This window comes from Beta vulgaris, chromosome 5, assembly GCF_026745355.1.
Source record: "Beta vulgaris subsp. vulgaris cultivar EL10 chromosome 5, EL10.2, whole genome shotgun sequence".
NCBI lineage: Eukaryota > Viridiplantae > Streptophyta > Magnoliopsida > Caryophyllales > Amaranthaceae > Beta > Beta vulgaris.
The window spans coordinates 53,620,868-53,692,956 of NC_079206.1; the positions used below are offsets into that span (position 1 = coordinate 53,620,868).

Consider the following 72,089-nt stretch of genomic DNA (forward strand, 5'->3'; position numbering starts at 1 on the left):
CAGCAAACATCATCCCATACAACTTGTTCTTCTTGTGTCTTCTTCTGCATTGTTCAGCAGCGACATTCACCTCCTCCATGAAATTTGAAGGACTTCTTGGGCTCTTCAAGATGCTCAGATATTTCCCCCAGACTTCAGCAGAATACTCACATTGAAAGAAAAGATGATTAATATCTCTCCATTATCACACAACGCACATGTAGTATCTGACACCATACTCCATTGAGCTAATCTGGTTTTTGTTCCCAACCTATTGAGCACTGCCAGCCATGTAATGAATACACTTTTGGGAGTAGCTCTATTGTTGCATACTAACCTTTTCCAACTAACATGGATAGTAGGATCTCTGATTGCATTATAACATTTATATTAATGGAGAATCTCCCCTCTTTTTCATAATCATGAATCTTGCTGCCATTATCAAAGAGATCTCTGCATTTCATAATCTTCTTAAGCACCCAATACATACCAGAAGGGACTCTCATAGTCCAGATGTTAGCCTGCTTGGTATAATAAGAATGAATCCACTGAATCCATAACTTATCTTGTTTAAGTGCTACAGCCCAAAAGTGTTTGGCTATAGCAGCTTTATTCCATAGGTCCAGATGAGTAAAATTGAGCCCTCCACAAGGCTTAGAAAATCACACTTGCTCCCAGGACACCAGAGCTTTCCTGGACATCTGAGTTCCAGTCCACAGATAGCTTCTACACAACCATTGGATCTCTTTCAAGATCTTTTTTGGCAGCATGAAAATTTGACACCAGAAGATCTGCAAACTTAACATAACTGACTTTATTAATTGTGCTCTTCCTGCATATGACAGTAACTTAGCAATCCAACTCTGAGTCCTAGCCATAATCTTTTCCACTAGTGGTTTGCAGGTGCTATAAGATAGTTTCTTGGTGGACAATGGTACCCCAAGATATCTGAAAGGGAACTCCCCCATAGGGATCTTGGTTGTAGACTGAACCACAGAAATTACCTCAGCAGAAACACCACCCATGTAGATATTGCTCTTGTGTAAATTAGCTTCCAATCCTGAAGCTTGAGAGAATACTCTAAATGCAAGTAAAATCTCATGAATGGAGGATAGATCACCTCTACAGAACATCAATAAGTCATCAGAAACATCATGTGTGTGATATGGAATCTACCACATTTAGGATGATATTGAATTTTTTTATTATCTTTAAGGCACTTTAAACACCTAGAGAGATATTCCATTCCAATTGCAAATTGTATTTTATATATATCATTTTAGACTTGATCATGTTAACTATAGAAAATTGTATTCTATGTCCAATGATGATTTAATTCCTTCTTTTGATATAAGTATAGTGAAGTGTAGAACGTGCATGTTAACAAAGATAACGAGGAAGTCCTTTATTTCTGACCAATCTGGAAAGACATACTACTTTGTTTGAGTTGCTGCATAGTGACTTTGTGTGATTTTCATAGCACACCTTCCTTAGGAAACAAGAGGTATATAATAATATTTATAAATAATTATTCTAGGTATTGATATGTATTTTTATTGTTTACTAAGGATGATCCCCTTGATAAGTTTAAGATCTTTGAAAATCAATTAGAATTGCAATTAAGTGACAAAAGTAAAGAGTTTAGAATCGATTGAGGTGGTGAATATCACAATCCAAGTCATTTTCAATTAATTGTCATTACATGTGAACAACCACTGCACATACACCACAACAAGATGGTAAAGCAATAAAAAAAAGAATAAAATTTTACAAGAAATAGTAAATCATATATGGTATCCTATTTGAAGTTGAGTGATCGATTTTGGGGAAAAACTATTTTAGCAGCTGGGTTCCTATAAAAAAAAAAAAAAAACAAGGTTACCCCATATGAACTTTGGTACAAAAGAAAACCAAATTTGAATTATCTCAATGTTCGGGGTTTTAGGACAATCGTAAAATTGTCGAAACCCAAATGTGCAATGTTGGGTGAAAAAGAAGTTGAATGCATCTTTATAGGATATTTTGTTCATAGCAAATCCTATAAGTTCTATGTAATAGAAAAAAAAAAAAATTGTTCAATTCACACTATTGGGGGTCAAGAAATGCAACTTTTAATGAATAATTATATACATCAATTCCTATACTAGAGGATATGACTCCTAGTAGCTATATTCATGAATTTGATCAAACTATAATTCATCAAGACTTAGGTATCGTTTGGTTACATTTGGGAAGTTGATCTTCCCATGAAATTTCACTTCCCATGATATTTCACTTCCTAGGAAGTAAGCAAAATTGTTTGCTAGGCTATGGGAAGATGGAATTCCCATGGGAAGTGGCACTTACCTAGGGGGACTAGGTAAGCAACTTCCCCCATGTGTGGGAAGTAGAACTTCCTAGGAAGTTCCACTTCCTATGCTCTAGTTAAACAAACAACTTCTTATATTTGCACTTCCTAGGAACTTGCAATTCCTAGATAATTGGATGTCAACCAAACAACACCTTAGATGAACAAATTCATCACAACCTAGAAGAAGTAAAAGGGCAAGGAAAGAAAAATCTACTAGCCTGTATTTTCGTGTATATTTAGTTGAGGGGTCAAGAAGTTCAATTTTGACTTAGTTTCCATATGTATTTAATGTGGAAAAAAATCCTTTAACATTTGATGAGTCCATGAGGTCTCAAAATGCATCTTTTTTTAAAGAAGCAATTAATGATGAGATGGACTGAATCATGAAAAATAACACTTAGGTTTTAGTTGGTTTACCTCCTAATAAACCAACTGGGTGTAAATGGATCGATTTCCAAAAAGAGAAAGAAAATTGGTGGAACTACTAACAATCACAACCCGTTTAGTAGCTTAATTTTATTTTTCTCAATAATCGGGTATAGATTATTTAGATACATATACTCTCTTTGATAAAATCTCCACTACAAGATTATTGATTGCTCTTGCAGCTATACATAATCTTGTGATCCATCAAATGAGACAACTATCAAAGGTGACACGTGTCATTTGTACAATGATTTGCCACATGTCACTTTCACATGCATTTAACAATTATGGAAGGAAAATAAAATCTACAAGATATTATATCCATTTAATTTAAGCATGATTTGAATATAATACAAATTAACTAAATCAAAATAAAAATCTCATTACTCCTATTCTTTTATAAGGCATATTTCGAAAAAGACATCTACACGTATCTTATGGATTTTCATAATATATTAAAAATACCTAAATCATTCTAATACATAGTTGCATTATTTTAAGAACGTAAATTACTTAAATCAGAATAAAAAATGTTGACCCACCCAAACACAAAACAACAACAACAAAAATAGAGGAGAGAGAAAGTAAAGGAGCAACTTTGTCATACTAAAATATTCCCGTAATATTCAGAATCAATATATATATATAAAAGAGGAACTTTTCGGGAGCATATAGCGCGCCACCTAGGATTGCCACGACATCTTATTAATTTAGAGATAATAAAATTTAGAGTTTGAGAGATAATAAAATTTAGAGTTTAAGAGATAATAAATTTAGAGTTTGAGAGATAAGAGTTTATTCACTCTACGGCTATGACAAAAACCAAAAAAATTATCTTTTAGGGATCTATTATAACTAGGAATCTATTATAAATACTACTATACTGTAACTTTTCGGGAGCATATAGCGCGCCACCTAGGATTGCCACGACATCTTATTAATTTAGAGATAATAAAATTTAGAGTTTGAGAGATAATAAAATTTAGAGTTTAAGAGATAATAAATTTAGAGTTTGAGAGATAAGAGTTTATTCACTCTACGGCTATGACAAAAACCAAAAAAATTATCTTTTAGGGATCTATTATAACTAGGAATCTATTATAAATACTACTATACTGTATATTCACTCTACGGCTATGATTCAGATATAAAATCACAAAATAAAATAAGAAAACCCGATTCTTGAGATTTGCCTAAACCATACGATAACATCTAATGAACTGCTGCAATTTTAGAGATAATAAAATTTAGAGTTTGAGAGATAACAAAATTTAGAGTTTAAGAGATAATAAAATTTAGAGTTTGAGAGATAAGAGTTTATTCACTCTACGGCTATGACAAAATAAAATAAGAAAACCCGATTCTTGAGATTTGCCTAAACTATACGATAACATCTAATGAACTGCTGCAATTTGCATTTGTGGCCACTCAATATCTACTTTATTTTATTTTCAAACTTTTATTATAGTAATATACTGATATGTTAGTTGACAATACCGGTCAACATGCCTTCACTTATTAGAGATGGAAACAACCATATTGCAATACTAACTTTATATCAACTTTTTATAAACTTATTAATAGATAATTAAAGATATTAAAGATAATCTAAAAATAAGGGTATAATGACAAATATTTTATCAAATTCTTTTTCTATTACAATAATGAACTTGGGTATGATTTTTAAGAAAATGAAAAAAAATGTGTAGTTTAGCATAGAGGTACTCCCTTAATTAACAAGTGTAGGGGATAAGTGAATCCTTAACAAAGTAAGCGTAACTTTATGAGGCAATTTGATGAATAATTAATGATGATTTTATTAACATAAAGTAAAGGTAATACAAAATCAATAATGTTAACAAAAAATTACAAAAAAATATATATAAAAAACAGCCCGTGCAACGCACGGGCTTCAAAACTAGTTTCTTTTAAAACTAATAAATTCACTTGACGAATAAATACATCATCTTCCAACTTATATATTCATACTAACTTCTCTACACTCCCCTTAAAAACCGCTATTGCAAAGAGATAAATTCAAAGTTTATTTTCATCTTTTAATTAGAGCACTTGTAGAAATTATTACAATAATTTTTATTAGCAAAAATATTATTAAATCTATTGGTATTTGCTTATAAATATTTTTTTAGCATGACGCATGAAGAAGAAAAAAAAAAAAAAAAAAAAAAAAAAAAAACCCTAGCCTCTCCTCTCCTTTTCTCTCTCTAAAACCCTAGCCTCCCTTACCCCTTCTTCATCAATTAGGGGGTGCCATGGATGTTTTCATCCATGGTAAGCCCCTTTTTCCCTTTTATTTTCAGTTTTTAGTTCATTTTCTTGTTTTGTTCAATAAATTAGTATCTCTTTATGAGATTTTCTCAAACCCTTTTATGGGGTTTTTAGTTTCCGTTTTGGAAATCTCCTTCTCTCCTATGGGAGTTGTGAGTATGGTTCTTTGTTTTTAGGTATGAGAAATTATTCTCATTGGTTGAAGTGCGAGACTCAACATGATGAATTAGGGTTTCACAACTTCTGTAAAATTATGGAAGACTATTGGAGTACGTTCATCCCAAAATTTCCGCATCTGCAGATCGTATGCCGAACCAGAGCGAACTCACAGATTGCATTGCTTCAGATGAAGATTTTTATTAAGGCAAAATTAAGTCAAATCTGCGATGTTTACATTTCTAGGGTGATATGTATTTCTATTAGAATTTTATGTTTTTCAGAAATGACTTGTAAGTGCCGTTTGGCAAAATATTAATGAAATCCCTTTTCTTTCAAAAAAAAAAAAAAAAAAAAAAATTACTATATGAAATTATTATCAAATAAGGAGAGTCAACTATAACTACTAAGAGGGAGACATGCATTTGCACTATTTTATTTTAAGCTACGGTAAGATTTTTAAACAACATTTTAGAATTTTTCGTTAGTAATTTTCAGATGATTTTTTCAGAAAGAAAATTAATTTCGTATAATTTGGTATCGATTTTAAACATGATTTTCCAATCTGATTTCATGAAATTAAAAAAAAAAAAACAAATCATCAAAAAGTTGGTGTAAAGAATGCATTTGATTAGATTATTTAATATCACACTAGATAATTTACTACTAATTATGAAGTTTCTATAAATTCATCAAAAAAAATGTGCAATGAATCCATTAAAGTTGAAGATTTTAACATGCAAGCAATAAAACAACCCGTTTTATATTATTCTTATATTATTATTGCTATGATTAATGTGGTTTATAATGGCTTAAATTATTTTAACTATTTAAAATTCATTCTTTTGTTGTTGTATCTGACTCATTTTGACAAGATATTTGTATAATGAATGTGGCTTGAGAAATATAGGAGGTTGATTTATTAACATTTATAAAAACATATTCTCCACTGAATATCATAAAAAATGGGTTTAATTAACTTTTTATTAGATTTATTTGGTTTGAATATTATTTAATGAAATCCTCTATGACAAAGGAAAAAAATGAAGAGAGAATGAGAATGCAATATATGAAAAGGGGGAAAAAGTTAGGCTTTCCTTATAATTTTCTTTTCTAAAGTTTTTGTAGCATGATTACATTTAGAAAGCATGTTATATTACTTTATCTTGTGGAGTATTCTTAAAAAATTTAAATGTGATTGATGAAAGTATATTTTGTTTTGTACTAATATGATATTTTTTTGACTTTGTAGCCAAAATATTGAACTCAATTTCATGGAGCAATTGAGTGTATATATTGTGTATAATTTTATGAATATTTAATTAGATGAGGTTTGCTTTTTCTCTTTTATCCAAATGACTAATTTATTTCCAAACCTATTTTATTAAATTGCATTAGCCTTTATACTTAATTATTCTTAAATACTCCAACTTCAATATTATTATTTATTTATGAGTTTGTATGTAGGAAAATATCATAAATTATACTTTTGATCTTATAGATTATTTCCTTCTAATGCAACCATTGTCCATTAAATTTTTACTATAAATATACTGTTTAAACATAACTTTCGCGTGCATTTTTTCATAGGTTTAAAATCTAGATCCTCCAAATAACATTCACCGAATTTATTAAATGATTTTTCATATGTATATTTGTTAAAGACATTATCTTAATAAACTAATTTTTTATAAAAATATATCCATAACACTATTTGATAAATTAATAAATGTCTAATTTTTAATTTATTTTGTGGACCAGATAAATTTAAAATATTTTCTTTTATATAGCCAATAATAAAACATTTTTATACAAAATTTTAAAAAAAGTATTTTAGTGTGCATTCTTTTTCTACAAGAAAGAATTTGCTATTATATATTCAAACGAATTATTATATTTAGTACAAAAAGTACTACAAGATAGCTACAATTTAAAGGTGATCAAAAGACGGGTCGGGACGAGCCTAAATAAGTTGCCCAAGCCTCTAGACGTGCTGGGTCTGACTTCGGGCCAAAATTTCGTGCTCAAAGCCCTTAAAATCGGGTCGTAAATTCAGAATTTCTTTGGCTTTATTAAGGCCTTTAACTAGACTGGACTAAAAATCATGCCCAAAGCCCGTATTTTTGCCCAAAGTTGGGACCGAGCGCGTAGAGCGGACCAAAAATAATGTTGTCCAAATCCCGCAATTTTATGGACGGGCTTGGGCCGGGGGTATGGGACCATGTTGATCAGCTCTACAACAATTGATGGGTTAAAACAGCAAGTATGCATGAATTTTTTGTAATTTATGGTGACTATATCAATTGCGTTGTTACTGATGTAACTAAATTTTCAAATATCACACAGCTTGAATTGAAAAAACTTTAAGGTAACTGTAATTAGTTTTTTGCGGAGCTTCACAGGAGTTTAGTATTTTTATAGGTTTGAGTTTTTTATAATAAAATTGAAATAACATAATCGGTGCTACTCATACAAGTACAAATAACTATATAAAGATTTATTTTCTTTAACTATATATATTTATTTTTATAACAAAAATTTCCCGTGTTTTACACGGACCATGACTCTAGTTAATGTACTAATTAAGGGCCTGTTCTCTTCGGCATAAAATAGCTGAACTGAACTGAACTGAACTGAACTGAATTGAACTGAACTGAATTGAACTGAACTGAACTGATCTGAACTGAACTGATCTGAACTGAACTGAATTGAACTGAACTGAACTGAAATAAATAGTGATATGTGAGAGTAAAAGTATTGTCAAGAGCTGGTCTGAACTGAACTGAACTGATCTGAACTGAATTGAATTGAACTGAACTGAACTGAACTGAATTGAACTGAACTGAACTGAACTGAAAATAAGCTGGGGAGAACAGGCCCTAAGTGAATCACTAATAGGTACTCCTTCCGTTTCCTAAAGATCTTCCTTCTTTCCGTTTAAGTGTGTTTCCAAAAGATCTTCCCTCTTTTACTTTATTCCTTATTTGGAATTTTTTTTCCCTTTTTACCCTCTCATGTCCCTATCATATGGTCCACTATTACATTATTAATTCAATTTTACTCCCTTTTTCTCTCCTACTTTAACCCCTTTTTATTTGTTTATTTATCTTAACCCCTTTCTCTCTCATACTTTACCCACTCCACACCCCACACAACTTGATTCTCATTGGTATTTGTAGTAACAGTAACAAGGAAAATCTTTAGGAAACGGAGTTAGTATCACTTAATTGTTGGCATAGTGTTTAAGTATGACCTATTAGTTATATATTAAATTACAATAGTCATAATGTTTAAACTGAGTTATTACAAAAATTAGCTTTTAATTAATCTTAGCTCATCAAAATGATAGTAATTACTATTGCTATTACTAGTTATACAAATCAATAGTCTTAAACTATTACTATTATGATTGTATTATGTCACTACTTTATTGAATTTATACTAATTAAGTATCATTAATAGACTTATGCAATACTCAATAGCCAGAATCAATTACTAGCATTTTTACTATTATTTTAGCTAGTAATACTTTTAGTGTTATGAATTTATGATCTCATTGATTATTTCAACTACCATATAGTATTATTTTTACTACAACTAACAATGTTAGTACAATATTAATACCTTGTATCCTTAGTCTATTTTTTTTGATCCATATAAGCCACGAAGGCAGTACAAAGTACAAAGAAGGGGAAGGGGGGAGATTCGAACCTGTGACTTATCGTTCACAGCACCTCAATCTTAACCACTAGGCCAAGACATCCTTGGTTTGTATCCTTAGTCTATAACTATCAATACTACTACAGTATATACTACTATTACTACTTCTACATTAAGTGAGATATTCCTATATTCTACTCAACATATATGTTTTCTACAAAAAAAAAAAATTAAAAATTATTATTAAAGTACGTTGTCATATTATACTAATACTAAAATTATAGTTTTATATCAATAAATTTGAACTTATCTACTTATCTTTTTCACTATGTAGTTTTTTTTTTTTTTTTTTTTTGGAGAACACTATGTAGTTATAATAGTCAAATACTCTTCATATCATTTAGAAGCCATAAACGTTAGTAATTTTAAACACAAATTAGCTATCATAGTATTTCTTATTAATTGATTTTAGTAACTTAACTTATAGCCTGTAACATAAGTTTATTGAAAATTAGATTAAAAATATACTCAATTAATTTAATTAGCTTATTTCACTTTGCAGGATTAATAAAAAAAAACAATGTGGCCACGAGCCCACTAGAGAGTACAGCACTATTGATTTATACATCAATCTTTGTACTCTCAATAACCGAGCCATTTACACAATTCTAATAGTATTTAAAATTGATTGTAGATTAGTAATTACTCAATAATTACACGTTTTAAAAATGTCCAAAAATGAAAGTTGATAAAAACGATATAGACATGCTACAAGAATTTCCAATTTAAAACATATCCAATAAGGTTTTCGTAACAAAGTCAATAACACACTATAAATTATGTTTCATTTTCTAGAAAACAATCAAATAAAGTGATGGAAAAAACAATAATGCTCTACTAAACACGCGATCACGATTCAAAATATATCCAAAAATAAGTATGATACAAAATGAATTCGATTTGAATCTGAATTGATGGTCACGGAAATAACCCGACCTAAAGTTGATCGAAACCCAAAATCAACCAAAGATGTAGGCCATAGTCCGTCGAACTCGGAATCGACCCGACCCAAAGTAGCCGAACCCTAAAATATCCCGACCCAAAGTGGCCCAAACACAAATTAACTCGAAATCTGAATTGGCCTATAAGAACCCGTTTTTACCAGACCCGGATTGGCTCGATCCTGACAAGGCACGACTCGATAATGATCCGGCTCGAGACCAGACTGCATCTGACCCGACAATGACTCGCATCCGTCCAGGCCCGGGCGACCCGACCTGGACCCATAAAGTAAAGTGGACCGATTTGATCCCGATCCAAATTTAACATGAACTAAATGTTGAATGTGACCCGATCCGAACTTGACTCGACCCCAATTCGGAAGAGACCTGATTGGACCCGAGAAATGTAACACCCGAACCTGACCTGCACCCGACCCATAACCAAAGGGCACCCAATAATCCTTAATCTAAACCCGACCTGATAGCAACGCGTAATCGAATTGACCCGACAATTGTGACTGGACTCGACCTACACCCGACCCGAATTTGATTTGTATCTGAATTGACTCGACGAAACCGATCATGATCCGACCTGATCTCAATCCGACCCATCATAACACGACGTGATTTCAACCCACCCCGAAACAAGTGGATATTGACCCGAACTTGATCCAATCCAACATCCGTCCGACTTGACTCGACCCGACCCGACCCGAATTTCACCCAGACACCCAAATCGACAGCTCTATTTATTTGGAGCACATGATTATCTTTATTTGCAAGATGACCACTTCGTTTTCCCAGTTATTTGAAATGAGAGGTTCAATAGATGGTTAATTAGAAGAAATAAAGGAGTGCAAATCTAAGATGAGAGAAAGTTTGATGGTGAGAGAAATCATAATTGTGGCTGAGCATTGACGAAGAAGATTAAATGAAATGGGAGGAGGTAAGTTCGTAGTTGATTATTGAATGAGTTTTTCTAGAGGCAAAAGGGGATACTTGGTTATAGATGGCAGATTGGTAATTTGGTAGTCCCCACTTAATGGTTTTGGTAAGGTAGACGTTAATTCGTAGTGCTAGTCTGACGGATCTAGACTTTTTTGGTAGTTTAGTTGAAACTTTTTTTTAGGTAGTATTTAACAAAGCTCTCATTTTATTAGATAGCTCAAAATAAGTTTTCCTAAGTGAAAATCGATTATGTGGAAGCTTTATGAGATAGGGACATACTCTAATAGTTCTGAACAAATTTTCCCAAGTTAAAATCGATTATGTGGACGATATATAAGATAGGGTATTGATTTAGTCACTACAAAAATTCATCTAGGCACCCCTTTTGTGAGAGTACAATTTTCCATGTCTTACTCACAAGTAAGAGTGCCTAAATAAAATTATGGAGTGCCTAAAGTGTCATACTCTAATATTGTGAGAAGCCAATGAACCAAAGAAATCAACACTTGGAAAAATAACACAGATTGTCCACCTCGATCGACGTGCTTTGTTTGAAGAAAAATCACACGAATACATGACTTATGTAAAGATAATACATGCTCATTAAACATTTAAACCGTACTTTATATGAGAATTGGCCTTTACAATAATATTATAGTTGTGCATTAACGTCCTCTCCCAACATTTTTGTTAATGGGGTATCAATATCATACTCAGTCAATCTTCATAGAGGAGTAGATGAGCCTCGTAAACCAGAAGCTTGCGTAGAACCCAATTGTACCGGTAAGAACAAAGAATACATAAAAGGCGATCAACATAAATCCAAAGTAAAACATTATAGATACTGGCTTGGTTATTTCAAGCATGGTGAAAAAGTAGAATGTTGCATAGAGGAACAAGTAGAGGGCGGAAGATCCGGATGTCAAGTAAGATCTCCACCACCAGAGATAATCCTTGTTGCACAGCTGGAAGTAGCAAAGCACGATGGAGATCTCAGCTGAGGCCACGATAAGAATCATGAATACGACGAAGAGGAAGCCGAAGATGTGGTAAAACGTATGGCGCCAGATAGAGGTGAAGATGAAGTGAAGCTCGAAGAAAACAGCACCAAATGGAAGAAGGCCTCCAACGAGGATTGAGAAGATGGGGTTCATATACCAGGCTTGCTCTGGGATTTGCCTAGGTATATTGTTGGTTTCAACAGGATCTTCAATTGCTTGCTTCCTGAACCCAACGTAACTACCAACAAAAACAAACGGAAAGGAGATACCAAACCACAAAACTATGAGGGAGAACATTGTCCCGAATGGAACTGCCCCAGATGATTTCTCACTCGAAATGAGAACGTTTAAGATGAAGAAAACAACGACAATAGTTCCCGGGAACATGGTTGATGTTTGAAGAGCAATCTGCTTCCATTTTGTTCCTTCAAACATTTTATAGAGTCGAGCAGAGGCATAACCAGCAAAGGTACCCATGAAGACCCAAAGAAAGAGCATTGCAGTCATAAGACCACCATGGTTTGAGGGTGAGAGGAAACCAAGCAAAGCAAACATCATGGTAAGTACCACCATCCCGAAGCACTGAACACCAGTTCCAACATAGATACACAGCAAGTCTGAATTAACTGGAGGCCTAAAAATATCTCCATGGACTACTTTCCAACCTGTTTCCTCCTGGGCTTCTTCTAAGGTCTCGAGTTCATTGTACTTGGAAATGTCGCGGTATATTGTGCGCAAGATAACCATTGCCGTCATTCCCGAGAGGAAGAGGACAATCATCAAAGAGTGGAGAATTGAGAACCATTGTATTTGATTATTGTTCATCAGGAGATAGGCATCCCACCTAGATGCCCACTTGACCTCACTTTGCTACAAACAAACAAACAAACAATAAAATTTCATTAGTCAACTTAGTATTTAGGAAACTATATATATATATTACAGACTGATTAATGCCTAGCAAGTTAAATCAAGAGGTAGTACGCTTGAAAGTTACCTCAAATGAAACATCATATGTAAATATAATTTCTTGCTTCTCTATAACTTCTTGTGGGTTACTAGAGCTCGTAACTGAACGATTTGTACGAGGATCACAGGATATTAAACGAGTAGTATTACTCCATTCCCCTTCATACTCATGATGGACACTGAAGTCATCCAACAAATTAGAATATTGCATACATAAGATTGCAGCGAAGAAGGCGTCACTAAGATGCCAGAGAAGACAATTCCTAGAGACAGTACCTGAAAGGCTCCACTTCAAGTCCTACTATCTTTGATGTCTTGGTTTGCATATCTCTCTGATATATTACTTTAAATGACAGGTGGTTGAAGATAAAAAACTTTACACCGGACGCCTACAACCAAAGTTCAAAAGGTCAAGCGCAAGCAACATCACAACCTTATAACTAGACTACTAGCATACGATACAAAGAACATATAAACTCACCATGTGATATTTCCCCTTAAACCCAACATGAAAGCCAAGCAAATGAAATCGTCTCGCTGCTGGAATAACTAAAGGAAGGTTATCAAGGATCCTGTTTATCAAATATGGCAAAGTCATCAAGATATTGCAAGCAGCGCAGGTCATTATGCAATCGAATTCTGGAAAGATGCATGCACGACAACTTGAGATAAATCTTACATATGAACTTGATATTCATCATTAATTTTCTCTTGAAATTCCTTGGCTTGTTTCGCATCGAGTGTTTTCCGGCAAACAACATTACACATTTGATGTTCCAGCATTTTGAACTGCAAATGATCCACATGTGATGGCAGTGGCGTATCCAGGAATTGAATCACGTGGGTTCGAACTTGTTCAAACATGTATATAGCCGAAACTAGTCTTATATGCACGCAAAACGATGAAATTTTAATATTAATACTTATATTTAAAGGCGTTTAAACGATTTATATTGGTGGATTGTAATTTGAGTTAGACAATTTATTTCAATTTTAATTTTTCAATAAGATAATAATCAAACACGTATATACAAATATTATTTTAGATTTAGGTATTAAAAATGAACATAATCTCCCTGCATATATTCCTCTTCGTTCAATCAACTAATGAATTAAAAACTCTATTATTTTTAAGGTAAAATAAGTATGAAAACTTATATTTAATGTATAAGTACTTGGTGAGAGGGGAATTTTTGTAAAGAAGGGAAGCTAGAAAATGAAGGATTAGAAGAAATAAGAAAAATAAAACAAAAAAAAAGGAAGAAGTTGTAGTAGTAATATAAAAACAAAGGGAGGAAGAAAAGGAAAAAAAAAATATTGAAATATAAAAACAAAGGGAGGAAGAAAAGGAAAAAACAAAAACTGGAAAATAAAAACAAAGGGAGGAATTCCCCTAAAAAAAAAAAAAAAAAAACAAAGGGAGGTAGAATAGGAAAAAACAAAAACTGAAATATAAAAACAAAGGAAGGAAGAATAGGAAAAATCATGAAAATTGCACCTGCCTTTGCCAGGATTCGATCCCCTGATCACAGGGGAATACAGTACTCAAGCTTCCGCGCACAACCACTGAGCTATACAACATAATATAATAATTTATTGCGGGCGCTTATCTATATACACATTTTCTGCTTTTGCTGTAAAACCCAGTTTTTTTGGCGGATCCACGTGGGTTCAGTTGAACCCACTGAACCCACGCTGGATCCGCCCCTGTGTGATGGTGAAAATCTAGTATGTAACAAAATCAGAAATTTATCTACCTCAACAAAAGATTTCTCACATAAAAACACTAACCACATATGGAGAATCTTCAGTTTGGTCACCACGAAGAAGTTTACCAAGGTTATTCGCACTATCAACAATAGTGTCAGGGGTACAATAAGGAAGTGAATAGTATGAGTATGGAAGTTGAGTCTTAACTGAGCTCAACTTGTCGACCTTTACCATCAATTTATCTCCCTGCATAGTGCATACAAAACATACAAATTGACTGTCTATTCAAAGTTCATTCATAAGTGGTCATGCTGAACTGAATTGAACTGATCTGATCTGAACTGAACTGAATTGAACTGAACTGAAATGAATAGTGATATGTGAGAGTAAAAGTATTGTCAAGAGCTGAACTGAACTGATCTGAACTGAACTGAATTGAATTGAAATGAACTGAACTGAATTAACTGAACTGAACTAAATTAACTGAACTGAACTGAAAATAAGCTGGGGAGAACAGAAAGCGCATAAGCAACTCCAATGGTGAATATTAGGGACTTGCTAGCAAATAAATAAAAAGTTAAGCAATTAGCCTAACCATTGGAGTGAGTAGCTAGAATTTCATTTGCTAGCCAATGTAGCTTAACTAAGCCAATTGGCTTGAGCAAAAATTGTGGGCCCATGTGGGAATTTTGGTGAACAATGTCTCTACTCTTCTCTAAAAAAAGACTATCCTATTTCATGTGGGACCTACTCATATTGGCTAACCATTGGGGGACTTTTGGCTTAAATTGAAATTAGCTAGAAAAATCTATGTGGCACTCTAAGCCAATTTTCATTTTGCTCTACCATTGGAGTTGCTCTAAGAGATTAATTCGGTTTAGTTCAATGCCACAAAGCCCAATCAGCAACTTTACCAATATACATATGTACTTTTAGTTATGTGTTTTTTAAAAAAAAATATTACAGGCAAAAACGATCCACTCTAATTCCCTTCAATTCGGTCAAAATATAATGAGGAAACAAATTAAAAGAAAAAGCCAATGAACCTTGCACAGCCAACAACTGCGAATGATATAGAACTAAAAAAAGCAACAATGCACATAAGAAGGAAATCTTGCCGCATTAAATCATCATAAAAAAAATCTATGAAAAATCCATTGAACACTCAATATTGTGGAACTATTGGTTTTATTCTCTTCACACAATTTTTGTTCCTGTATGTCTCTTCACTTGTCCTAATCACTTGTTACTAACTGATGAACTTTAAGCATTTAAAAGATTGATTTCTCCTTTAATTGTGCAAATATAGAGACTTCCTACGGGATTATATATATATATATATATATATATATATATATAATATATATATATATATATATATATATATATATATATATATATTAAATGTACTCTTTCTCTATCACAATATAAGCACCTTAGAATACCCAAAAAAAATTGTCACATTTTTTAACATAGTAGTGGACTAGTGGTTTGTGATTGATTTTGCCATTATACTATTACTAAGGGAATGTTCCCTTGGATTAAACTGGATTTATTAGTGTTGAACGAATTTAAATACTGAATTTTTTAGTATTGAAATGCAGTTGGAGTAAAATCAAACGAATTTCAGTATAATTGTTAATGTTAAACTAAATTGTAACTCATTCATGCTGAATTGGACTCAAATGAACTTAGTTGTACTAAAGTGAAATAAACAAATCCTAAGGGCCTATTCTCCCCAGCTTATTTTCAGTTCAATTCAATTCAGTTCAGTGCAGTTTAATTCAGTTCAGATCAATTTAGTTTAATTCAGTTCAGCTATGGACAATACTTTTACTCTCACATATCACTATTCATTTCAGTTCAATTCATTTCAGTTTAATTCAGTTCAAAATTCAATTCAGTTCAATTCAGTTCAGTTGTTTTATGCCGAAGAGAACAGGCCCTAAAACAGCTGAACTTCATATACAATTTGATAGATAGCCATAACAAAAAAACGCACACTAAGTATACAAGAGGAGAACTAACTTATTGATCACAGATTCTGCAAAGCAGCAGATTAGCATCATATACGTGCACATAAATGCACTAGAAAACATATGGAACAATAACCAAATACTGCTTGTCTAATTATTAATATAACAACAATACATATTGCAGTTTAAAGTAGCAATATGTCAACTGAAACAAATGAATCAAATGCAAAAAGGAATTGCTTTTACAAATTCCATACCTGGCTATAATTTCGAGAAAAACAGCTTCCAAAGCTAACATGAATGATAAGCAACTGCAGAAACAAAAACAATGTCACAATTGATTTCATTCTTTTTCCACCATCCATGGGATACTTCAACGTGAGAAACAAAAGGTGAGTAGATGTAGACAGAAGGTAATTTGAATCTGTAGATGAATGAGAGATTGAGAGGAAAAGAGATACTCTGTATTACAAATGAAATGGGAGTGTAAATGCAACTCTCTAAGATCAACTTAATAAGGAAAATATACACTCAAAAGTCACACCTATACCTATATGGAATAGAATCTCCTTCCTAATAAAAGAAAAAAATCCTATAATTTAAGGAGTACAACTATCTAAATAATAGTTAGAAGGTGCATTAGGATGTATCTATCTAGGTACACCTTATTCAGAAAAAAAAAATTAGAAATTTCATTACTGAAATACTTTCTTATATCACATGATTGCAAATAGTTTTGTTCTCTCTGTCTAATTTAACATAAAATTAGACCGCCTCTTTTACCAATGAAATTAAATTAAACTAATATTCATAAAATATATACATATAAAATATATGTTTTTTTGTAAATAAATAAGACATAACCTAGATCATTGCTTACAAGGAAAGTTATTGAATTATCTATCAAATACAAGATAACATATCCTACCTCGACATAGTCTTTTCTAGAACCAACTGGGGTTGGCGTGAGTGGTTAAGGGCCTCTCGCTCCTTAACCTAGGTCTCGGGTTCGAGTCTTGGGTATGGAAAAAATCTCAGCTGGGAGGATGCTGCCCTTTGAGGTACCCATGCAAACTCCCGCGGGAGATTAGTCCACTCGCCAAAGGCGGTGGGAAACTCCTCGTAGTAGAACCAAAAAAAACATAGTCTTTTCTAGAAAACATTGATCTTTACACTAGAACAATGCAAATAAAAAATAGTAACGTTCATTCAATATTCACCATAAATATTACATTCTTAAGTTAGTTTTTTGACACTTTTTGATGTTAATATTATTAATAATATATTATCGCACGCATCACGTGCATATGATGCTAGTATATATATAAGCCAAGAGGGGAGCTATGGTGTCCCCTTTTAAAAAGTCATTTTTGTCCTTAGCTAAATATATAATTGGATATTCAAATTTTCTACAATATATCATTTCCTAATTTCATTAACAAAGCAACTTGACACAATTAGAAAAATGGTTATTTAATTTTAAAAAATTACAAATTTCATTTGACTATATATGAGGTCGTATATCAAAATGTTTATTACAATTTCTAAGCACTTTATATTAGTTTGTACAACAATAATTATAAATCACACTTCTAAAATTATATTTAGATGAAATTTATTAAGAACATACCCCAACAATCGACGCACGCATCGCGTACTTGGAAGACTAGTATACATGGTGGTAGCTAGTAAGTTATACCATTAGTTAGGGATATACACGGTATAGTTTGAGACGAAAACAAAACCACACCATATGGTTTGGTTTTTCTTTTAAACCAAACCAAGTCGGCATATCATAATGACATCATTTTTTTTTTTTTTACCAACAACTTAATAAGTTAAATAGTGTAATACATTAATCTCTATTACATAAGGGAAGGGGGACCTATGGTGTCCTCTTTTGAATTGACTATATTACCCCCCCTTTTCCTTACTAAATTACAAAAATAATATCAATACCAAAATGGGAATTCAAACAAAGCTACCATAAATTAAATTTCAACATCACTCCCAATTCACTTATGTTAGGATACTTTACAAATCCCTTTCTAAATCACGTTCAAGAAATCCCACAAATCACTAAACTTTACAAAAAAAAACTAAAAATTAACTTACAAACCAAAACTAATATAGTAGGGCGTAAATACATAAAAAAAAAACATTCACAAAATTCACTTACAAATCATTGTTCTCAAGAACTCACAAATTTCACTTACAAATTATTCTTTACCTATACACGCTATGGATAAAAATCTGTAAAAAACATAAAATTTCGACGGGAATATCACACATTTGTCCATCGGCGATTTGCAAACTTCCAAAAAGGTACATAATTCTTTTAATCTTCCAAGTTATTTCAAATTAGTTGAAAAAACAATAGCAATTGTTATGTAGCGACTAAAAGAAAAAAGGGAGATGATAGCAATTAGTTAAAAAGGACTTAAATTTAACCCTTTATTTTCACATGAAATGAGAGAACAAGATAAAAGTAACAAATTTAGTTGTTTTTTTTAAATTCCAATATTAAAATTTCTGCTCATAACTTTTGCAAAAAAAACATTTTCACAAATAAATTTTGAAAAAAAAAAACCAAAATCAAAGTTTTCGCAAACGTTTTTGCAAAAATCAATTTTCAGAAAAAAAAATTAAATTAATTTGCTAAAACCATTTTCAGAAAAAAATTACATTGAAAACAAATAGTGAAATTAAGCACCAAGACAACTGTAAAATTTTGAAATGGAAAAAAAGGCTTTTATACAATTTAAATTTAATTCATTTTCATGTTAAATCAGAAAACAAGATAAAAGAAACGATTGTAAAAAAAAAAATTCCAATATCAAATTGTGTATGAAAATTTACAATTTTATATCAAATATAATTTTAAATATGAGACTGATGAAAATTTTAAATATAAGTTTGTGAAATCATAATTTAGATGTTAGGAAGGGAAAAAAAACTAAATTGATTCATACTTTTGGATTAAATTTTGGGATGATAGAAAATCGACCCAAGAAAAAACTGAGGTTGATTTAAGAAATTACCTTTCATTGTTAGAAAATCGACCTAAGAAAAAACTGAAGTTGGTTTGCTTCCTTCAAAAGTGGTTGATACAGCTGATGGATTTTGATGAATTAGATCTACTCTTTGCTTAATACTTGAAAAGCTGATTTTCTTATTGTATAGTGTATAGTTTGATGAACTAGGTTCCTTGAAAATATGGTTGAGATTTGTAGTAGAGAGGAGAGAGAAATGAATAGCAAAAGTAGTGGAATTATACCGATGTTGCCAAGTAGTGAAAAAGGCAGTGAATTTTTTTTGTTAAAATTCTAGAAGGATGTGCCTACAGGCTACAGCACGTCACTCAAAATTTTAGGTTTCAAATACAGGTGTGGATCAAAGTATAAATTAGCCAAATCATAATATGGGTTTCAAATACAAGTGTAGATCAAAGTATAAATTGGCCAAATTATAATATTGCTGCATTAGAAATTCAACGTAACAGATAATATGGATTCAATTTTTTTTTTTGTTCAATAGAGATAAGTTTAACTAAGGGAGTAGTACTGTAATGCTACTTAAATGCAAAGAGTTAATGACTACAAAAGAAAGAACAAAAAGTAGAAGGAGTACTATTTGATTGTATTTCAAAGAATCTTATTCACAACATGGAGGTGACCGTAAAATACTAACTTACATTTTCTTTTTGTTTACTACTCCCTCCGTTTCCTAAAGATCTTCACTCTTTCCGTTTAAGTGCATTTCCAAAAGATCTTCCCTCTTTTACTTTATTCCTTATTTGGAATTTTTTCCCCCTTTTTACCCTCTCATGTCCCTATCATATGGTCCACCATTACATTATTAATTCAATTTTACTCTCTTTCTCTCTCCTGCTTTAACCCCTTTTTATTTGTTTATTTATCTTAACCCCTTTCTCTCTTCTACTTTACCCACCCCACACACCACACAAGTGGATCCTCATTGGTATTTGTAGGAATAGTAACAAGGAAGATCTTTAGGAAACGGAGGGAGTACTTAGTAATAATTAGGCCTAAAAATATCATCGCACGCATCGCGTGCATAAAAAGCTAGTTTGTAATTTGAAAGGAGAATATTGGGCTCGTTGCATTTGCTAAATGCTAAATACCAAATTAAATGAATACAAAAAGTTTCATGCAATATCCAACAACATTACACAAAAGTTTCAATGAGGATGCAGAAACTTATCGCATTACACTAACCTAGTAAGTAGTTTTAGGTGAGAAATATAATACTAATAATAGTATCAATAAAAATTAGGGTTAAATATATTATTATTATTATTATTATTATTATTATTATTATTATTATTATTATTATTATTATTATTATAGCATTACACTAACCTGGTGAGTAGCAATAATAACTAGGATTAATTATTCGAAGAATTATGCTTTAAATTATACAACATAATGACCTTGATTCATTGAAGTACGTAATTGAAAGAATTACACATAATTATAGTTAATTAGCTAAATGTGTGCCCCTTTGACAGATGTGTGTTAAAGTTTTTGTGCTCCCAAAACAAAATTTAGTTTAATAGGTTGTTTTTAAAAATCTAAAAATAAAAATAAATCGTTTATAAGAGAGTTTTTGCCAAAAAGTGTCATATATAGATGTTTTCCGATAATAGAAATGTGTAATTCAAATTTAAATAGAAAAGTGTCATTTAAATCAACTGTTTATAAGATAGTTTCCTCCAAAAAGTGTCATTTATAAGGTAGAGCTACCAAAACAAATTTGGTTTTATTAGGGGATAAAAATGTAAATTGGAGTAGAGAAGACAAAGAACAAATTGCTAACAAGGGTATTTTTAGTGATTCTGTTATCAATTTCCAATATTGTCATTGCAAACCATATATACTAAGTGGTCGTTTGGTTGCCATGAGGGTAAAGAAATGGAATCAAGAAAGGGATAGAGAGGGAAATGAAAGAAAAATCCTTAAATTTAAAATGTTATTTGGTTAGAAATTTATCTCTCTTTCTTCAATTCTACTCTTACATTCTTCCATCTTCCCTCTCTTGGTTGTTGTGCCCCGCTGGAACTCACCCCGGGACCCCAACGCACCGCCAGAACTCGCTCCTCCCCTTCCCACCGCGTTGTCGCCCTTCCCCCTCCCCTTTTTGTGCCGTCGCGTCTTCCCCCCTCCCTTTCTATGTGTCGTCGTGTCCTTCCCCTCCCCTTCTTTGTGTCGTCGTGTCCTTCCCCTCCTCTTCTCTATGCTGTTTCCCTCCCCTTTTCTAGTGTCGTCGCATCCTCCCCTTCCAGATCCATCGTTTTCTCCTCCCCCTCCCCTTTCCGCCACTATCGTTTTCTCCCTCTCCCTTTCTCTTTGTTCTTCCATTTTTTTTCTAGGGTTTGTGGGTGGTTTAGATGGTGGATGGTGGTGGTGGTTTCTCGGTGGTTAGTGGTGTGGTTGGGGTGTTGGGGTGGAGGAGTCAGGTGGTGGTTGGTTCAAGTCGAGGTGGGTGGGTGGGTGGGTGGTGCTGGTGGTTGGGTACGGTGGTATGGACAAGCGATGGTTGTGTGGTCAAGATCCTCAAGAGATAGTCAATGATGAGTCAAAGAAAAGGAATGTGAAATCATGCGGGTGGAGGGGAATGAGAATAAGGGATTTGGGGGGTAAAGAGTAGGTAAATAAAATCATTAAACTGCACAAACAAACAACAAGGGAATCAAGTAACTTGATTCCTTCGCCTTTTTCAGAGACTCCCAACCAAACGCCCCCTAAGAGTTTACAGTATATTCTTCAATTTCTAACCACCAAATCCTAATTCTTATCCCACCCTTTAATCCTGGTAAGAAATTTTGATCTAGTAAGATCGGGGGTGACAAGTCCTTGACATGCTATGATATATGACAAAACCCAACAAGAAGGCCACAGCGAGAGAAAAAGAAACCAATATAGACACAAACACAATCAAATTAGACAAATTTGTCATATTATGAGATTATGCTATTTTAAATATTAGGTCAATTTCCTCTCAAAAAAAAATATTAGGTCAATTGACCAAATGAGTATAAAACTTAGCGTCCTTTTGCCGCTTAGGTATAAAAGTTAGCATAGGTAACAAAATGAGCATTAAATTAACTAGACTGGCAACGACATCTATACAAATATATTAAAAGACGTGCGAAAAAAAGCTTGTCACGTGACACTCTTCTCACATTTCTAATGCAAATGTTTTATGTTTATATATACTCTTCACTTTTTAAAAAATGTGTAGGTGCAAGATATCGAACACGTGACCTTTGAAATGAAAAATAAGAGCTTAACCATCAATATACTATGACTTTGTTGTCTAATGTTTCAAATAAAATATGATGAAGTCTTGTAATAATTACAATTAACTAAAATGTATAAATCTATTACACTCTTATTACGTAAATTACAAGAAAATAATTATATTCTCTTACCACAATTTCTTTTAGGTATTGTTTTCAATCTTAAACCTTCAATTTTTTATTATTTATCATGTCGGAACGTGGATTTTTCAATTTTTTAATCGATAAATAATATGAAAAATAGAAAAATAATTTATGAAATTTAAAAAAAATAACATATTTGTTTATCGTAAATAACCCGAAGCATCGCTCGGGCAAAAAAAAACTAGTTTAACCTTAAAACTTGTCGGAGTTTGTGTATCAAATTTGCTTGCCTTTAACAATTTTCCCTCCCCTAATTGATTTTTCCAATATCATTATCTACTACTTTATGGTGCATTCAACTCAACTTATTTAAACACTCTAGTGCTTATTTTAGATGCAATAAGATCAGGTTTATAGATTAAAATTCATATCAGATTTAAATTTTTAAATTAAAACTACTTCCTATGTTTCATAATACTCCCTATACTTTCCATTGTGGGAAGTTTCACATTACTTGCTACACTTTCCATTTGGACAATAAACTCTCTCTATCTCTCTCCTCTCACATGGGTCCCTTTTCTTTTTACTCTCTACCTCTTTCTTCTCCAAAAATTGCCTAGGAGTCCGTGAATCGAAAAGTGTAGCGAAAAATATATATGAAAAGAAGGAAGTACAAAACAAATTTATTAAGTTTAGATCAGATTAGATCAGAAATATTAAGAACAAATCTGATTAGATTTTAAAAAATTCAAATGAGACCAAAAGAACTGATAGCAGATAGCACACTTAATTTCACAATGGCATTTCACCACCACACCCCATTAAAATTCATTGCTACTTGAATCTGATAGCCATGTTTGAACATTCAACCTGTTACTAAATACGACCTTTTTTTTTAAGTTGCAACAATTAGACATTTTCTACTCATACTTTATGTCTAATCGTTGCAACTAAAAAAAACAGAGGTAGTAGAAAACACAATATTAAATGTGGGTAGACTTTACCCATAAAATAATAGAAATTTTCTTAGCTTTAATATACTACCTCCGTTTCTTTTTAATTGTTACACTTTGACATTTTACACTATTCACAAATTGCACTTTGACCCTCGTTTGTAATTTATACGTGAATAAAAACATAGTCATGTGAGATCTTGTTAGATTCGTATTAGTATGTATTTTATTAATATGTAGTTTTTATATTTTTTACAAATACAAAATTAGAGATATAAAGGCTCAAAGTAGTGCATCGGCATGCGTGAAAAGTATAAGTGTAACAATTAAAAAGAAACGGAGGTAGTATATTTTTCCCACCTTATTAATTTTTGCACTCATTGTCCACTACTTTATGGTGAGTTCAGCTCAACTCATTTAAGCACTCTTATGCTTATTTCAGATGCAACTAAATCATATCAGAAGAATAAAATTCAGATGAGATCTAAATTTTATAGTTATAAATAGAAAATCAAATATAATAAGTTTAAATCAGGTCAAACCACAAATAATAAGATTAGATATAATCAGAACAAAAAAATTCAGATCCGATCAAATGAACTGAAAAGTACCCCTAATTTCAGAATCACATTTCACCATCACACAAACAGTTAAAATTAATTGTTACTTTAATCTCATAGCCATGTTTGAACATTCAACCTGTAGTAACTAATAAAAAACACAATATTAAACGCGGGCAAACTTCACCCATTAAATCCATTTAGTTTTTTGGCTTAAATGTCATCGTTGATTAAATCATATACAGACTTGTTGGCGTTGTTGCCGACACTAATTTTTATATCCAATTGATAAAGGATTGCTAAGTTTTATATCCATTTGGTTAGCTGGTAATTCTTTCGATATATTCGGTGAATATTTAGAAAGTAACACAAAATTAAATTACACAAATTTTTTGCCCTCGATATGAGTAAGACCCTATTCTTTCGAATTTATTCAATTCACTTTAGTTTTACATTATAAATCAACGCACTTCAGCTCAAAAGAGCAGGGACTAATTTAGACCCTTTGCCATGCTCGGTCCGACCCAACCCACTTGTCCCGACATTTGGTAACCGAGAGTACCAAAATTCCCCACAAAAAGTCGCCTCAATTTCTCGTAGCCCTAACCCTAGCCTTCTTTATGTTCATTAGTGGATCTCGATTCTTCAATCCTTCTTTTTCAATCTCGCATAGCTGCATATCTTCTTCTTCTATTTTTAAGTCATCTCAGGTGCTTGGAACCCTCTACACTACCCCGAAATAGTCGTGAAGTTTTCATATGCTTGTTCTAAGCTGTGGGAGTCCTTCCATATACTCTCCCACGTCCCCATGAGGCACCCCATGCCCTCCGACGTCGAGTCCCATGAACGTCCAAAATCGTGTACTAAAACCTTCAATTTTGGCCTTTTTGGACTTCGCCTGAAACAATCATAGGGAGTCCGGCACAACTTATACCATTTCCCAGGTGCTTGGGACCCTCTGCGCAACCTCGGAATGCCTTCCAAAACCACATTTATACTTTTCTGATGCAGCCCTCGAATGACCCCAAAATGGTCGTAAAGGCCGTTATATGTCCATTCTAAGCTAGAGGATTCCTTTCATACCCCCCCCCCCACCCACATTAGACATGGCCAACCGTGCGGGCCAATCCAGCCTAGCCCACCTCGTGGGCCGTGTGGGTCGGGCCGCAAAAAACCTGGTCCAACCCCTTTCGAACCGTGAAATTGGTGGATGGGTCGTGGGCTAGATTTCTAAAGCTCAACCCACTAAAGCCCGCTACTAAAACCGCCCGGTTCGAACCATGAAACCAGTCCAGCCCAGCCCATGAATCGAACCAGCCCAGTCCAAGTAAATATTGAACCAAATTGTGTATATTTTAATCAAATTGTATATATTTTAATCAAATTGCATATATTATAATTCAATCAAATTTTGAAATAATGAAATTATTCATTAATATTAATAATTGTATATATTTTAATTCATTTTAAAGATTTTATGTAACAATTATGAATAATTTCAATGATTAAATAATTTTGAAAAAAAAATTCTCATGCCGACCCTTCATCCCGCTAGACCCACGAACCACCAGAACCGCTTCTCGAACCGTGAAAACCGGTAACAGACCGGTGTGGGCCAAGGTTTTTCAACCCGCGAACCAGCCCGCACAACCCATGAATTTCACGGTCCGGTCGTGGGCTGCAAAATCTCAGCCCAGCCCACTACGGCCCACGGTCCGGTCCGGTCCGGCCCGCACCAGTGGCCATCACTACCCCACGTACCTAGGAGGCAACTGACGCCCTCCCGTGCCCGGGCCACGGGAACGCCCAAAAGTATAACCTTAAATTTGGTCGTTTTCGAACTTTTCAAGGCCTGATCATATTTTTCGCCAAAAACATTCCTATGGGATCCAGAACAAGTTTTTATAATGTGTCTCATGTGGTTGGAACCCCTCTCGAATTGCCTTCCAAAACACCAATTATGTTAATCTGGTGCATCCCCGAAATGTCCCCAAGATGGTCGTAAAAGTCGCCATATGTCTGTTATAAGTTGTGGGAGTCCTTCCATTAGTTCCATATACACTCCCACATCCCCAGGTGGCATCCCATGCCCTCCGGCTCCCAGGCCTCAAGAACGTCCAAAAACGTTTACAATAACATTCAATCTTGGCCGTTTTTAGAGTTCCCCGATAATTTTTTCCCCGAAAATATTCCTATGGGATCCGCCACGACTTATGACGTATCCCGAGTGGTTGAGACCCTTTACACTGTCCCGAAATGCTTTCCAAATCCCCATTTATACTTTTCCATTACTTGCAAACATTTTGCAACATAAGCGTTTTTTTGGTGTCCAATTTCACAAACTTTGGTGGTAATATCGGATTGCAAGAGAGAACACGAAAAAAATGAGCAACAAACCGACTTTTGTCTAAAAGAACAGCCAAGAATGAATAATAAATAGTAGCATCTAAAATATAAAATTCCGAAAAATAACAACAAATTCTCACTCTAATCGACACATAATTAGGAATTTAGGATAGTAACGGGGCTCCAAGCTACGAAACTCCCGAGTTAAAAATAAATAACACAGTAATGAAATCCTATATCTCTGCCTGAAACGAATAACCCCTAAGCCTCCAAGCAACCACCAAGATCAAAGCTTGAATGAAAAGAGAAAACGAATGGCCGGCACGATACAAGGCCTGCCCCTTTAACCACTGTAAATGCTCTTCTTAAGAGCTGCCATTGGCATCAGCAGCTGGAGCTCCTCCATTCAACTCATCCCAAGCCTCAATCCAAGTGACCATAGCATCAGCCAGCTTGATAAAGTACTCGTCCACCTTCCCGAGCTTCTCCTTCACTTGCTTGGAGAGCTCCAGGTAACATTTTTGGACAGTGGTGCAGTCCTTTGGCAGTGTTGCATTCTGGAAAAACGGGATGCACTCTTCTTGCCAGAAGATACCCTTGTATTCCTTCTTCAGGTTCACAAATGGGTTGCTAGCTTTGCTATGATAAATGTAGGGTAATCCAGTCTTCACTCCCAGCCCTAGGTGGTCACATATAACCTGCATAATTGATCAAGAAAAATTAGGTCTTGTTATTTGTCGTTGAGTTTTCAGTTTCTCTCAAAGCTGACGTTACAGTTTCATGCTACCAAGCTTTTATAATTAGGTGGTCTACTACAGGTTATATAATTATGAAGTTAAAGTGACAGCAATAGGCACTTGCATTGTTGAAAAGGACAAATAACAAGTGAAATACCTTGGTGCACCAGCCAGCCCACATGTCGTCGTAACGGCCAATAGGCTGGCCATCACCCATGAGTCCAAAGTACATAGCAGGGCCAATGAGCTCACGATCAAAAGCCAAATTCATCCCACAAAGGGGGAAGAGGGTTCCCTTGGGGATGGTCAGAACAGCATCAACATACCTAACCAGCAAAAAGGGAAGATCAGACACACTAACTAAATCATGTTTTGTCATGCAAATCAGTACCATAGTCATTGTCCGGTAAGAATAGAGCATTTCCAGGGTTATGAAATTTCATACCTGGTGTTCCTCTCGAGAGGCTTCACAAGCTGGGTGGGTGCATCGTAATCAGGGACATTCAACCAAAGACCGTGGGAAACAGCGGTTTTGGCACCTTCACGTAGGCTGAAGGGGTATCCACGGACGAAATCAGCACCTTCCCTGTATGGGTCGTAGAGGGTGTTGAAGAAAAATGGGGTTGATGGACAAAGAAGGTTCTTGATGTGTTGCTCAAGTGCATTAATGTCTTTTCCAGATGGATCCTTGGCAACCTACATTATTGACAATGAGCAACATTAGATCTAAACTGAACTGGATACCAAAACGCCCATCAAACCGTAGGGACTAACAACTAACAAGATCTATGGAACCTGGATTAGCAGCCATGCATTCTACATCGACCAAATATCTCCAATAAGTTTACATGGATAACAAAAGACCAAACTAGCTAGAACTAATCAGCCTAATAATGATAAATCACAAGCTATGTCATGTGATTTAGGGTAATAAATCAATCATACAGCACCAAGCATGATTGCCAATGCTGAATAATCTGAGATGAATGCGACATACAAATCGAGCACTGCTGAAGCAATCGAAGTTGAAAGATCTAGATACTTTTACAGAGTAAAAAAAAAAAAAGCAACCTTACTTCAAAAGGTCGATGAATTGATTAAAAACAACTAAACTGAATGGACCACACAAGAGATCTATATGTAAGATTCAACATATAAGACTTGTGCTAGAACAATCAGTCTACTTCGTTCATAGATTAACATAAAATTAATGGTCAAAGGACAAATAAAGGAGCAAGAAAAGCAATCATAAGCTAAAAGAAGCACAAAAAGGGGATTATTGACAACATGTCAGATCAGCAAAAACAATTCAAATTTTCAAAAAAAAGAAAAAAACCCACAGAATCTGAACATTCATATATCAAAAACAACGATCCAGCAATAATCAAACACACCAACAAAAGAAATCCTCGCAAACATTCAAAATTTTCCAATACCCGCATCAGTAAATGAAAAACCCACCAAAAACCCTAAATCAGTTCAACATAAAACCCCAAAATTCAGAAATCAGTCACATCATTACTCAAAATCTAACAAACCTAGATGAGAACCTGTGAAATAAACCAAGAACAAAAGGAACTTACAATGTCAGATCAGCAAAAAAAATCAAATTTTTCAAACAAAAGAAACAGAGAATCTGAACAAACAACGATCCAGCAAAAAAAATCAAACACACCCACCAAAGATTTCCTAATCGAAATTCAAAAAGTTCAAACACCCACATCATTAAAAGAAAAACCCACCAAAAACCCTAAATCAATTCACCATAAACCCCCAAAATCTCAAAACCTAATCACATCAAAATTCAAAGATCAACAAACCCAGAAGACAAAATCCGAAAAAAAACTTACAAAGCAATCATCATCAATGGTGTAGATGTACTTCTTCTTAGAAACCATGTAACCAAAACACCTACAAGCAGAATCCTTGAATGAAATGCAAGAAGCTTTAGGACCCAGAATCCTATTAATATCGTTTCTATTATAAAGTTCATAATCAAAACCTTCAGGAACGTTGATGGTTCTAGAAGGATCTCCATCCTGAACAATAATCAAGTGGTAAGGTTCAAAAAAAGGTCTCCACATCTCGAGAAAATCAAGGTTTCTGATCGTGGGTATAACGATATCAAGCTCATCTTTGAGAAGAGGAGTTGCAGGAACAGAAGGTCCTGCCATGGCAGAAAGAGGAGAGAGAAAAGGGTTGAGATTAGATAGATCTCAAGGTGAAGAGAGAGAAAGAGGAGAGGGAGTTGAGGGTTTGAATGTGAGAAAAAAAAGAAGGGGTTTGGGTTTCAATTTATGCACAAGTGCTAAATTGGTGGTGTCACATGTTCATCAGGACTTTTCTCCGGAGATAGGGAATCTAGCATATGGTGGTGTATTCCGAATTATACACTTTCCTCATTTATCTTTTTAAAGTTTGAAAATTATAATCATGTTTCGATTTTGTTAAAAGTTTCCAAAAGAAAAGAAAATTGGGATTGTCAATCTGGAAGGCCTTGCAAACAGGTAAATTAGTCCCCTGAAAAAAATAAAAATTTGTAAATTACATATGGTTTATCTATCTTTGACGAGGCTAGTTGAAATAGAAGTGAAATTGATAAAATAGTTGAGACTGATTAAATATTGTTTTAATTGTTGGTTAGGAGTAGACCTGTTCATTGGGTCGGGTCTCCAAGAAAAACCTTGACCCGGCCCTATATTATAGGGTCATGACTAGATCCAATTAAAATAGGATCGGGTCGTACGGAGTCTGGCCCTAATAACGCATTAGCGGGTCGAGTAAAAAAGGGTCACGTTGTATGACCAAGTATTTCTCTGGGGAATTTCATCGAACAAGCTGTGTGCATTACAGAGACCATCAGTTTTAGAGTAGAAATTGATGATTTTTGAACCAAGAAAATTGTCGAGGTCGAAGTTAAAGAGGATGAGACGAGAATGGAATTGTTTACCCTCTAGTATAAGACGATGATTTGCGCAAAACTGGAGAAGGTTAACAAAGTCACCATTGTCGAGGGTATATGGGTCGTTGTATAGGTTTTTTATGGCGAGTTGAATGGGGTTTGGGCATGATTTTGTAAGAGAAATTGTTTGAGAATATATAGGTCTTCTCAAGATCTTCATACATTTTGTAATATGACAGATAAATCTTTTTATTTTCTTGGTTCATTGATTGTAATGTTGTCTCACGCATTACTTTGCAGTTTCGTTTTTTCATTTCCAGTTGATTGAAGCTTAATTAAGGCATAAGAATTATTAAGTGAGCTTCTGATACGGTTTATAAAAATCAATCAGTTTATTGTGACTCATGTGTTGCTTAAAAATAAGGTCGGGTGGGGACCCGGTCATTTTAGCCCTCGACCCGTTAACAACGACTTCAGGCACGACCCTATACATCATGGCTGACCAGAGCCATTGAACTGGTCTAGTTAGGAGTAGAACTTGTTGCTTGCTTAAGTTGCGGAAGTAATTTGATGCTATAATATCATATTATACTTAAACACTTATATCTTTTTATTAAGTTGACCAGAGGTGTCCTGGAGTTTTTTTATCAAGCTTACCTTCACAAACCAGTTAATAACATTGTTATTACACTGGTTCCTAAAGTAACCTCAGCCATGTATGCTAAGGATTTCAGGCCAATAGCCTGTTGCACCACCCTTTATAAAATAATCTCAAAGATTCTCACTCATAGGATGCAGGCTGTGATGCAAGATGTGGTAAATGAAGCTCAATCTGGTTTCATACCTGAGAGGTATATTGCTGATAACATACTTTTAGCCACTGAGCTGATAAAAGGTTACTCTAGAAAACATATCTCACCAAGGTGTGTAATCAAGGTGGATATAAAAAAGGCTTATGACTCTGTGGAATGGCCTTTTTTAGAAAAAATGTTGATTGAGCTGGCCTTTCCTACAGTGTTTGTGGGATGGATAATGGGATGTGTCAGAACTGTTTCTTATTCCATTGCTATAAATGGTGTCCCTACTATTCCTTTTGATGCTAAAAAGGGTCTAAGACAAGGAGATCCTCTTTCTCCTTTTCTTTTTGCACTCAGTATGGAATATCTCAGCAGGTGCTTGAAAGAGCTTAAAGATGATCCTGACTTCAATTATCACCCCAAATGTGAGAGAATCTCTCTTAATCATCTTATGTTTGCAGATGATTTACTAATGTTTGCAAGGGTTGATATAAGCTCAGTAGTTAAAGTAATGAATGCTTTTGGGAAATTCTCTAAGGCCTCTGGGTTTGTAGCCAGTGTGGAGAAAAGTAATATCTATGTTGCTGGTGTGAATGAAGAAGAAGCTCAGATGATTGCAGATGCTATTAGTATGCCTATAGGGAGGTTACCTTTTAAATATCTTGGGGTTCCTCTTAACTCCAAAAAGCTTACAATCTCTCAATGTAAAGTGCTGGTGGAGAAAATTACTAGCAGAGCTCAATCTTGGATGACAAAGCACCTTAGTTATGCTGGTAGACTGCAATTGGTGAGAAGCATTCTATGTAGCATGCAGAATTATTGGGCTCATATTTTCCCTTTGCCAAAGAAGGTTATTAAAGCAGTGGAAGCAATATGTAGGAAGTTTTTGTGGACTGGTTTAACTCTAGATTCCAGAAAAGCTCCTGTGGCTTGGCAGAATTTTTACAATCCTAAAGTCTCAGGTGGGTGGAGTTTGATCAATATGGAGAACTGGAATAAGGCTGCAATGTTGAAGCTTCTTTGGGCTATTACATTCAAAACTAACAAGCTGTGGATCAAGTGGATAGCTGCCTATTATCTTAGAAGACATGATGTATCTACTGTTGGAATAACAAACAACATGTCCTGGCATTTGAAGAAAATTCTAAAATTAAGAGAGCTGAGGGTGCAATTGGGGAGCTGGGAAGTTTTGTTGCTTAATGGGAAATTCAGTATTAAAAAAACTTACAAGCTCATTCAAGGGGAGATGCAGAAAGTGCAATGGAGAAGAATTATTTGCAATAATAGAGCAAGTCCAAAAAGCAAGTTCATTGTGTGGTTAGCTGTTCAAAACAGACTTCCTGCCACTGACAGAATTAGTAGATGGAATGTTGAGTGTCAATTGCAATGTAGGTTGTGTGATACACAGAATGAGTCTATCCATCATGTCTTTTTTGAATGCAGCTACTCTACTGAAGTTTGGAATGGCCTACTGCAGAATATTGGTATCAATAGGTCTACTGGTCCCTTTGATGTTGAATGCAGAATTGCTTGTTCAAAAGCTCACAGTAAGAGCTTGAAATCAAGAGTCTATGTGATGATGCTCTCTGAGGCAGTGCACACTATTTGGTGTCAAAAAAATAGTGTAATTTTTGAGAATGCCTTCTGTTCACCTGCTGTCTTGATCAATCGAGTTATTTTTCAAGTTGCTTGCAATTGTAATGAAGCAGAGAGGATGTTATTAGTTCAGTAGGAAAGGAGCTACTGATGTGGCTATTTGTGGAAGTTGTATTGTGGAGATTAGCTTGTATTTTTCACCAATTTTTTTGGTAGTTAATAAAAATTTTGAATTGCCAAAAAAAAATGTAATTAAACAATAAAATGTCAATATAAATGTTTTAAGTTTTAGCTAGTGTCATGGGGTGATTTCAATTCAATTCTTCTTATGTCTCATTTTTCTGGATTGGAAGAAACTGAACTAATAATTATTATTATTGTTACAATGATAATTAATTATTATAATTAATTAGAATATCTTATAGTAACAATAATAACTAATAATAATAATAATGATGACGATATAGTATTATAATAATAATTTATAATAATAATTATTATTATAAGTATAATTATTTTTATTATAATAAATATAATTATAATAATGATAATAATAGTAATAATAATTACTAATAATAATAATAAATAATAATAATAATATCAAGTTGAACCATATATATTGAACTGAACTAAACTAAAATGAACTGAAAATAAGTCAAAAAAATAAAGAACATGGTGTTAAACCTTTTTTTTTCCCATAATTTGTTACTTGCTCTGTCCCAAAATACTCTTGACACTTAGGGTGCGTTCTATTCAACTTATTGGACTTTATCTGAACTGAACTTATTGAACCTGAATTGAACTTATTGGAACTTATTAAACCTGATTGGACCTGCTTCAACTTATTGGACCTGATTGAACCTGATTGGAACTTATTGGACCTTATTGGAACTTATTGACCTTATTGAAACTTATTAGACCTTATTGACCCTGATTGAAACTTATTAGACCTTATTGGACTTGATTGAAACTTATTAGACCTTATTGAAACTGATTGAAACTTATTTGACCTTATTAGACAAAAAATTGATCATTAATAACATAAATATTACCACTAACGTAAATACTACCCCTCAAAATTTTTTATGGAGTAATAATTATTATAATTCGTCCTTTAAAAAATAATGATTATCAATTATCTCTTATGATAATTAATTTAACAAAAAAAATTACTATTTATATATTTGCCTATACATAACTTTCACCACTAATAGGGCAAGTAGTTTTAGATGATAAGTTGTTGTTTGGTTATCACTTGTCATTTTACTGAAAAGATAGAAGTCATAAGAGTTAGTAGTTAATAAGAGTAGTACTCCATTATTGAATTTTGAGGAGATAGAGTGTGTGACATGCATGGTTAGATCAGGTGGTAAGTACTCCCTCTGCTTTTTTTAATTGCTACATTTTTCTTAAATAGTTGTTTCTTTTTAATTGCTACATCGTTTAAACTTTTCTTATTTGGGGTACATGACCCGCCAAAAAGTAATATTATTATACTTATTTTTCTCTTTTTCCACCAAAAGTAATAATTCTCTACTGAAAAGTACTCTATTTTCATCTTTTTCCATTATTTTACATTGAATGGATCAAAAAGCATCCTTTAAAGAGATTGAAAGTGACATTGTCTAAATTCTTGTGTAATATACAATGTATTAATTAAAAAACAGAGTATGTGTGCCAATGGTTAAAAGTTATAAAGATTAAAATAATAGTGGGTCATATCCAAAAAAAAATTAAAAGAGTATTTTGACGCATATGAAAAATGGAAGAGTAAACAGTATTTTGAGACCGGGGGAAGTATGTAGTTTTGATAATGTCACATATTTTGGATCTGCAACATAATTTGATTTTATGCATTAGATAAGTGTTATAATTTGAAAAACACAACATGTTGATCTTCATCACCAGATAATTTCAAGAACAAACTAATAAAGGGTTATAATCAGGAATTTGATTTATCTCTATTATATAAACCAAGGGAGGAGGTGTAGTGTCCCCATTTGAAATGACTAGAATACCCTCTAATAAATTAAAACAACGTTTTTTTATAATAAATTTAAAAGTAAGAATCAATGCAACTTGCCATATGAAATAAGTCAAAAATGGAATATGCAATCACCATTAATAACTTGACTTGATTGACACAATCAATTCACTAAATTAATTAGACCCTTCAATTAAAAAAAAGTTAGTGATATATCTTGACAATATAGTACTTCGTATTTACAAAGTTCAAGCAATATGATTTATTAACATTTACAATCGTTAAAGAACTATATTAAAGCCGCTGACAAAGAATTATTAAATCTCGACCAAAATTTTCTAACATTTACAAAAAAAAAACTCAATATTTTAAATTACTATTAAAATAATTTTAGATTAAAAAAATATATGTCTATTCGTACATAAGATTGTCGACGCACACATTTCGTGCATATATGGCTAGTTTATAATTATTGAGGGACTATAGTTGGTTGATAAATCCCATTTTAAGCTAGAGTCTAAAAACAGCATTAAGGTCCAATTTAAATAGAAGTTATTCTGAAGTGCTTATCACATATCACACGATGATTGGCCAACGATTTCATCACTCTTCAACGAAGAAGGGTGCTAATTGTCAACAATTTTACGCAAATTAGATCCTGCACCGAGGTGTAGGATATCCTATACCTTGCCCAAAATGATGTCGTTTGATGGTTTTTGGGGAGCCAAAATTTGGCTGGCTTTTGATAGTATTTTTGAAAGTGGGTCAGCTCTTTCTTTCTCATCACTCACTCATTCACTTTCTTTCTCTCTCATTTATTTGCTGAAACAATTTTTTTAATGTACAAATGCATATGGTTTGGTGTACAATAATATACGAGCGAGTGTACATTTGGGGATTTTCAGTGATCAAAGTAATGACCATCAGTGTACATTGTGATTTATCCTTATTTACGTTGGTTGCGGTACCTTTTTTTATTATTAGGCACCTGGAGCACTATGAGGTATGGGACTGTAATTGTACATATTGAATTTAATTAGTGAACGAACATCAACACACCAGTGTACAAAGATTGCAAATTACTCACTTGACATCAACTTTAGGAATTGGGTTACTTTGAGCTGGGGGGTTGTCATTGTACATTTTGATTTTGTTAATGAACAACCACGAAGCCAAGAATGTACAAGGAGGTTGAGTGTGGAAAAGAGAGAAGTGGTGAACAATATATGGGGAGAAATGATGGCGGTTGACATCAAGTCAGTTATTGAATGGTGAACAGTAACTGTCAAATCAGTTACTTTTTTGAATTTTCGACATGTACTCTGGATGTAATGGGAATGTACATTGGCTGTCAAACCAATTACTTTTTGTATGTTGAATGGTGCGTTTCATTCTTCTTGCCTTGCGTTTTGGAGCTGGTGTAGGATGCTCATCCTACACCTCATACCAACATCTACTAATTGACAATTTTAAGGGTGCTAATTTTTTTTCCTTTTTTAAAAAAACAAATGCTACCAAAGGGACAACATTTAGCAACAATGATGTTGCTAGGTGGGTTCTATATTGGGAAAACTTTAGGGCGAGTATTTCTGAAAAGCTGCATAGCTTCTCTTAGTCAATATCATCGCTTGGAATTTTTTGAAGTTACTCGTCAAACACTCCTAATCATTTAAGTATCTAAAAATTGCAACACCTTATTATTTAAGCTTTGAAATACCTTATCAAACATCATCGTGAGAACTAGCAGAAGACACTGAAAAAGGAGGATAATCATCGGAATAACTACCACGCTTTTCGTTGGAAAAGCATGAGCACAAGGTTAGAGAACAACTTTTAGACCAGGAGTCTGTTATACAAGTTTATCCATATGATGCTTGTTTCAACATATGTCTAACCATATGGTCAAGTGTCTTCCGGTGACGCTTGAACCTATGTATAATCATTTTTCGTAGGTATTTGACCATATTTTAAGACATGTGGTGCAAGCGAAAATGCCAAATTCTAGGCTGTTTTCAAAGGCAAAACAATAAAAATTTACTTTTTTTTTCCCATTCACATCTATCTTTTCCATTGTTGCAATGGTTCACACCAATATCATGTATCATGTCGTATTTTATTTTCAGCGGGTTGACCTTTTTGGTGGCCAACTATGTAAAGTTGTGGTGAAGCAGTGATGGTAATTATGGTGTAGAGGTGATCACTGGTAGGTCGGACCGCACAATAAGCTCACTATATCAAGTTGGGCCAAATTTCAAGGCCAATTTTGTCCTCAAAACTCGCTATTTCTGTTAAATATAACAGTTTTTTCGAACCATAATCAGACTAGGTCATATTTATTTTTTAAAAAAAATCAATTTTCAACCGTTTGAAACTCGGTCCAAAAAATTATAATTGAACCAAGATTTCTTCCCAGATTCAGACATTTTTCGAGATGGACCACTATGAGCTACCTTTATTCACATCACCTCTATTTTGGTAAGTGAATATAAGAGCATGCCCATTGGTAGATCTAAAAGTTGGATCATGAGGAGAGAGAGAATAAATGGGAATAAAGAAATAGGAGAGAGAAAAAAAAAGAGGAGAGAAGGGGATGGACTGAGCATTGCAACGATCCAAGGGGAGAGTGGATCATTGCCACATGGCGGAAGGGGAGAGGAAGAAAAAAAGGAGTGGGTCCCACTGCTGCTGCATGGCAGACATCCAAAGGCTCTTATTTCTCTAATCTAACGTCTAGGATTATTTGTAATTGTTAACGTTGCAAATTTTTGCAACGGACATATTGTCAGTTTAAAATTTTATTTTTTTTTAAAAAAAAAACACCAACAACTATATTTTTTTTTTGTCTATAAATAGAGACCAATATTGAACTATTTTTACACATCTTATTTTTGAGCTTATTTTGTTATTGGAAGTCATATTTGTTTCCTTTCTTTATTTATCTACCCCACAAAAACAAATTATCTCCTAATTAAAATTAGTTATGGATCCCAAAATCAGTAGAAAAAAAAACCTTCCAAAATTCAAAGGACCTCAACAACTTCATATTAATCCAAGTTTTCAATCGTCTAGTTCCCAAATTGATCTCAATTCTCAAACTGAACCAAATTTTCATATGGGAAACAACTTACAAAATATGATGTATCCTACTCAACTTAACCAGCAACTCTCCCAACATAATATGAGTTTCTCAAATACACAGCCTTCTCACTCTCAATTTGCTCCACATTCACAAGAAAATCTGTACAATTCGAATGAGAATTATAGTTATTCTCAAGATGAAGCATCATTTCCTATGTCTCAACATTTCCAGCAATCACAAGGTGATGGGTCATTTCCAAACTTCATTAGTTCATATCGGTCTCGAGCTGCATCGGTTGAGCGTGATGATGACAACAATGAAGAAGAAGATAAAGGATCGAGGAAATTCTGGAGGCCATGTGAAGAAGAGGTTCTCGTGAAGGCGTGGCTAACAGTAAGCCAAAATAAAGGTAGTAATACTAAACAAACTGCAAGTATGTTCTGGGAAAAAATTACTAAAATGTTTAAGGAAGTTAAGTGTTATAGAGATCGATGCTGGGAAGAAGGAGTTGAAAGTTTCAAGGAGTCTGACATCTTACCATTTGACAGAGAGTTGGGTCAATTACAAAGTCAATGGAAAAGAATACATGCAAAAGTATCCAAATTTGTTGGTGCATATGCTCATGCAGAGTATCGTCGGAAAAGTGGTGAGTCTGATGACGACGTCATGAAAACTGCATTTGCAATCTACAAAAAGGATAATAAAACAAACTTCAATAAGCTTCACTGTTGGGAAATTTTAAGGCTTAATGATGTATGGAAGCCTATGGGAGATACTGTAAAAGCTTGCAAAAAGAAGACAGTTAATCAAGAAAGTGGCTCAAAGAGGTGGAGGATCAATGAAGCTGGCAACTACTCCACTTCAAGTGAGCCAAATACGCCAAGCAGTGGAGACCCAACTACTCCAAACGACGGATTCACCAAAAATAAAGGCAAGGGAAAAGTTTTAAACATGCCTGCAGAAGCCTTTCAAGAGTGGATGGATCAAGTCCAAAAATTAAATTTGGAGAAAAACAATGAACTTCAAGTCGAGATCCAAAGGATTAATCATGAAAAGGAAAGCAACAGTGAGATGGTCCGGCTAGAAAGGGAGAAAATTGCAATTAAAAACAGGAAGATTAACTTGGAGTTATTCAAGGTGCTTTCATCAAGGAATGATTTAAATGAGGAAGAACAACAACTTAAGAGAGATCTAGTTAAGGTTTTATTTCCAATGTAATTTTTTATTTTCCTTTAGTAAGATGAATGTTATTTAATGTATTTCCTACTTTCCTGCAATGTTATTTTAGTTCTTAATTATCTTAGACTCGGATGTAGTATGAAATTATCAAATTAATGAATCTAAAAGTTTTTAGTTTTTTAATATATGTATCCAATGATTCAAATCATGATATTATTGATGAGCTATGTCTTGATTTGACAATTCACTCTAATAAAGACATTGATTTGACAATTCACTTCATATATCAGTCCATTATTACTGCAATAATAAAGACCTTGATTTGACAATTCACTTCATATATCAGTCCATTATTACTAAAACCATGTGATGACTTGACAAATTCACTCCAATATCAGTGTAATATTGTTGACAATTCACCTTCTCTCTATATATACCTTACGATGCTAACTACTCAACCATTCACACAAAACCATTCTACCCTACAACCCCATTCTTCCCCTACAAAAATAAGAAATCATGTCATCAGAATCAAGTTACAATAGCAATATTTCTTCTTCTAGTTCTTCGAATTCTGATGATCCAAATTCTTACACACACATTCAAATAACTCGTAACAATGAGTACATGCGTCGTTCGGAAAGGCGCAGACAAACGACTCGGTTGATGGATCAAATGATGGAAAGGTTTGTGATGGCCAATCCAGCTGAATTATATGCAATGGTAACTCAAGTTCCAAGAGCGCCAAGAACTGTAGTGCCAAGGGATCGTGATGAGGGGCACCATCGGTTATGGAATGACTACTTTGCCGAGAATCCTGTTTATCCCCCACAAATGTTTCGGCGGAGATTTCGCATGCAAAAACATGTCTTCCTCCGCATAGAACAAGTCTTGACTTCGAAAAATTCATTCTTCCAACAAAGGCCAGATGCCGCAGGTAAACTTGGTGCATCATCATTATTAAAATGCACTGCCGCTATGAGATTGTTAGCGTACGGGGGAGCGGCGGATTCTGTGGACGATTATCTAAAAATTAGTGCATCTCTTGCTAGAGATTCACTACGACATTTTGTAGAAGGGGTGGTCGCCCACTTCGGGGACGATACTTAAGAAAGCCCAATGAAGCAGATCTAAGAAGATTGTTGTACGCAGCTGAAGAACGAGGATTCCCAGGAATGATGGGTTCCATCGACTGCATGCACTGGAGATGGAAAAATTGTCCACTTCAATTTAAAGGACTTTATTCGGGAAGACCGGGTAAGCCAACATTGGTTTTAGAAGCCGTTGCTTCGTATGATCTATGGATCTGGCATGCTTTCTTTGGAACGCCAGGTAGGTGTAATGATATCAATGTTCTTGATAGATCTCCATTATTTAATGATATTTTATTTTGAGGGTCGTGCACCCGCAGTTAACTATGTTGTTAACGGACATCAATACGATATGGGATATTACCTAGCAGATGGTATATATCCTCAATGGGTTGCATTTATTCCAACAATAAGTCTTCCGCAAAATGAAAAAGAAAGTCTATTTGCCCAAAACCAAGAAGCAAACGAAAAGATTGGAACGTGCATTTGGAGTATTACAAGCTCGTTTTGCTATAATTCGACAACCAGCTCTAGCGCGTGATAAAGAAATGTTAGGGAAAATAATGATCGCCTGCATTATTATCCACAACATGGTAGTTGAAGATGAACGAGATTCATATTCCCTTCGTTTTGATCCTAATGATTATGACCATCCTCCACGCCCTACTACTTCAACGCAAAGGAATGTAGGGACCTCTGATGAGCCTTTCGCATATGGTACTAGCGAGAATCGCATAGCAAGTCTAACAATATATATGAACAATAGGGGTCGAGTTCGTGACCAAGCTGTGCATAGACGTCTCAAAGCAGACCTCGTAGAAAATATTTGGCTTAAATTCAGGCAACATAGGGGTTAATTAAGCTGCTACGTTTTTTATTATTATATGTTATGTAATTCTATATGTATGTGTTATTTCTATTGTTTAATGACAATTTTATTATTATTATATTTTTCTGATTAAGTTAATTACCGTATCTAATTATGTACAATATTAACGAAATTAATTTTTACTAATAGTTTTTAATCACAAACATAAAAATTATTTACATTCAATAATCATTAATTGATTCTTAAATAATCACAATAAATAAAAAAGATGGGATGGAAAGGAGATTGAGGAGAGAGAATATATGGTGGGTATAGTAAAAAGTAGGAAAGAGAAGGTGAAGATCTAAAATTATAGATCATCCATTGGGGGTGAAGAGATCATTAAAATCAATTGTGGATCATAAATGAGGTGGAAGAGTGAGAAATTAATAAAGTAATTGATGATCCCAACTTTTGGATCAACCAATGGGCATGCCCTAAGGGTGTAAATATATTATACTTTTTAATGTATTATAAGGGGTGAATATAAGAAATACTTTTTAATATGATAAGAATTCGCCATTACAATAAAAATGCACCATGAAAATTCAATATAATAATAAATGAATTTGATCATAACTTTGTTTTAGATGGAAGGAAAAAGTTAACCATAAAAGCCATCTTAAATTAAGAAGACAAATCGAAACTATAAAATTAAGAAGAGTAGCTAGCTCATCACCATTCACCGGCATCATTCTATTGGTCCAATGAGATCTAAAAATTCTCTAATTGCATGCAAAGAAAAGATCCAATCACTTTTATTTCTCTTGGAGAGGAGACATCCAATCACTTGATGACATACATGTACAACACTACAACTTATATATTTGACAAAGATAGTGTCGGTCCACTATATTATGACGAGGCCATGTGAAATTCCAAAAATACCTAACACATTTTTCAATTTTTACTTTCTACTCCACCACTCCACACTACTCACTCAAAAGTCCGCCGACGCGGAAAATAATTCAAAAATCAAACATTTATAAACAAAAATATGGGAGAAATATCCTAGTGGGTCTCATAATTGGTGGACATCAGACACGTATACTCTGTTTTGACTTATGATATTTATTGATGGACTAATTGATGGACTGATGTTCCTTCAAAAAAAAAAAAAAAAAAATTGATGGACTGATGTTTTTTTTATATATTCTTTTCGAATACATCGTTATATACTCTCTCCATCCTCTATTAGTTTACCCCTTTCTTTTATATAGAGTTTTAGAAGAAATAATGTTGTGGGTCCTAGAAAGAAAAACTATTATTTATATATTAAAGTTGAATGTATGTGTGATGAAAAGTTTGTGGTCTCATTCCAAAAATAGCAAGAAAAGAAAGGGATAAACTAATAAGGGACAACCTTAAAAGAAATACGGGTAAACTAATAGAGGACGGAGGGAGTACCCAATAATTTATTTAATATCATTTTTAAATTTTTTAAATTGTATTTTTTTTGAACCATTTAGGTTATGTTCTTTTCGGCATAAAAGAGTTGAATTAAACTAAATTAAACTGAATTGAATTAAACTGAAATGAATAGTAATATGTGAGAGTAAAAGTATTGTCCAGAGTTGAACTGAACTGAAAATAAGCTTTATGATGAATCAAATATCTCAAATAAAGAGACCGTAGTAATGAAAAAGAAACAACCATTTAAAAAAAAAAATGTAGCAATAAAAAAAATAGTAAATATGTAACGTTGCAATCACGCGGTTGGCACGTGGTCTTGGCTCCAACGTTCAGAGATTGTAGAATTGCAGAATACACGAATATCAAGAGGGCAGAATTTATTTCTTTGCGATTTTTTCATTTGATTTACCAACAAAAGGCACCTCTCTGTTCATAAATGTAGGACAGTAGGAGGCAGAAATGTACAATAGTGAATTGTGCGTAAACGCCAATGTTATATCTTTTCTTCTTTCCAAATATAAATTGAAAGTTTTATTGAGTGCTTGTTTAATTCATTTAAGTACTTTTTTCGTATACAGTTTAACTTGGTTGGTAGTTGCTTTCATTTTAAAGTTTTGCAGAAAATCCCTTAATTATATTTCATCCTCTTTTAAGAAAGTTTAAGGACATTAATTTTGATTAATCAAATGAACAATAACAACGAAAAAAATATATACACAAACCTTTATTATATAAGAGAAGGGGGTGTTTGGATCCTCTAGCGTTCTAAAATAACTATACAAGGTAGAGTTTGAGTAATATCAACCATTGAATAAAAAAATCAATGGCTCATATATATATTATCTTTCCAAAATTCTCCTTATCTATACTAATATATTAAAAGGCGTTCCTAAGAACGTATATGTACCACGTGTCACCCTCTCTCATCCAATAACATTATATCCACGTCTTTCTCATATAGTAAAAAGAAGAAGAAGAATTGTTTACATAAAGATTCGAACCCATAACCTCCAAAAATCCAACCATTACTCCACCATTACTCCACCATACCATTATTGATTTTGTAATCAAAATTAATGATGACATATGAATGGAAAACGTTTGAAATACATATAATGAATAAGATGACTCTTTAAAATGAGTATGAGAATACTTATTTAACTATTAATAAATTGTAGCAAAGAGAAAATCCGGGGCATCGTCCGGGACTAAATACTAGTTTTTTCTCATTAAAATCCACCCCCTAAATTTCTCCTTTCCACCATTATGAGCCCTTGATTTTGAAACGTACGATTAAGCTAAGATACAATTCTACTATGTAGAGTTGTATTAAAACTCTAGAGGATCTGGATTCGAGAAGGGGAGCGGTTAGAGTGTCCCCCTGTTAAATTATTCAAAAGCGCTTATGGTTTTTTTTAACTTAAAATATTTAATATTCACAACACACATCAATTAATTTAACAGAAATAAAATTATCCTTAATTTTTTTTTCTACAAACCAATTCAAAAAGTCAACACTAATAAGTAGTAATTAGCCCACAAATATAGAAGATATCTTACAAACATTAATTGATTAAAATATTTGTATAAAACTTGAATTAGCAATAAAAATGAAGAAATAGAAAGTTAATCAAATCGTAAAATAAATAAATAAAATAAAATAAAATTCAAACTTAACAAATTAAAATACGCGATGTTTTTATGTCCATTTTGAAAATGATATACGGAGTATTAAGTTGGAAGCGCATACTTTTTTAACATATTTTAAAACAATTGTCAATTTACACTATTTTAAAAAGTTTTTGCCGCATGTATCGCACACATAGTTGTTTGAGAATACGGAAGGCCGACCAAAAGAATATATTATCGCGCGCATCACTAAGAACCAAAAGGCAAAAATATGAAAATTTGGTATATTCTCGTTTCATTGTCTCTATACAACTTTTCATTAGTAAATTTGTTGTTCCATAAAGTTGGAAAGAAAACTCTTGTGCTGATTCAGCAGATTGTAGACTAATAATTGATACATTTGTAGAATCGCATATGAAACCATTCGTAAATCACTAAATTCATGCTCTGAAAAAATCAAAGATCTTAAAACTTCTACAAAAAAAAGAGGAAACTCACCAATAGACGAGAGACAACAACTCTAGTCTCTTCTAAGGAGAGACAAACACACATTTATTATGAGGTACTCCCTCTGTTTTTTATCATTCCTACTTTTTTGTGCGCGTCTTCCAATGCACATATCAAAACTTAAATATCTTTCATTATATATTAGTAAAAATTATAACGATTGAATATTAATAAAGTACTAATTCAGACGAATCAAACAAGACCCCACATGACTATGTTTTTTCTTATAAATTGAGAATATTTGAGAAGATTTTCTCTATGCATGAATAGTGTCAAGATTCCAAGTGAGAAAGATAAAAAAAACAGAGGGAGTACTGAGAGATAATTAAATGAACATAAAACTAGGGCTTATCATCACCAAAATTGGTAGATGGCAACCCTTTAAAAAAAAGGAGGTTCTAGTTTTTTAGAGAGAGACAAGTAGGAGAAAGAAAAAAAAATTCAATTTTTTATTGTTTCGACCCGGACATCACCTATTTCCTTCATTTTTTAAATATTTGTAAGATTTTTAGATGACACATGAGGTAAGTAGGAGGAAAGATAAATCTCGTGTACCTATATAATAAATAATAATTTATTTGTGTGAAAATTTACCAAATAGAGAAATATTGCAAGTGTTGCGACTTTTCAGAAAAGAATTTACAAGTATTAAGAAATGAAAGAATATTTTGGTTAGCATTATGGTAGTTGCTCATGTACATTGTGAATTTGTATGAGAATTGTGAATTACCAATGGAGTGTGGGTGAACAAGTACAAGAAGCCACTTCCCATTTTCCATGGAGATTTCGACTTCCCAAGGAAGCCACTTTTCGTTTCATTTATTTTATGGGGTTGTTTGGTTGATGTAAAAATTCATGAAAAGTAAAATTTTCTATGAAGTAAGATAATTTATGTGAAGTTGTTTGGTTGACAAAATTATAGGAAGTTGTACTTCCTAGAAAGTTTTACATTATACAAAATGGAGGAAGTTACTTACAAGGTCCTCATAGGTAAGTAGAACTTCCCATGAAAAGTTCTTATTCCCTAATTTTTTATAAGGTAAGAAAAATAATAAGTTAAGAGGCCCTCCATACGAGGGGAACTCCTAACTCATTGTTTACAAGAATAGAATTGAGTGTCGAGTTATTACATTCATTAATAAAGAATGGTGCTTGAACTAAATGACCTACATTAGCGATCCAACCAACTGTTTATTAGCTTCTCTGTAGATATGGCGGATGGTCCAAGTGTCAAACTTGTGGAGAAGAAGTTTGATGTCTTGAATGATGTGTGAGATCTGCCAGGGCGTTGTCCATAAACCATTGATGGCATTAATCACTAACAAGTTGTCACTTTCAATACGTAGATGTCGAATATGATGTTGAATTGCTAGAAGTATGTCTTGGTGTAGTGATGTATAGTTTCTGCGATGAATACTTTAGCTTCAGCGAGATTGAAAGTTGTTGCGAGGCTTAGTTTTTATCCTGATAATGACACTGGCAGCTACTGAACGATCACGAACCGAGCCATCAATGTTTAATTTGAAAGTATTGGTGGGGGTGACTCCCATGCTACGAGTAGTGAATGATTGGTGGTTGTTGGATTGATGATGAGATGAAATTATGAAAAGGGGAATCTGAATGGTGACAGGATTCAATCTTATTGCGAAGGCGTCATTCAGTGTAGTAGAACTTTGCTTTGTGCCAAATGCGATAAATGTTGATTGGACAATCTTTGGAAATGAGATCATTTCTGTATTTCCATATACTCTAAATAATAAAAATGATCTTGGTTAGTGTGGTTCTACTATTGCGTAACTTCTCCAGAAGTTGCATAATGGGGGTATTTGGAGTATTGTAATATACCATTCTTTTACTTGGTTTAATAGCCAAAATTGTTGGATGTTCAGGAAAAAGCGGAAGATATGATGAATAGTTTCTGGTTGGTTTTGACATAGGGCAGATGAATCAAAGGGAAGGATTTTTCGTTGACAAAGAACTTCTCGCACACCCAAACTGTTATAGCATATTTGCCATATGCAAATTTGGAATTTTGGGGGAATAGCTAGGGACCAAATCCATCTAAACTGCCATTTCTGATCATTTGGAGGAAGGTTGTGAGCTAGCCATGTCATTGATTTCATTGTGAATTAACCATTAGATGAGGGTCCCCAAACTAGGATGTTCGAGAAGGAGTATTAAGGCAATGGAATTCCTTTAATAACGTTGATTATATAAGAAGAGAGCAAGGAATTAAGCTTATGGAAATTCCAAATTTGATTTGGAAGAATAAATTCCTTGAGGCGAAGGTTCAAGACGACTTGTTCTTTGGATAATTGCAGCATATGTAAAAGGTTTTCATTAGCACGCCATTTATATTCCCAAAAAAGAATATCCTGAAAATTTCCGATCTTCCATCTGATTCCTTTACGAATAATTTCCCTTTGCTGGAGGATTATCGCCAGATTGGTGAATCGGTTGGTTTGGGGGTGGTACGTGAGAAAAGAGGAGTGTGTGAGATTTTTTTCTTTATAAGTTCAACTCAAAGGCTACGCTCGTTTGAAAGGATTTTCCACCCTAATTTTGCTAGAAAAGCTTTATTTAAAGGTATAAGGTTTTTCTTAGACCTAATCAACCAAACAAAATTGGCCATTTCTTAGGAAATTAAACTTCAAAGGAAATAATAATTTTTAGGAAATATTAATTTCTACATGCAGCCAAAAAAGCCCTATGAATACGAGGTTAAATATGCAATTTCTATAAAGTTTCACATTCTCTAAGCATGTATTTTTAGGGTTTTATGAGTTGAAAACTCATAGTATTATATTATAGTTTATAAAATTGAGTACTCTTATTATTATATGATTATGTTTAAACATGTTTTAAAAGGATTTTAAATATATTATAAGTTGATGGATTTTTATTAGTGTGCTTATGATAGGGTTTTACTTATCAAAGTATGAGTTTTTGACGGTTTTTAATGACTGGTATGGTAGTACTATATTGGAAAATGTTGATAGTTGAAGTCTTAATGGTTAAAAAGGTTTTCAAATACTTTTCAAGAGGGTTTAAAGTATTTTAAAGTTGCTGAAAATTTATTAGAGTATTGATTCTTGGTTATGTTGATAGTTGGTAGGCGAATAATTCTCTTTAGACGACTTTTAAGCTTGTTAAAGTGGTCTTGCATTTTGTCTAGACAAGGTACGTACATACCTTTGTGTTGGTTGGATTAGTATCATGTCCTAAGGATGAGATTTATGTAGTATCATGTATAGGGTACTATATGTAGCTCATATGTCATTTGTATTCAAGTGAAATTGCATATTTTATGTCATTGTGTGAAGCATATTGATTATGATGATTATATTATGTTTGTATGGATGATTGATGCAAGCATATGGGATTAAGAACTTTAGTTTATTAATTCACATGAGGGATTAATAATTATGTTGTTAATTGATCATATTGTCCCCTTTGGATTATTTAATTACTTTATGAGGACCGATGTTCTTATTTGTTAAGTTGGTTATTCACTTATGAAGGGTTGTTTGGTTGTTAACTTGGATCAACAAATAAATAATGGTTATGGAATTAATATTGAAATTATTCTTGGGTTGTTAATTAATAAGTAGGTGATCACCTTATCTAATCCTAAGATATGGAAGTTTATGTATCTTTGATGATTATATTATTTGTCCTACTTTGTGAGTCATAAAAAGTAAATAATTTATTAATCACTTAAAGTGGAAAGTGAATATCAATAAGCTTCGAACTTGTGCCATCTGAAGTGTGGACTAACTATGAGTTGGAGTACATGCATGGTGGTAAGTCATGACTTTTCTTGGGACCGGATTGATTACCGTGTCCTATTTTTATTTAAAAGGTTCATCGATATCATAGGTAAGGGGAGTACGAAGTCGCGCCCGTAATTCGTCTTCTAAATTGAAGATTGGTTTGATTTGACAACTCTTTCCATTGTATTATTTCCCTAGGAACACTACAAGAGGGGGGGTGAATTATATGTGTAAAAATAAACGTAACTTTTTGCGAAAATTTAAAATTAAACAAATAAACAAGCTAGAGGAACACAAGAGATTTTTACGAGGAAAAACTTCTTGGGCCCAACAAGAAGAAACAACCTCGACCACTAGGGATTTTAAACTCAACTCATTCACTAATTAGGCCAAACAACTTTGTTACAACCTAATTCTATTCTCGAGCCACACCTTGAGTTACTAAACTCAAGTTCATGAGCCATTGTTCCCTTAACAACAGTTCCTCTTAACTTCACTCGAAGTTTTCTCACTCTTACTTGCTTTACTCAAAGCTTCTCTCTTACAGAACTTCACTTAAAGTCCCCTTACCCTAAAAACCAAAATACAATTGATCGAAATAAACTTAGTGGAATTAGAGTAAGTGAACAAAGAACAAATGGCTATTGTGAGATAATGATCAAGGCACGGACACTTTAATTAGTTAAACTCACTAAATCACTTAGTCAGACACACTTTGGAACTTACTTAGACTTCAATATTTATAGTGACAGTAATATCGAACGTGGAAATTACAAACTTGTATTTGTGAAAAACCATTATCCCATGATGTTCCTTCCCTCAAGGAACACGTTCAATTAAACATCCCATGATCCCATGATTACTGCTTAGACGTGGACATGTTTTAGTTACTGCTCCTAGATTATAGGAATTACTTGAGCATTACCCGAAAATCAATTTTAATTTAAAACAAATTTAATATTAAAACTGAAATTAAATCCTTGAAAAAAATATTATCTTTAAATAAAATCCTTTTAAAAACCGAATAGTATTTTTCTTATCTTTTTCGAAAAACAAAAATCTTTTCCTTAAAAAGATTTTCCATAAAATCGGATTTTCTCTTAGATTAAAATAGTTACTTATTTTTAGGCATAATCTACTCAACTTCCATAAGTGAACCGTTATAATGGTTCGACCCTAAGTCTAGTTCCTTTTATTCATTAGTTCCTTTAACTGATTTGATTAGTGCCAATTCGTCCGTTCCTTACAAAGGAACAGACTATCATTCTCAAATAAAACTGCCAATGTTCCTTACCAACATTACTCGTTCCTTTACAATGGAACTAGAAATAAAACGCCTTGCAATGCTGCTCCAGTATCAATTAGGGAAACATCTTTACTTAGTCTTCAAAATCCTCACTTGATTTCTTCCTTGACTTAGTATTCTCTTTGTTCCTTTCAATGATACCTTAAAATTCATATACTTAAATTACTCATTAGTCCACTACTTAGTTTGCATCTTTGTTCCTTTGTCATCATCAAAACTAGGGTTCAACACATTGCATATTCCTTCTAAATTAATTAAATTATTGGTTGTGAAGTCAAGTTAAGTAAAAGTAGTCTACTATTATTATATATATTATTATTTATTCATATTTAATGTTTATTACTATTATCATTTTAGGTTGTATATTTATTTACAATGTAGTACTCGACTTTGTTGATTACGTGTTTTGTTACACCTTATTGATCATGTGATCACCCATTTGGTGAGCAATCTATCAGGATCAATAGGGTATCGTCCATTTCAGGTTTGAAGATGATGCATCATGGGTTCAAGATTTAATTTCATGGAGAGCTTGTGTTGACTTTGTTGTATTATAGTTGACTTTTACTTTTATAGTTGAGTTTCGACTTTATGTTGGTTTGACATTTGGAGTTGACTTTTGGTTGACTAAGTTTATTTTCAAAGTTATTTATATTATTTCCGCTGCAAAATTCTGAATAAGTCGATATATTATTACACGCGCGATAATGTTTTGGTTATTCTCTAAGTTTTATAATGAAAAGGTATTTTTGAAAAATAGAGAATTGTCGGGGTGTTACATAATGTCAGATAAGTACATATAAGATAAGATACAATAAGATAAAAATAAGTAAAAATAAGTTGAATCAAACAAACCCTACATCCATAAAATTGGCTGAAACTAATATGAACTTGTACTCATATATGCAAATTAAAGTAATATTAAATGAACTAACTATTTGTCATAAATAATATTGCCGGAAAACTTGAAAAAAGTAAAAGAAAAAGAATGATATACGTCAACATATTTAACATTTACAAGGTTTTAAAAATCCTTTACCGTAAGGTTTTTTGAAAGTATATTGTCAAAATATATGTCGTTGGTGATGCCGAGTAATTTTGCATACAAATAGTAAGAATCATATTATGTATGCAAACAGGGTCGTCTTAAACATTTTGGAGGCCCTGTTCTAATTTCAGGATTGGGCCCCTAGTGTCGGCCCCTAGTGCCATTTTTTTTGCAACTTAAATGATTAAAAAAATCTCATATAATGTTACAATTATATATTTTTATCTTACAAATCGAAAAACTAAAACCTCAAAGTACTCATTTGAAATTGTATGTAACAACTCAATTCAAAATCAAATTATTAGTGATGTTCTATTTACAAAGATAACAATAATAATTTATCTATCTCACTCTAAAAAGGTGCAATAAAAAATAAGATTTATGTGATGAGGTAGTTGAACCTGTAAACTAGTAAATTTGTGGTCACAAATTATTCAATTTTTATTAGGTAAATAATACACTTCCCAAAAAAGATACCCTAAAAATTTGAAAAGAAAAAGAGTAAGGAAAATAGTGGAGAAGTAATTATGGAGTGGTGGGGAGATGAGTCAAATGCTCAAACTCCAAGAAAATACCACAAGACTTGCAAAAAATAGGTAGGATATGTTGAGGAAGAGATTTGAACTCTGCATGTTGTGTTAGGAATATTGAGCTCAAAGACCAACTTAGCTAAGATATGTAGTTGAATATTTTAGCACCCAATTCTATATATGCTTGTTTCCAAATTTTGGGGCCCCAAAAAGTTCGGGGACTTGTGCTATTGGGCTGTTTGCACAGCCCAATAGCCGGCCCTGTATGCAAATAGTTCAGTTCATACTACTTTGTACCTGAGTGAAAGTTCATATTAATCAAAACCTACTCTAAATGACAAATGACAATGAACGTGAAAAGTTGATTAAACAGTTAGATAGAGATGAACTATTGCCTTCGTTTTTTTAATTTCTACATTTTTCTTAAATGATTGTTTTTTTTAATTGTTACATTGTTTAAACTTCTTTTATTTAGGGTTGTTGGTTCACCAAAAAGTAATAGTAGTACTATCTTTTCACTTTTTCCCATGATTTACATTCAGGCTCCATTTGGTTGGGTCTAAAACATTTTTAGTGTAAAATGATTTTCATGGAAACCAATTTACAATGAAAAACACAATTCCAACATTAGTTTTTCGTTATTTGCTTCCATATAAGAAAAAAGATTAAACAAAAGGAAAATGAAAGGGGAAGTGATAGTGTGAGGAGTGTACAAAGGAGATAAGGAAAATGAAGGAAAACAATTTTACCTTCATTTTGAAGGGAAAATGGTTCAATTATTGGAATAACAATTTTACTCCCCTAGTGAAATGATTTTACACTCCTATGCAAACAAAACAATGTAAAATTGAAGATACATGAAAACAATTTTTCAAGAAAATATTTTGCGCCCTACCAAGCGGAGCCTAAATGGGTCAAAAAAATACCCTCCAAAAAGCTTGAAAGTGACATTGCCTAAACTGTTGTGTATAACACAATGTAGCATTTAAAAAGAAACGGAGGGAGTAACATCTAAAGATCAAGGAATATAAGTCATTGCATAGTCTTCCATTACTTCTCTGTGTTACGAGCATGTACAATGGGTGGGTGGGTCTTTGTTGGTCTTTGTATTTTTTTCATTCTCTCTCCTTTCCTCCTTCTTACACCACATATCCCACTAACTTCCCATCAACTTATCTTTTTTTTTTTTTCTCACAATGGGTGGACTAGTCCTACTTGGCTTTTCTAATTGTCCCTCTTACTCTTGGTATACTCCATCATATACTCTTTTTCCTATCCAAAATGTTCTTATTCTTATATAGAGTAGATAATTTTTATTCATGTGTTTAATTAATGATATATTAATCAATTTATATACATTTTAATAATTTTAGATAGGAGAAAGTTATTAGAAAGAAAAGTAGGCTGTGAAAAAATATGGTAAAATATATCAAATTTAGGCTCAATTTATAGATATTTTTTGTATAGTTGTAATGTAATTTTTTTAAAAAAATTCTAAGCTGATTTTTTTTATTTACTTTTTAAAAAAGCAACCTTATTAAAAAAAAACAATAAAGCAATATTGATACACATGGCATCACCCCATTCATTGCGTTGCACATCATCAAAGGCATAGTTGGTCTAGTATTCTAGACCAACCAACTCCAAGGGCCAAATGCTTCAATAGTAAAACTAAGTAAAGCTCTGTTGAGAATAATATTAGGGTAAAACTCACGTTTCTCTGTATTGATCTCTTGGTATATATAGGTTACAATATATGGAAACTATGCATACAAAGATAACATTACATATGGCAATATATTATATCCTATAGTTTCCTAACACCCCCCCTCAAGTGGGGCATGGGATGGATCAAGAATGCCCAACTTGGACAACAATACATCAAATTGTGTCTTGCCAAGAGCTTTCGTGAAAATATCTGCAAGCTGAGTCGTGGTAGGAACATAAGAGGGAAGAATGAGACCATCATTGATGGCATCACGCACAAAGTGGCAATCAACTTCAATGTGCTTTGTACGCTCATGAAAGACAGGATTCTTGGCAATGTGAAGTGCAGACTGACTGTCACAAAACAAAGGAATGGTCTTTGGATGATGGACACCCAGGCTCAATAACAAAGCCTTCAACCACTTTAACTCACAAGTGATAGAAGCCATAGAACGATACTCTGCCTCAGCAGAAGAGCGAGAGACAGTATGTTGTTTCTTGGTCTTCCAAGAGATAGGAGAATGACCCAAGTAAACAAGCCAACCTGACAAGGAGCGACGAGTAATGGGACAAGCCGCCCAATCAGAATCACACCAACCCTGTAAAGAGAGATCACTATCAGAGCGTAAAAGGATACCCTGGCCGGGAGTACCCTTCAAATAGCGAACCACACGCAAGGCCGCATCCCAATGCTCAACACGAGGCTCCTGCATAAACTGAGAAAGAACATGTACCGAATAGGCCAGATCCGGCCGAGTGACGGCCAAATAAATCAGGCGGCCCACAAGACGGCGATAAGCTGCTGGATCAGATAACAAAGGACCATAAGCGAGAGCAAGACGATGATTCTGCTCAATAGGAAAACCACTGGGCTTGGAGCCCAACAAACCAGCCTCAGAAATGATGTCAAGAGTGTACTTCCTTTGACAAAGGAAAATACCAGATGCACTGCGAGCAACCTCGATGCCAAGAAAATACTTCAAAGAACCCAAATCTTTCATTTTAAAACAATCACTCAAATAAGCTTTGAAAGAAGATAGCGCAGCGGAATCATTACCAGAAATAATAATGTCATCAACATACACCAGAACATTAATCTGAACAGAGTGCTGAGTGAAGGTAAAAAGAGAGTAATCAGAGTAAGACTGTAGAAAACCATACTCTTTCAAAGCAGTGACTAACTTGGCAAACCAACAACGAGGAGCCTGTTTCAAGCCATATAAAGATTTGCGCAACCGGCAAACAAGATTAGGATTGGAACACTCGAACCCTGGAGGAAGTTTCATATACACCTCTTCTTCTAAATCACCATGAAGAAATGCATTATGAACATCCATCTGATGAAGTTCCCAATTCTTGGAAGCAGCAATAGCAAGGAAAGTACGAACAGTGGTCATCTTAGCAACAGGAGCAAAAGTTTCGGAATAATCAATACCTGCCTCCTGATGATTGCCTAAAACAACCAAGCGAGATTTGAGACGCTCAACATCACCATTAGACAAATATTTGGTGCGATACACCCACTGACTACCAAGAGCACGCTTCCCGGGAGGTAACTCCTCTAAGGCCCAGGTGCCATTATCCTCCAAAGCCTGAATCTCAGCCTGCATAGAAGCCTTCCACCCATCGGACCTCATAGCCTCTTTAAAAGATTTTGGTTCAGTAGTAGAAACAACTGCTGCAACAAACTTCAAATAATTTGCAGAAAAATTTGTACAATTAATATAGTGAGCTATGGGGTAAGGAGTACCTGAGGAAGAAGACGGAGAGGCAGTAGAATGAGATGGACTTTCTGAAACAACGTTAGTAACAAAATCCTTGAGCAAAACGGAGGGATTTTTGGCCCTCAAACCACGGCCCAATGCAACCGGGGGCGTGGAAGATGAAGCAGGCCCAGCTGGCGGCCCAGACTCGCCTAACAGAGGATCAGTTAAGGAGGGCGCGGGTGATGAAGCGCTGGGTGGGTCAGGGCCCAGATACGGTGGACTGGGCGAGTCCAAAGCGAAAGGAGGGGAACAAGGGCGCTGGGCAGGAGAGATTTGAGGAGTTGGGCCTGACGATGTGGGCTGATGAGGAGACATAGGAGAATTATTTAATGTAGGCTGGGCAGTGGAGGGAATATTTGTGGAGGTAGGTGATTTTGTGGAGGGAGATGGAGAAGGTGGAGGGGAAATATTGTGAGTTGTGGAATTAGAAGAAGATGAGGGAGAGTAGAGAGGAGTGTCATACACAAAATCGTCCGCAAAATCCGGATAAGTGGACTCATCACAAAGAACCAAGGAAGGGTCAATATTAACATCCTCCGGAGACATAAAAGGAAATACATCCTCAAAGAATTTTACATCGCGGGAGACAAAAAACTCTTTTGTATCTAAATCAAACAATTTCCAACCCTTCTTACCAAAAGGATAACCCACAAACACACATTTGCGACTACGACTAGCAAACTTACCCCTTTAGTCTTGTGATTATGAGCAAAACACAGACAACCAAAAGTGCGGATGGCATCATAGGCAGGAGAAAGTCCAAAGAGAATATCAAAAGGAGATTTATTTTGCAAGAGAGGAGAGGGAGTACGATTAATCAAATGAGCAGCAACTAATATGCTTTCCCCCCAAAAATAGATAGGGTGATGTGCTTGAAATCTTAAAGCACGACCGACATTCAAAATATGACGATGTTTTCTTTCTACCCTGCCATTTTGATGAGGAGTAGCAACACAAGAGGTTTGAAAAATAATCCCACAAGCAGAGAAATAATCAAGCAAGCAATTGAATTCAGTACCATTGTCACTTTGAACGATTTTTATAGTTTGCGAGAATTGTCTATCAACCATGGCTATGAAATTCATGAACATACTAAAAACCTCAGTTTTGTCCTCCATCAAATAAATCCAAACCGCCCGAGAAAAATCATCAACAATAGTTAAAAAATAACGAGCCCCACAGGAGGAAACATGTCTGTAGGGGCCCCACAAATCACAATGAATTTTCTCAAAAATTCGACTAGCCTTATTATCACTCATGGGAAATTTGTCTCTAGAATGTTTAGCACGAAAACAAATTTCACAAGCAGGATTCAAAGTACCCTGATGACCACAAAGAGGAGGAAGTAACTTCACCACTTTCTCCGAAGGATGACCCATACGACGATGCCATAAATCAAAATCTGTAGAAGCAGCATGCACAGAAACCAACGGCACATTGTCACCTCCGTTGAAGTAGTAAAGTCCATCCATTCTACGACCCGTTCCAATCAGCTCCCTCATGTGGTCCTGTATAGCACACATAGAATCATTAAATTGTACAAAATAATGCAAATCATTAGTCAGTTGAGCAACAGAAAGTAAACTACAACTGAACTGAGGAACTAGAAGCACATTGGTGAGAGTGATAGTATCGGATAATCTTACAGACCCCGTTTGAGTTGCAACAACAGTTTGCCCATTAGGAAGGCCAACAGAACAAGGTGAAATAGGAACCAAATCAAACATCAAAGAAATCTCACCAGTGACATGATGAGTGGCACCACTGTCAATGATCCACGAGGTGGAAGAAAACTTACCACTCAACCGGTCATCCGATAACTTTTGAGAACCAAAGAGCCCAGCAAGAGCTTTCCATTGATCAGGAGTGAACAAGGTAGAAGAAGCTGTAGAGGATGACGATGACGAGGCAGCAGCACCCACCACGGCAGTGGCGTGGGCTTTGACTGAGCCACGGCCAGTGCTGGCAGGGGGACGCGAAGAGCTCATTCGGGCCTTGGATTCGAACCCATCCGGGTAACCCACTAATTCATAACACTTACTAACTTCATGTCCAGACCTTTTACAATGTGAACAAACCAATAAAGACCAACATTTGGAGGCCTCATGACCAACTTTATTGCAATGAGTACAAGTGGGACGATCAGTGGAACCACGGCCACGGCCCATAGGTGCGCGAACAGCAAACCCAAGCACCTCCGTGGGTTTATCATCGTGAGGCGATTTAACCGTACGTACCCTTTCTTCCTGAACCACAAGCTGATAAGCACGATCCAAGGAGGGCAAAGGTTCAGTAGAAAGAATTTGGGTACGTAATCTGCCATAATAATCCGAATAGAGACCCATGAGAAAGTCATGGAGTTTTTGCGTTTCTCGGCGAGTTTCATGAAGTAAACCAGCATTACATTGAACACAACAAGAACATGTAATCAAAGGTTCATGCTTAGATAATTCTTCCCACAAAACATTTAACTTGCCATAATACGTTGAAACACTCATAGTTTTAAGTTGTTCACATCTTGCTATGGCTGATTTTATTTGATGAATACGGGGGCCATTAACGGTGGCGAAACGAGTCTTTAAGTGTTCCCATAATTTATGTGCAACACGAAACTTAGTTAACGTACCTTTGACTTCGGGATCTATCGTGTTCATGATCCAAGATACTACCATTGCATTAACTGTGAGCCAGTCGGTTTCGGTGTAGGGAGACATAGGCCCGGTGATAGAACCGTCAAGGAAGCCCACTTTGCGTCGAGCTTGAAGAGCCAGTAGAAGATCACCAGCCCAATCTTCATAATTATCAGTGCGAAGACGAGTTGGAGTGATGTAATCTCCAGGACGGTCGCCGGTGCCGAGAAAGAAAGGATGAGTTATATCATGTTTAAGATGTTGATGTTGAAGAGATTGCTCCGGTGGTGGTGTGGAATCACCAGCCATGGTAACCGGTTATGAGAGAGAATTTTTTTTTTTTTTTTTTTTTTTTTTTTTTTTTTTGATTACGGCTCCGATACCATGTTGAGAATAATATTAGGGTAAAACTCACGTTTCTCTGTATTGATCTCTTGGTATATATAGGTTACAATATATGGAAACTATGCATACAAAGATAACATTACATATGGCAATATATTATATCCTATAGTTTCCTAACAAGCTCACTTTACTTTTTGCTAGACCAATAACCAAAACCAATCCCATTGCTCATGCTCTTACCTATCTTAGAAAAATGTAGAAGGAACATATGAAGGAGATCGATCACATGGTCACAACCATCGATGAATTATGAGTAGCAAAGTACTCATTCCATTCCATAATATAAGTCATGTTTTCTTTTGCGCAATCTGTAAGATGTAAATTTGACCTTTGGTATAATGGTATCTTCATTTTCATATTAACAAAAACTATAAAAAGTTGATATTGTAAAAATACATGTTAAGATGAATCTAACAAGATCCCACATAAGTATTTTTTTATGTATATATTAATAAGAATATTTAGTCAAAGATTTAAAAGTTTGACTCCAAAACAACAACAAGACTTATATTATGGAACATATGGAATATTAACGTGAATACTCCCTCCGGTATTTATTAGTTTACCTATTTCATTTGCACAAAGTTTTAGAAGAAATAATTATTTTATATTAAAGTTGAATATACGTATGATGAAAAGTTAGTGATCCCATTTTAAAAATAGAAATAAAAAAAACGGGTAAATTAATAAGCGACATAAAAAAAAAAATACAGGTAAACTAATAGAGACTAGTGGTAGTATTTCTGACGCTTACAAAATCAATGGATTTGTTTTCTTTACTATGTACTTGACATGGTCAATAGTGAAAAGAAGGATATAAGAAAATACTTCCACTTTGCTTATAAACGATGAGCTGTAAAATCTGCGACAAATTTTTTTGATGGGGTTAATGTTTATGGAGTAATTACTTTAATATAATAAACTTATACAATGTGAATTCCACTAGTGTTAGGTTGTTAGCCGGTAGGATGATTGTAATAGCATTACTAACACTATTTAGTGGGAAACCTACTATTTATAGAAAGTAAATGAACAAATGTTGAGAGGGACAGCCAAGCTCCGGTGGTAAAATACTAAAAATAGTGGTACAGGTACTAGGAAGCACCACCAGAGCAGTTCCCTTTTGAATCAAAACCTACCCACGTGGGCCTACCGGGCCAAATCACACCTAACTCTGCCCAATTCTTTGAATCACCGACAATGATATTAGTATAGTAGTATACTAGTCTTTTTCCAAATTCTTTCTCCCGCCATTATTGCCGTCCTTTCCTCCTATGAAACCTCCTCCTTCGAGTTCCAACGCTCTTGCTCTTTCCATTTACTTTTTGCCGAGTAAAGATTGGTAGTACACCAACAAACGTTAACTTAAGTGGTAAGCAGTTTGATGGCGTTTGAGAGAGGTTCGAGTTCAAGCTTCATCATATACAGAAACTCTAATCAGAAGACTCACCCACTTAAGTTAGTTGTACGACCCAGGTCGGAGTCGAATGTAGTCAGAGCAAAGCTCCGGTGAAACGGATGGGCAACCAACCAAGAAAAGAAAAGATTGGTAGTACTACTCTACTAATCCTAAGCTAACTCAAATCAGATTTTGTTTACACCACTTCAACCTAAATTGCGCTTAAAATTGATTACACTATTTGGTTTGACGTGACCCAAATTCTGAAACCCGAATTTATTTCATTCCAACCAAACTAGACTTTATTTTTAGAGTTAAAGTAACTCCTAACATCTAACTAATGGACTTACCAAGAATGTCTTGCCCTAATGGTTAAGATTGAAATGTTGTGAATGATAGGTCACAAGTTCGAATATCCCATCTCATTCTTTGTACTTCGTATTCACTTAGAAAGGAAAGGAAGTGAGAGAAAAGAAAACCTAATAAATCTCCTCTCTCATTTCCTCCAAAATAAATTAGAGAAATTTGGAAGGAAATAGATAAGTAATTCCCTATTAGCCAAACCTTTGAAAATTTAGTTCCTTTCTTTTCCCTTCATTTCCCATCTCTTCTCTTCCTTTACCTTCCTTTCCTTATTCTAGAAAAAAGTACTCCCTTTGTATTCTTTTTATCTTTCTCACTTAGAATTTTGACACTATTCACAATTAAAGAGAATTTTTTAGATTTTTATTTCTCAATATATAAGAAAAAATATAGTCATGTTGGGTTTTGTTTGATTCGTCTCAACGAGTACTTTATTTATATTCAACTATTATAATTTTTACTAATATATAATAAAAGATATTTAATGTAGAATAAGTGTATTGGCAAACGTGCAAAGTCAAAGTAGGAAAGATAAAAAAAAAATACAGAGGGATTACCAGATAAAATGTAATTGCAACATTCATTCATTTGGTAATATCTTCTCTCTATGTTTCTTTCTACCACACGGATCTAACTTTTAATCTCTCTCTATTTCTCTCCTCTTCACATGTTTTTCTTTAGTAATGTTCAAAAAGATGATGTTGCAACAACAATGGAACGCAATAAGTACATTTATGAGTGTGTCTTGTGTGGAACACACCATAACTTATTGTGTAACATACATAATGGCATAAATTTCAACAAGAATAACATGAACTATACAAATAATAACATGAATTTCATATCATTTTGTCATTTATCTCACATCATTTTAGTTTTTTTTAATAAGAATTTGTGTACATTTATAGCCAAGCTGTATTATGTTCTTTCAATTGATCATGTACATATGAAAATGTTTGGACAATCTTAAATCAAACTCTAAATTTCAATGTAATAATGCAAGTTTTTGGCATTATTGGTTAATTTAATTTTGAATGCTACTCCCTCTGCTTTTATTTATTTGCTACATTTTTCAAAAAGGGTTGTTTTTTTATTTGCTACATTTCCTTATTAGGAGATTTGGCCCACCAAAAAGTAATAGTATTATATTTGTTTCCCTTCTTCTTCCACCAAAAAGTACTACTTTTTTCTCTTTTCCCCCCTATTTAATGCTAAAGGGGTCAAAAAGTACACTAAAAAAGAATGAAAATGACATCTCCTAAATTCTTGTGTAAACCAAAATGTAGCAAATAAATAAAAGCGGAGGGAGTAATAGTTATTATATTAAGGGTGTGTTCTCTTCACTGTAAAATTACAGGTCTAATCAGGGTTGATGGGGTCCAATGGTGTAAACATAAGATACAATAAAGATTGATCACGTCCAATCAGATGTAATAAATTAAGTTCAATAAGTCAAGGTGAAGAGAATGCACCTACCTACTCATTAAAAATGTTATATATAATATTTCTTTACAAGAAAATATGTGAAATGTGTTGTACTAATGTATTTGTTTATAATTAGGCACGTTGTACTTTGCTACTATTCACAAACTTCATATTGACCAATTTTGTGACTTATAGTCTTATATATAAGAATAAAATAAAGAGCCAAGTGAGATCTTGCTTAATTTGTCTCAATATATTTTTGAAAAATACCAAATTTATATAACTATTACTTCATGAGAAAGTTTCACGTGGCAAACGTGAAAATCAAATTGTGTATATCGAAAAGAAATTAAGGCAGTAAAAAAAATATCTTTCACAACAATCATTTCGAATTTCATACCACAAATAATAACTTGAATTATACTTTGGATTTATAAAAGATCCATTAATGTTTATGCTTAAGCTAATACACATGATATTTGCAATATAATATAAACCAAATATTAGTTGTGCATCAAATTATTCCCCCCGTCTCATATTAGTTTGCCCACTTCTTTGGATATAAATTGTTAGGAGAAATAATATCTAGATCCTAAAGAGAAAGAGAAAGTATTAATTTTACTGTGGGCCAAGAGAGAAAATGATATCTGAACTGTTAAATATCGTCCCAAAATTACTTAAAATATCCCCGATCCCACCAAAGATTTCCAACTTTACCCTTTTTTTCTTTTCTTTTCCCAAACCACCCCATCCCGCCACAACTAGTCCACCACCACCTCCAGCCCCCACCGCCACCTCAAGCTCCACCACCACCTCGCCAACCACCCATATTTTGAATTTTTTTTGGGCTAAGGGGCGAACTTCTGGCCTGGACGTTTAGGCCATGGGTCATCTGGCCAGGACATTTGACCCATGGCCCGAACGTCTGGCCTGAATGTTCGACCCTTAGCCCCAATTAAAATTATTTTTTTGTACGGCTTGGGTGGTGGCGAGTGGTAGTTGGTGGTGGCAGGGGGAGGTAGGTGGTGGTAGGTGGTGGTGGATGGTGGCGGGGGTGGCGAGTGGTGGAAAAAAGAGAAGGATAATATTGTAAATTTAAAGTGGAATCGGGGAAATTTTAAGTAATTTTGGGACGATATTTAACAAACTCCAAAGATATTGAGAAATAGAAAAATGATGCTTTATGTAAAAAATAATAATATAAATCTAGTGGGTCCATTTTAAAAAACAGAAAAAAGTAGGTAAACGAGTAAAAACAACCCAAAAAAAAAATGGATAAGCTAATAATAGAAGGAGGAACTACTATATGATTACAACAATGAAGGGGCAATATAGAGAATCGATAGTTATCTATATAATACGATAAAGCAATAAGGATTTGCTTATGTGTCAAAAGCAAATTGAATTGCTGATGTGTCAATTCTTTGTAATATCTTTTATAATTTTTTGCCATGTGTATTTGTCTCTAAATAATTAAATATTTCTGCTATGCATTACTTTTTTTAGGCATATAATTGAAAAGCTATTTGAGAAAGTTCTCTGTTATGGAATGTAAATCAACTAAATTTTAGGAATCGAAACTGCCAAAAAAAAAAATATATCTCCTAAATCCGATATTTTAGACACTAATTAAAAAAATCATATCCCCTAAATACGGTTTTTTAGAAACTAATTAAAAATTCATATCCCCTAAATTCGGTATTTGAGTTACTAATCATATATTTTGGCACTAATTAAGAAATAAATTTATTGCAAGAAGCTGATATTTTAGGTACTAAAGGTATTACAACTATTTAAATAAACATGTTGTACTCTCTTCTTAAACCCAAATTAAAACAAAAGTCTTAACAAATTATAATATTAAACTTAAAGTTTACCAAGGGACGTATTAATCATACAATCAATAAGTTGTATTATAGGTTTTTTTTTTAAAAGTTCAAATTATAAGATCATTGACCACATATCCATACCATCAAAATTATAAGTTCATTGCAAACTGTAAAATCGTGGGCCGTCATATTATAAAGACTATGGTGTATCCCATAAAACGATGATAATTATTAGTGAGTTACAATGTGATTAGCAATACAAAACACGATCCACTATAAAATCAATAATAATTGATATTAGCACATCATGTATAACACAAAAAAATAAACATCTTATGTATTAACACTTAACTTGCATAAAAGAAAAAACATCTTATGTACTAACACTTAGCTTGCACAAAAGAATAAACATCTTATGTACTACTACTTGCACAAAAGTCTAAACATCTTATGTACTAACACTCAATATTAAACTATTAACTAAAAAACGGATTAGCCAATATATAAATAGATAAGAAAAGATAACAAAGTCTCAACAAAAGTTAACTTTTACTTGGCTCATGAGGTTTGTAAAACTTAAAGGAGGGTAGCCTAATTGTAATAACAAGCATGAGATGTCTTAAAGTTTAGTATAATAACAATGGGACTCCTTTCATTGTACAAAATATCACATCGTTGTATTTAAAGTCCGCTAGGAATATGCTTTGTTAACTGATAAATGTATGGCATCTCTATGTGAGGTTAAAGATTAAAATTACATATAGAACTTATGTGAAATTTATTGTCCATAATTTTAGTGTAGTTATATCTTTTGTGAAGTTTATAAGTCATATACTTCATCCGTTTTGAATTACTCGCTACACTTTGAAAATTCCATTATTCATGAATGAGGTTTGACCATGCATTATTTACTATTAGATAAAATCAAATGTTATAATGTAATATGTTGTTGGATTTGTGTCAATGTATATTTTCAGAAAATCAAAATTTTATACTTTACTCTAATACATAACTAAAGATATTAGTAGTCAAAGTAGTGCATCGACAAGCGTGAAAGTCAAAGTGTACACTAGTACAGAAAATGCAATTTGCGTCGGATGTGAGGCGCCTATTTGCGTCGCACATAGGTCCGACGCCAAAGGCCTCGACGCAGATAGCCCAAACATGATCTGCGTCATATGACGTGCGACGCAAATGGTTACGCTATTTGCGTCGCACCTATATACGGTGCGACGCACATTATCAATCCCCAGCCCCAAATTCCATCCCCAGCAGCCCATGGTGCGTCGCACATGGCCAATGTGCGACGCATATGCTTCATTTTTTTTTAAAAAAAGTAGGCTTTGCGTCGGATGGAGAGCCACATCCGACGCAAATCATTCATTTATCAAAAAAAAAAAAACAAAAATTCATTTCAGCATTAACCAGATCTAAATTACAGAATGACAACATATGAACGAAAATAAAACTGAACGAAAATAAAACAACATATGAACGAAAATAAAACTGAACGAAAATAAAACTGAATGAAAATAAAACTAGATCTAAAAATGTCAAAATTATATTATACAACATGGATGAAACAGAATTACAACATTTGTCAAAACAGAATGAAACACATGAATGAAAATAAAACAAAATCAGATCTAAAAACTAAACAAAAATAAAACGAAATTGAAAATAAAAATTGAACTAAAATAAAATATTATTGTTCTTCCATTTTGTTCTTTGTCAGATCTAAAAATTACAACACTAAGATAAAAAATTGAACCTAAAAATCAACAAAATCAGATCTAAACAAACGAAGAAGTGTTCAAACTGGAAGTCACGAAATTTCTGGAATTTTGACTCTTCCTCAGTTGTTCTTTATGAAATTTCTGGAAATTCGAACTAGAAAAGCGAAGAAATGTCGAAAAAAAGATGGTCTTCAAACAGATCTGAAAAAAATGGCAAATAACTAAAAATTAATACATGCAAAAAAGAAGAAAAACAAAAAATAAACATGTTACCTTAGTCTTGGAGTGCGAAGAACGAAATCAGTACTCATAAAACAAACGAAGGAAACCAGTAGTCTTGTAGTGCTGAACGAACGAAGGAAATGAAGTGAGTGAGAGAGTGAAGGGAACGAAATAAATTTCACGAAATTACAGTAGTCTTGTAGTGCGTGCTGAATGAACGAATTGGGACCCTAAAATGGAGTGAGTGAGGGAGGGAGAGAGAGAAGAGAGAGAGAAGAGAGAGAGGAGAGAGATAGAAGAGAGAGAACCGCAAATCTGAAAGAAATGGAGTGAGTGAGGGGAAGAGAGAGAAGAGAGAGGAGAGTGATAACAAGCGGTTGAGAGGAAATGGTTTTAGGTTTAATAGGAGTGAGTGAGAGAGTGAAATGGAACCCTCAAATTCACGCGGGTTAATGGGCCGCGCTGCGTCGGACGGGTCATGGAGTCCGACGCAAATTGGGTTTTGCAACGCGCTAAAGTAACATGCGACGCACATTGAGTTCTCGATTTGCGTCGTATGTTCCTGCAGGTCCGACGCACATTGGGTTCTTGCAACGCACCTATGGTATATGCGACGCATATAGCTCATACTGGTGCTCACTTACATACGATGTGCGTCGCACTCTTCTTCGCGTGCGACGCAAATGACCCTTTTGCGTCATTTCCGTTTCAGTGCGACGCAAATCAGGGGACGCAAATCAGTGTTTTTCTACTAGTGGTAGCAAGTTATTTGAAACAGAGGAAGTATATTTGTTCAGTTTATTCACAACAACCGAATCACAACTAAAAAAAAAATATTACCATCATATGAAATTTGACAGCTCATAATTTCTAGGTTGTTCATCTCAAAAAAAAGATAAAATGTCATATAATATATTTCCACATATAAATTGATTTTTATTTCTATATATTACTGTTCATTTGGAACAAGTATTATTGACCTGGGTCAGTGAGCTAATCACAAACTCACAATAAAAATGAAAAAAAGGGTGAATTGTGCATGTAACAAATAATTGACAATATAATTTATTCTAAATTTTACTTTTCAAAATAAATAAAAAAATGGGTCAAATAGTATGAAAATTACAAGCTTTAAATTCTAAGAGAGATGCATAGAATCTTACTTCTATCTAGAAGCCGAATATAATCTTAACAATATCTAGGTATGCTAATAAAGTTCCAAACTGTAACAAACCCTTGCTTAGAACTCTCAGTTTTCACTGTCATAAAAATTCTGTCTTTTTCCATATCAATTTGAACATCTAGAAAGTGAATCATCATCTTCATATAAAAAACTTATGTAGATAACATCTGAATCTCACACATCCAACGTTAATGGATAAAAATACAATCAAATTCATTTTTTCTCTATTTTCGAAAATATCAAGTGTGTTCGATGAATCTGTGGTCAAACTTTTTGGATAACTTTTTTCGAATAGATCTAGAATTGAACGGGAATTTTTTTCTTTAATAACATAAGATTCAATTGATCGAATGTAACAATTTTTTGAATAAATCTCCATTTTATTTAAGAGAACGTATTGTGTCGGACTCGTCCGACACAACACTCTCATCGGACGAGCAACGCAACGCGCGCGACTTATTAAAGACCGAAAAAATAAAAAAAAAAAACAAAAAAAACACTTTCATCCCCTTCATCCGCTTCATCCGCCATTGTTCAAGAACAAAAACAACCAAACTTCCAACAGATCCACTTTCTCACTACAAATCTAGTTCCACTACTGAAATCTAGTTCGTTACAAATTGAACAAGAATGTCAACCGAAGATTCGAATTCACAAATCGCAAGTTCGTTACAAATTGATCTGAGCAATGAGAATACTCACAGAGATCTCACATTACAAATTGAACTAAACAATGAAAACCGTAACACAGATATCACATCAGAAAAAAAAAAGAAAGAAATTACATGAAGAATCAGCTGGAATACAAGACAAAGTACAGGTGTATGTCTAAATTAATTTTCAATTGCATTTACTCATTTTCAGTTAAATTTTGATTGTATCAGTTAGTATGATAAAATTACCTTTTACATTGCAACAAAAGTCTATTTTTCACTCATTAACTTCTTTTTCAGTTAGACTTAATTAGTTTTCAGTTAGACTTATTAAGTGTTCAGTTAGAGTACTTTAGTTTTCAGTTAATATAGTTTTCAGTTAGACTTATTAGTTTTCAGTTAGACTTATTAGTTTCAGTTAGAGACTTATTTAGTTATATATTTCAGTTAGACTTATTTAGTTTCAGTTAGACTTATTTAGTTTTCATTAGACTTATTAAGTGTTCAGTTAGAGTAATTTAGTTTTCAGTTGACTTATTACTCTTCAGTTAGACTTATTTAGTTCAGTTAGACTTATTTACTTCTTCGTTAGACTTATTTACTCTTCAGTTAGACTGATTCAGTTAGACTTATTAAGTGTTCAGTTAGAGTAATTTAGTTTTCAGTTAGACTTATTAACTCTTCAGTTAGACTTATTTACACTTCAGTTAGACTTATTTTCTCTTCAGTTAGACTTATTTACTCTTCAGTTAGACTGATTCAGTTAGACTAATTTAGTTTTCAGTTAGACTTATTAACTCTTCAGTTAGACTTATTTACTCTTCAGTTAGACTTATTTGCTCTTCAGTTAGACTGATTCAGTTAGACTAATTTAGTTTTCAGTTAGACTTTCAGTTTTCAGTTAGACTTATTTAGTTTTCAGTTAGACTTATTTTCTTTTCAGTTGGTCCTTAATTTATTTCATTTAGTATAATTATTCTTTTATTTGATATTATTACAATCATTTTCAGCTACACTTGTTTAGTTTTCAGTTAGTACTTTTGTTCTTTAAGTTAGTGTCCTTATTTTTTGTCAATGAACTCAACAGCTGAACATGAATATCTCAAGTACATCAATGACGAAAATATCAGTAGCAGTTTAATAGGGAGACATGTTACAGATCACAAAAGAGGTTACAACTTGTATCAAGCACACTCAAGAGCATTAGGATTTAGTATTAGGAAACAAACTCTAAGGAGGAGGAGAATTGATAATTCAATATACGAATTCTACTTGGTTTGCTCAAAGGAAGGAGGCTCAAAATCAACAAACAAAATAACAGAACCAAAAGAAAAGACACACAACAAGAAAAACCTGTTCAGATACCAGATGTTGAGCAGCCAACCAAGAAAGAAAGGAAAGAGTAGTCAATGAAACAAGAACAGCATGCAAAGCCATGGTCAGATTTAAGCAAGAAAAACCTGGTCAAGACTTTGTTGTAGTAGCTCATGAGTTGCAGCACAACCATGAGTTGGTAATACAACAAGAAATACATCATCTGAAATCAGAAAGGAAGATAACTGAACAAAAAGGACAACTAATACAAACAATGGTTGAATCTGGCATAAAGCCAATGCATGCATACAACTTTTTGTGTCATGAGGCTGGATCAGAAGAAGTAGTGGGCCACACAAAAAGGGACCATCTAAACTATATCACACAGTACAGAACAAGATTGGTTGAAGGAAAGGATATGCAGAGCGTGTTGGACTTACTTCAGCAAAGAGCGGATGATGATCCTGCATTCTTCTACAGGCTGAAATTTGGGGAACATAACAACATTGTCAGCTACTTTTGGCGAGATTCAATGATGTTGGAGGACTTCAAAGCATATGGAGATGTTATGATATTTGACACAACATATAGGACAAACAAATATGGACTGATATGTGCACCATTTGTTGGCATAAATTGCCATTGGAAAACAACAATGTTTGCATGTGCTTTCATAACTAATGAAAAGGAAGAGAGCTTTGAATGGCTACTAGAAACATTCAAGAGAGCAATGTGCCAACAAGAGCCAAAGACAATTTTCACTGATCAAGATAAGGCAATGGGCAATGCAATTGAAAAGGTATTTTTCAGTTAGAATTATTTAGTTTTCAGTTAGAATTATTTAGTCTTCAGTTTGAGTTAATTATTTATAATTCAGTTAGACTTATTATAATTCAGTTGACCATTAGTTTTCATTTAGACTCATTAATTTTTCAGTTAGCCTTATTTACTTTTTAGTTAGACTAATTTACTTCTCAGTTAGACTAATTTACTTTTCAGTTAGACTCATTGCTTTTCAGTTAGACTTATTTAGTTTTCAGTTAGACTCATTTAGTTGTCAGTTAGACTCATTGAGTTTTCAGTTAGACTTATTTAGTTTTCAGTTAGACTCATTGAGTTTTCAGTTAGACTCATTATTTCAGTTAGACTTATTTAGTTTTCAGTTAGACTTTATTTCATATTTCAGTTAGACTTCTTTCTTTTCAGTTAGACTTATTGATATTCAGTTAACTTATTTATTTTCAGTTAGACTTATTTAGTTTCATTACACTTATTTACTTCATTAGACTTATTTAGTTTTCAGTTAGACTCATTTATTTTCATTTGGGCTTCATATTACTTCTTTTTGTCTAATGAAATTTTCAGTTAGCATTTACACTGTTTTCAGTTAGACTTCTTAATTTTCAGTTGGTCTTCATATTATTTCTTTACCTTTTCAATTAGATTCACAAGCATTCAAATGAAAGTGATTTCTAGCATAATATGTACTATCTTAAAACAGGTTTTCCCAAATACAAGACATAGGCTTTGCCTTTGGCATATAGAGAAGAACTTTGTAAGCCACTTCGGATCCCTCAAGACCAATGAAGACTTCAAGAACATGTTCAAGAACTGTTGATGGGGTGTCAAAATGAATCAGGCTTTAGAGAATTGTGGCGAAAATGATAGGAATTGTAATGGACACGAAAAAAAGAATGGTTCGAGCAAGTATATGATCAGAGACAAAGTGGTGCACCGCATTAAATAGGGATATGTTTTCAGCTGGAATCTTAATCATCACAAAGAAGTGAAGTCACAATAAGGCAATATCATTCAATGCAAAAGCAACAACAAACCTGTTTGAATTCTATCATATATTTGAGCAAACAGTGAAAAGATGGAGAAGCAATGAAACTAGTGACAACTTCCGGAACAGAACTGAACGTCCCAAAGCCGTCAAATCCAAATCAAAGCTTCTGAAACATGCAGCTGATGTATACACACTAGCACTGTATATAATTTGAAACAGAGTATGAGTGGGCAATGGCATCATTTTTACGAGCATTTGCAACAGAAAACTCACAGCTGAAGTTGTTTGAAGTCTCACCAGAAGAAGATTTCACAATTCACATACAGTAGCATACGATGAGGCTACAACAGAATTAGTGTGCTCATGTCAATGCTTCACAGAGACGGGGATGCTTTGCTTTCACATAATAAGGGTCATGCACATGTTCAGCATATTTCAAATACCACAACAATATATCCTTAAGAGATGGACAAGACTTGCAAAGTCAGCAGTATGGGAGAATGTTCAAGGTTAGTGAAATAAATCAATATGACTAACTGACAAATGAAAGCAACTAACTGAAAAACTGAAGACTCCAACTGAAACAATTAACTGATCACCTGAAAGATTTAATTAGTGAACTGAAAAAAAAAGGCTCCAGCTGAAACATTATATAACTAACTGATCATTAATGTTACTACCAGAACATTAATTGGGGGTTTGTTTGTGTGTGGGAGGGGGATATTAGTGTGGGGGTTTTGGGGGTGTGGGGTTTAACACTTAACTAACTGAAACAATTAACACACCACCTGAAAGAATTTATAAGCTATCTGAAAAATTTAGTTAGTCAAATGAAATAATTGACTAAGAAACATTTATTAAAGCAGACAAGGACCAAAGCCAAAATGCACATGTGTGGACACCATGGAGACATGCAATAACCAAGAATTTCTACAACCTAGTGTCAATATGTCAATCAAATGAGGATGCAAGAACATTATGTGACAAGTCGTTGAAGGAATTATACAAATCAGTGAAAGAAGTTTTCAAGACGATCAACAAAAACAACAAGAAATCGAAGATAAGAACTACGAAGACAAACAGTTGAAAATCCTGAGGTGATAAAGACAAAAGGAAGACCCCAAAGGGAAACAAGAGAGTAAAAGGACATTTTGAGAAGCGTAAAATGAAGACAAGGCATCCGAACGAATATGGAACAAAAACCCCAAATGTACCTCAAGTTGAATAGTGTTCAAATAATATTAGTTTTCAATTGTATTCCATCAGTAATTGTATTGAAATTTACACTTGTTTATTCTAAGCTACTCGAAATTCAGTAATATTAGTATTTATTGTCCTTCAGTTAGACTTGTTTATTTTTCAGCTATGTTTCTAGTGCTTCATTAGACGTGTTTACTTTTCAGCTTATATTAATTGAGTTTCAGTTAGACTTGTTATTTTTAGCTAGTGTTAATTCTGCTTCAGTTAGACTTATTTATTTCTAGCTATCTTTATACTGCTTCAGTTAGACTTGTGTTTTTTCAGCTAGTCTTATATGCTTCAGTTAGACTATTTATTTTTCAGCTTGTATTAATTGTGCTTCAATTAGACTTGTGTATTTTCTGCTTCAGTTAGACTTATTTGATTTTCAGCTCTATTAATTCGCTTCAGTTAGACTTGTGTATTTTCAGCTAGTGTTAAATTTCCTTCAGTCAGACTTATTTATTTTTCAGCTAGTATTAATTGTGCTTCAGCTAGACTTCTTTATTTTTCAGCTAGTGTTTATAGAGCTTCAGTTAGACTTGTTTATTTTTCAGTTAGACTTAATAACTCTTCAGTTAGACTTGTTGTTTTTCAGCTACTATTTACAGTGTTTCAGTTAGACTTAAAATTTATATTTACAAATATATGTCATACACTTATTATTATGAGTTAGATTTTTCTTTTTTCAGTTGGTATTTGTATTTTTCCAAATAATTTTCAAACAACTTCATTTACACAAATGTATTCCATTCAAAGTAAGTGTAAATGTACAATTCATTAAAGAACACAGATATAAAATGTAAAATGAGTTCTGTGCTATTTTACTGTACATTGCAAAATTAATGGTTCTATTTCTACTGTACATTATAATAATAATAAAAAAAAGTTTGGCACCTAAGAATAATGAAATTTCAACAGTTGCTCTATTTTCACTTTGTCTCCAAAATTATTATTCAACACATCTTCTACTTTCGCCTCATGATCCCTCCTTCGCCGTAAAATGTGTGCTTCTTTTCTATTGTCTTCTTTATCGATTAAATGCTAATTTATCTAGACAGCCTCTTTATCCTTCCTTATCTTCTGTCTTGCCATCAGTTCAGGTTTCTTTGCAGACCAAACATAACAGTCATGCTTCACTTTCTCTCTCAGTTTGTTTAAAGGATGGTCCACAAGACGAAGAGCAAGCCTACACCGCTCAAGGTTTTTGGTGGCTGCCTAAAAAATAAAAAAACAAAACTATTAAAAAAGTTCAAAAAT

At 33.8% G+C, this 72,089-nt stretch overlaps 5 protein-coding genes across 5 annotated transcripts; 3 read left to right on the forward strand and 2 right to left on the reverse strand.

The window, feature by feature from the left end:
- Positions 1 to 11,355: 11,355 nt before the first annotated feature.
- Positions 11,356 to 14,859, reverse strand: LOC104907946 (transmembrane 9 superfamily member 8). The gene is made up of 6 exons (XM_048645733.2): positions 14,571 to 14,859; positions 13,459 to 13,568; positions 13,261 to 13,351; positions 13,056 to 13,168; positions 12,808 to 12,958; positions 11,356 to 12,680 (listed from the first exon to the last, which is right to left on the reverse strand). The coding sequence occupies exons 1-6, from the start codon at positions 14,739 to 14,741 to the stop codon at positions 11,523 to 11,525; spliced, it is 1,794 nt and encodes a 597-aa protein (XP_048501690.1). The 5' UTR covers positions 14,742 to 14,859; the 3' UTR covers positions 11,356 to 11,522.
- Positions 14,860 to 26,810: 11,951 nt separating this feature from the next.
- Positions 26,811 to 29,750, reverse strand: LOC104907929 (probable UDP-arabinopyranose mutase 2). Its single transcript, XM_010696958.4, has 4 exons — positions 29,318 to 29,750; positions 27,913 to 28,163; positions 27,625 to 27,793; positions 26,811 to 27,428 (listed from the first exon to the last, which is right to left on the reverse strand). Exons 1-4 carry the CDS (start codon positions 29,639 to 29,641, stop codon positions 27,096 to 27,098), a joined length of 1,077 nt encoding a protein of 358 aa, XP_010695260.2. The 5' UTR covers positions 29,642 to 29,750; the 3' UTR covers positions 26,811 to 27,095.
- Positions 29,751 to 37,924: 8,174 nt separating this feature from the next.
- Positions 37,925 to 39,043, forward strand: LOC125497694 (glutathione S-transferase T2-like). The gene has a single exon (XM_048645351.1). It carries the CDS (start codon positions 37,925 to 37,927, stop codon positions 39,041 to 39,043), a length of 1,119 nt encoding a protein of 372 aa, XP_048501308.1.
- A 480-nt stretch (positions 39,044 to 39,523) lies between these two features.
- On the forward strand, positions 39,524 to 40,114 carry LOC125497693 (uncharacterized). The gene has a single exon (XM_048645350.2). It carries the CDS (start codon positions 39,524 to 39,526, stop codon positions 40,112 to 40,114), a length of 591 nt encoding a protein of 196 aa, XP_048501307.2.
- Positions 40,115 to 40,520: 406 nt separating this feature from the next.
- On the forward strand, positions 40,521 to 40,952 carry LOC130591457 (uncharacterized). Its single transcript, XM_057394781.1, has one exon. It carries the CDS (start codon positions 40,521 to 40,523, stop codon positions 40,950 to 40,952), a length of 432 nt encoding a protein of 143 aa, XP_057250764.1.
- The last annotated feature ends 31,137 nt before the right edge of the window (positions 40,953 to 72,089 follow it).

Coding starts and splice junctions, on each gene's coding strand:
- LOC104907946 (XM_048645733.2), bottom strand. CDS start 14,741: ATGCAGGGAGATAAATTGATGGTAAAGGTCGACAAGTTGAGCTCAGTT. Junction 13,352..13,458: donor GATGAATATCAAGTTCATAT/GTAAGATTTATC, acceptor TTTGATAAACAG/GATCCTTGATAACCTTCCTT. Junction 12,959..13,055: donor CTTGAAGTGGAGCCTTTCAG/GTACTGTCTCTA, acceptor GGATGACTTCAG/TGTCCATCATGAGTATGAAG.
- LOC104907929 (XM_010696958.4), bottom strand. CDS start 29,641: ATGGCAGGACCTTCTGTTCCTGCAACTCCTCTTCTCAAAGATGAGCTT. Junction 28,164..29,317: donor CCATTGATGATGATTGCTTT/GTAAGTTTTTTT, acceptor TCAATAATGTAG/GTTGCCAAGGATCCATCTGG. Junction 27,794..27,912: donor CCTCTCGAGAGGAACACCAG/GTATGAAATTTC, acceptor TTTGCTGGTTAG/GTATGTTGATGCTGTTCTGA.
- LOC125497694 (XM_048645351.1), top strand. CDS start 37,925: ATGAGTTTCTCAAATACACAGCCTTCTCACTCTCAATTTGCTCCACAT.
- LOC125497693 (XM_048645350.2), top strand. CDS start 39,524: ATGTCATCAGAATCAAGTTACAATAGCAATATTTCTTCTTCTAGTTCT.
- LOC130591457 (XM_057394781.1), top strand. CDS start 40,521: ATGAAAAAGAAAGTCTATTTGCCCAAAACCAAGAAGCAAACGAAAAGA.